Genomic DNA, 72,089 nt, shown 5'->3' on the forward strand with positions numbered 1-72,089 from the left:
TGTAGTTATAGTAGAGATGGATTTTCAACATTTTGGCCAGGCTGGTCTCAAACTCCTCACCTCAGGTGATCCACTCACCTCAGCCTCCCAAAGTGCTGTGATTACAGGCATGAGCCCAGAATGTAATTTTAATCCAGTTCTTTTCTTAAAATAGATTTTGATATGATATTAGTAACACCATTACCTTTTACATGCTTAACCCAAACATAGGGGTTTTATCCTCGATTTCGCCTTGTACCCTCATCTTCGCATAAATGTATCATTAATATGCACCTCTGAAATATTTCTTGAATCTAACATTTTTATCATCTTCTGTCACCATTCTAGCAAATTATTATCATCTGTAGCATAAGTGACTATTGATCCCTTTGCTTCCATTTTTACCACTTTCTTTTTTTTTTTTTTTTGAGACGGAGTTTCGCTCTTGTTACCCCGGCTGGAGTGCAATAGCATGATCTCTGCTCACCGCAACCTCCCCCTCCTGGGTTAGGGCAATTCTCCTGCCTCAGCCTCCCAAGTAGCCGGGATTACAGGCGCGCGCCACCATGCCCAGCTAATTTTCTTTTGTAATTTTAGTAGAGACCATGTTTAGTTTCACCATGGTGACCAGGATGGTCTCGATCTCTTGACCTCGTGATTCACCCGTCTCGGCCTCCCCATTTTTACCACTTTCTAGTCCAGTAAGTGATTTTTTTCCTAATATAAGTTAGTTTACTTTACTTCTCTGATCAAAGATCCTCACTGGTTTTCATTTTGTCTTGAATTTATTTTCAACCCTTCTATTATGCACCAGATGTCCATCATGAGACCATCCCCCAGCTCCATCTCTCTACAATCCAGCCTCATTCACTTCTCTTGTTTCTTCAAAGCATCAATGCCCTTTCCTTCTTCCAGATAATTGAATTTGCTGTTCCTTCTTCCTGGCAGGCTCTTTTCTCCAGTACTCTGCAAGCTGAGCTGATACTCTATGTCTCAGTTTAAATGCCACATTTCCGGAAGAGCACCCTGATATTCCCATATAAACTGGTTTCCCCTTATTCTTTATTATCTCATCACCTTGTTAGTTTCCTTCATAGATATTGCAGAATTATTAACAATCAAGTATATTTTTGGTGAAATATCATTGATATATTTCACCAAGCTGGCGGGGGCAATGACCTTTTCTGACTCACTTACTGTATCCTTAGAACCTAGCAGAGCATATCACAAGTAGATATTTCATATTTATTGAATAAATTAATTAACAGGTGAAAAGTAATAATAAAAATAAGAGACCTCAAGTTTCTGGAAAGGACACGGGAAGTAGGACTGAGACATGGAGAACTAAGAAGACAAATTCCTCCAATTCCACTGTTTTGCCAAGGTCTTGACCGGGAGTGTGTATTGCCTTCATTTGTTGAGCCAGTGTGTGGGGAAGTGAGCAAGCAATGGAGAGAACATATATGACACATCCTACAGAGAAAAGCTCCAGATGCCCCTGGGACACCAGATGGCTATTAGGCTTCCATTTGTTCCCTGTGAACTCTTAAGCTTTTACCCCATTCTCAGGTAAGTCAAGAAAGAGCTGAAGGAATATAAATTTTTTACAAATGTTTGATCATAGCATCACTCCAGTGGCCAGCCTCCCAGCACTCTTTTTATGTGCAGCAAAAGCCCTTGACATTTTGCAGGAACGTCAAAAACCTCCTTAAGGGCATTTACAGAGTTAGAATTGAATTGTACTTAGGACTAGACCGCTACATGACAAGATACCTTATTATTCTCCTTTCTCCTCTTTACCTATTAAAAAACAGCATTCTAAGCCCTTCTCCACAAACTACAAAACTTAACTAACCTTTATTCCATATCAATTACAATTACTTTTTTGAATGCTTACTATATGCAATATACTACTGTGATGATATGCCATGTATTAACTCATTTAATCTTCAAGACAACCTTGAGTCCAGCATACATCATCTCCAGCTTATATATGAGAAAACCAACATTCATCCTTTGGATAAACTTGCCTAAAATCACACACCTGGTAAATGACAAAAGTAGAATTTCAACACTATTTGGTTGTGATTGCTTAATAGATGGTCTCACTACCGCATGATGAAAAGCGACTGTTCAGCCAACTGCAGAGCAGGCCATCTGAAATCCCATCTAGAATATCTAGGTAGTTTTTTCTTAACCAAGTTAAACTTCTGTCATTCCTTACAAAAATTCATCTAGAATGAATTATATTTCAAAAGCAAAAGAGAGAAATCTGTTTTATTAAATCCTTTCTATAGGCAGTAAAAATGGAAATCAGTTCCTCTCTCTGTCAGCTCTACATGTTCCCGAGCTATATGGGAGAAGCCAGTGGGTAGCACCTGTGGGTACTGCTAGTGAGCTACAAACTTGGATATTTCCACAGCACTTAATGGAAGCCACGTTTAAGATGTTAACACTTAAGGTGCAACATTACATAAGCTCTGAAGGGCACCACAGAAATTAAAAAGTGCAATAGCTACCTGATTTGCTGAGCCCAGTATAAAATGAAAATGATAGATTCTTTCTTCAAAAACTCCTACAAATTTTACGACATCAATAGCAAAACAAAGAAGGGTCACCATTAGCATATGGCCTAGAATAACCATAAAATTGTTCCTACTTATAGACAAGTCATGAAGAAATTGTCAAGATGGTAAAACTTCTCCTTTGCTAAATTAACCGTTTGCTTCCCTCAAGTCTCCAGTGTCCACCTTGCTAAGCACCATGTCAGGAAGGATATTCTAGACAAAAGAGAGAGACATCAATTTCTTATCATCCAGTTGATGACAGCATTACAAATATTTCATGAATGTATTTGAAATAAATGTACTGATTTCTCAAAGGGTTTTGAATAAGAGTGGAGAATACATAAAAATTCGCAGGGAATTTAGGCCTTTTTCAAATTCTTCATGCTCCGCCCACCAATGGTGCTTATCAGCCCTCCCTGCTGGGGCTGATTCCCTGGAGACAGTCCAGACGTACCGACACAGTGAGCGGGAAAGAATGGCAGATTTTTTCAGGTGTGTTTGTGGTCACAAAAAAAGTTGAGACTTAATAAAAGTAGGTATTTACTTAATCATAATAAAGCCATGTATTTACTAGGGCTGTGTCAGTCTTCATATAGGGCTGGGATAGGGAGGCAGAAGGAAGGAGGCAGACACACAAAGCATTAGGCTAGCATTCCTCATATTATTTAAGATGTAATATAAGGTCTGGATTTGCTGTACCCTCCCCTCCCCTAAAGGCCTGTGGAGGAACAGGAACAGCAGAGCACTTAAACAGCCCAAGGGCATTCTACAAAATTTACCCCATGAATTTTTTGGTAGCTAACGCCTGAAAATGTAATTACTGATTATGGGATTTTCAAAAACCATACCTGATTTTAAAAAACTGTTCTTATAACAGGAGGCCTTTTTAATGTCCCCTACTAACCATGTATGATGCCACATATCTTAACAAATTCTGGGAGTAGTACATGTTCTACATATTTCCAATACACAGAGAACCCACATCTATTAGTATTGATATTTACATATGTTTACTTCCATTTTGAAAGAAGTTTGAGCCCACATGTGAGTAGAAGAAGAGCACCAATAGGATAATAATTTTAAGGGTATTTATAAAGACTTCTAAAACCCTAGGTAATGTATTTTAAAATAGAGGACAATTAAGACAATGGGTTCTTTTATAAAGAGTGTAACTACTTTTCTTAATATTTGCATGCACAGAAAGCCAATGCAGTAGCAACTGGCAGATTTTGAGGATGGTTGGATAGGCTAATATGAGAGCAGGAAGTTACAAACACTGATTAATATGGAGATGTTGCCTTAGATATTAGGCCCACATGGCTTATGAGCCTCTCTATCAGAGTTGGTCCCCAAATCTGGTTCCATCACTGTGACTAATCAGAGGCATGGGTAGGACTCACGTGTCTGTTCCACAATGGCAAACAGAAGAAAAATTGTACAACATCTTAAATACCAAGATAAGAATGTCAGTCTTTAAATTTTAAGGCCAAGAACAAATAAAGAAGCAATTATATTCTAAGAAATATTTTTAAATATATAGGACTTTATTTCTGAGAAATTGTTTCTTTGTAGATAATCTAACAACCGTTATAACACAAATGCTAAAACATTTTACATTTATGTTATATGTAACTGAGTTTATCAGTTTTGATGTCCCAGGTAGCCTACGTAGGGAGAGCCAAGAGACTACTTTTCTAAGGATCTCACTTTATTTCCAGAAAATAAAAGAGAATGTAGTGTGATCTGCCTAATAAGCATAAACAAAAGAAAGGAAACATTCAGTCCCTTAATAATACTAGCATTGCCTTCGTTTTCTTATGTAGCGTCAATAAAAAAGATCATACAAATATTTTTTAAATGGAACTCTCACAGCTTATTGGCATTTTTATGAAAGTAGAAAGCAGTGCTTGACCCCAAAGAAAAAAAGTTCTTCTTAGTGATTACCATATCACCCAGAAACCTCTGCCTTCCTGGAATTGTCTATAAAAATTCCAAAGCTCTTGGCAATAACTTTCAAACATCACCATTTCTCCCAATAAAGAGTGAACATTTTCTGGTGTTAAGCATACTCTCACTTTGGTCCTTTGAGAGTCCAAATATGAAAAGCCAAATTGCTATTGTTCAAATACTGCTTGATATGAGGAGTGTAACTGGAGTGAAAATCACACAGGCCTACTTGATGCAATAAACCAGGTGATTACCTTATTTGGGGAAAATGTTTATTGTATTTTCAAGACCTCATTTACAGTAAGAAAAAATTCAGGTTAAAAATCATTTATGATTGAGAGCTCAACATTTCCACCACCCAATTTTATGACCCTTGGATAAGTAAATGTGGCTAAATATCATGCACAGCTTTCTTGGAAATTCACTTAGAGAATATGAAGGTGTGGAGATACTGCAAGAGGCAAAGACACTGTGAACTGACATATACCCATGGACATTAAGGAAAACTCTATTTCTTAAATGGGGAAAAGCCTCTAACCACATATAACACCACATACCTTAACATAGTCTAAGGGCAGAAAAGGTTTTATATACTTCTCATAGAAGTACATAGGAAATGAAGAAAATGAGGAAAAAGTCTATGAGTCACCCAAATAAAATCAATAGGGAGAATGTAGCATAAAAAGAAGGTAATCAAAAGACCCTGTGAGAAGCAGCTAGATGTTCTTCCTCATAAAAAGAGAAAAACTACCTCAAGCTACATCAATGTCAGTCTGGTTGGTAAGGTTTTTGGTCTGAAATAAGAAATATTTGTCATTGTCATGTGCTATGTATTCAAGGAAATCACATAATAAACTACTAATTATCTTGCATTCTGTTGACATTTTCTGCAAATACAGTAGTCTCTCCTTATCTATAGTTTTACTTGCTGTGGTTCCAGTTACACACCGTCAACCATGGTTTGAAAATTATCTCTTGGATCAGGGAAAAAAACATGGAAAGGGAAAAGAACTCCCTACAGAATGTAAATTTTTATCACAATAGACAAATTTGCAGAGCCATTTCAAAATTTGTCATAGAAATATATTTTGGTGTAAAATGCTTTGATTTCTTTCAATGCCTATAATCTGTCACATTGGTATCTTATTGCTACAAAAAGTCTGCATTCTGAGTCTTGAGACTCATTTAATGTTAATGCTGTTTAGCTTTGAATTCCAAAGGGAGGAATGTATAATGAAGCATATCCATCTATCCATTCCCATGATGGCCTGAACTAGTGTTTCAGGTCTATTTCAGAAAGCTTTGGCCAAGAGGAGAGGTCCATTCAGTTAGCTGGAGGACTTAGAATTTTATTTTTGGTTTGTAAAAGTCCTTATCCAAAGTCTAAATCCAAAATTCAGCCCCCTTCAGTTGCAGATTCTGCTGACGTTTTTATATTTGTTTTATGTTTCTATATTTTCCACGTCTAGTACATTTTATTAAAAACCGGACATTCTAGATAATGTAAGAAAGCTATTCTGAAGTAAGAGTTTTCTACTTCTGTTATTAAGGTGTTTTTTCTAATTGCTGTTATTTGTTTAAAGACTTGCCTGAATTAATTTTTTACATTCTGTATTCTCTGCAATGTGTGGCCACAGAGTTCCTAGCTAGTATTTGTTTATAAGTTATTGTTTTTTATTTTTAAGCCTGGTTCCCTAATGGTCATATTTGGGTCAGTATAATTTAGTGGTCAGCTAAATTATACTCTAATCATTTGTCAGCGTTTCATAAGTGTCTTGTCTGTATATTTTCTGTTCTTTGCTAAGGAGACTCTTCTAAGGAGGTACACTTTTTAACTTCAGGTAGGCATTTTACAGAACAGCCTTAGCTTTTAGTTTCTGTTTGTTCAAGGCCTTAAGTCAGACAGTGGCTGGTGCTTTCTCATTTTCCATATATTTTGCTGTGGAAGCACATACACACAAACTTTCAGATTCTCGGGCATATGTCAGAGCTTTTTAAAGTTCCCTATGATCACTGAGTTTTCCACAATTCCCTTTTCAATTCCTAGATAGGCTCTTGTGTCCCCCAAGTGAAATCACAGCCTCATGGCAACTAAGAAGCTTGCCATCCATTTGCTATTGTTTTGGAAATGCCCTCGGGTTAGACTGCTCTGCTGAGTTGAACACTGTGTCAAATCAAACAGCCTCCACATTCTTGAGAATAGAAGTATCTCACGGAACTGCAAGTTCAGATGAAATATTGACTATGCCCTAGAGATTGTACTTTTAACAGATCTCCAAAAGTGTCTGATGTCTCTGTTTTCTAGGTTGCTGCCAGCTTTTGGCAACAGTGCCACTGAAATAGGGAGGTGGATGGGAATCACCCTAAATGAAATCAATGTAGATCCTGCTGTCTTACCTAGGATTAGCAGTTTGCCTAGTTTTGGTTTACTCTGTGGCTTTGTCTAATTACCGCACTTCTGAAAGAGTCTATTTTTGTTATCTTGCTTGTATGTTAATTGTTCTATACAAAGAATAAGTTCACCTACTTTTTGTTCTGTCCTTTCAGAATTGGTTAATCATTATTTTTTAAAATGTCTCTTTAAGCTTTTTTATATATTTGATGATTTTTTTTGTATTTTATCAATCAATTAACGACAGAAATGTGTTAAATTTCTCTCTATGCATTCTTCACTATGTTAGTCAAATCAGTCTCTTTCTAATTCTGTCAGTGTTTGCTTTGTATGTTTTGAGGCTGTTATACAGATTTATAATTGATGATCTTCTTGATTGATTGAAATCTGTGTTAGTATATAAAGATTCTTTATGTCCCTAGTAATATTTTTTGCCCTAAAGTCTGTGTCATCTATTAATATAGTTATGTCAGCTTTAATTTGATTTTAAATTTCATAGCATATGTTCCCTCATTCATTCAAATTTCTGCATATTAGGTTTTGCATATTATTCTTGTAACATGTATTTGTATTTTTAAGAAATTATCCTGGAACTATTTCCCTTTCAAGTAAAGCATTTTGTTCCTTCACATTTATTATAATTTACTGTCACGTTTAGATTTACCTCTATCAATTTTGTGCTAATTGCACTGATTTTTTTTTAATCTCCTTTCTTACCTTATCAAACACTAGATATTGCTGGCACCATGATCTTGAACTTCCATATTCCAGAAGTCCAGGAAACAAAGTTTTGTGGTTTATACAGTCAAGCCTATGTATTTTGCTACGGTGGCTTGAACAGACTAAGGCAATTCTCAATCATTATTTCTTCAACTATATCCTTTGTCCAGTTGTCTCTCTCAACTCTTTCCTTGTATACATTTTATCTCTTTCTCACTATGCTTCCTAGACATTTTATTCCCAACTCTGTCTTATGAGCGGTTAGTTCTCATCATTAATCTCATTCATTGTGTTTCTAATTTTAGTTTCAATTATATTACTTTCCAGTTTCTTAATCTTTACCTATATTTGCGATCATTCTTCTTTTAAGTACACTTAAAAAATCATGTCATTTTCTCCAGTGATATTTACAGTTCTGAAGATTCAGACTTTTTATTTTGCTCTGCATTCTCTGCTGATTCCTAGTTATTGTTTTTCTCTTGTTTTTTTTTTTTTTTTGACTGAAAAAAATCAGTGATTTTTGACTGAAAGCGTCATAGCTCTTGGAATTATTCTGTGAGAAAGCTTTACTGAAGATGAAGATGGGTTTTTTGAGAGATTATTTGTTTGCTCTTTCCAGGAACATGAGAACACTAACCTCCAACAAAGGCCCCTTAAAATGCTAGAGTTATTCAAACTAGGTTTTTATGTGCAGGTGAAATCTAGAATGTGATCAGGAATTATTTCTAAGGAAAGTTTTTTCATTTACACTCAGGGCTGTTTTGATTTAAATAACCCCCTAGCGGTAGTCAGGCATATCAGATTTATTTTTCATCTACCTTTCCATAGAGGGTTCCATATTTCAGGGTCAACTTTGGGCCAGGAGAAAGTTTGCTTCTGTTGGACTCTTCATTTGAATAAGCCTTAGGTCTTGCCTCTTTTCCTTGACAAACTCTGAGGCCACGAACATCAAAGCTCTGTGGTCTTCAGTTTCAGCACACACAAGAGGGAAAATTGCTTCAGTGACCTATGTATCTATCTGAATCCCCTTTTCCTTATACCAGCTTGGACCTTGAGGTATTCACTATTAAACAGTCAGCTCATTAATACATTAAAAAAAATCATTTTATTCAGATTGTTTTCATGCTTACAGCATGAATCTCAGATGGTTTTCTATTATTTCACCCTGTGTGAAACAGAAGTAAAAATAATAAGGCGATTCTGTTGTAGACCTCTTATCCAAAACTACTACTCTATTACATAATTATCTATATTTTGTGTATATAGTACATACGATACCTATTTATACTGAACCCACTCCCTTTTCCTCCACCTCCACACCCAACTTAAGTGCCTCTACAGTCATGAGTTCAAAGGGATTTCACTCTGTCATGAAATTTAACAGAACACACAGCTCAAAATTCATATCAAAGAAAAAATAATTGCTTATTAACCAACTACAATGCTAGTAGTTTTCCCAAATCTAATTTTTTTGGCTCAAAGTAAAAGTGGAATCAAACAAAAAAGGGATGTGTACATGAGGCATTTAAAAATGTGATTTGCTGACTTCATACCCAATCTGCTGTTGAAGTCACCAGGTCAATGTTGCTGAATCATGTTCCTCAGAAGGAGATCTGCTTTTCTGTGTTTGTTGATCTCAACTTTTCCATAATTGGCATATATGACACCTCACCATACATGACACTTATAGGTATTATATACATTTTTGCAAAATAAATCATTATTTTTCTCTGATTGTAAAAAATGATCAGTTACTATTTATTCAGATATTTTCTCTTTACTGTTTAATTATTAGTGATCCTGGCACTCTAATTATACTGATGTTGACACCTCAGCATCTAGCCCCTCATTACATTGCTTTATCCCTTCTTGCTAACTGCTGGGTAAGTTCTTTAAATTGATCTCCTAGCTTACTTATTTGTTTTCTGCATATGTTCCTATTGATGTCTGACCTATCTCCTGCAATGCATTATTTTAACCTCCTACCTCCATCTCTTAAGATTAGCCTTCCTTTCCTTGGCCTCCTGCTAAGTGACTAGAGTTGATGACAGTTTAGGTGCTCTGGTCTCACTAATGGAATATGACCAGCTCCAAATTGCACAGCCCGATTCTAACTGCATTCCTCGGTGCACTTACCTTAAAATCATTAATGTTGAAATGTCTTCCCTATAAATGGGGAGATTACAGTGGGGAGTAATTGCTGTTGTTGCTTACTGGCTTTAGTTTGCTTTCCTTAGCTCATAGTGGAACTTTTCAGGGATAGTTCTATTATAACAAAGCCAACTCTGTGATATTTTATTCCCTGTCTCTAGAATCAATTTTATTTTATATTAAGATTTTGGCTACCACTACTTAAAATATGATTCATTTTTCTTATAAAAATATTTGAAACACTGCATCTTAAAATCCATTTAATCACAAAAAATAACATTTAATCTACAAAATTTTTAAAAATGATATTGAATTTTACATTTTTCACTCTGTGTGTTTTCCTGGTATTTAAAACCATTTTTGATCATGTTAACACAATTCTATTTATAATGTGTCAAAATAGTTTCTAAAAATTTGGAAATTATATATATTTTTTATATGTGAGACATATATATATATATATATACACACATATATGTCACAGTCTACCGTTATCATTATCTTAGCAAATTGAGTGAAGTATAGGAATTCTCTCTTCTTCACGTCTCTTTACTCTTCTCCATATAATGTGATATCTTAAATATTTTCTCCATATATTTAGAGCCACATTAGACAGTGCTATAATTTTTGCTGCAAACATCTAACACAATTTAGAAAACTCAAAGAAAGAAAAGTGTACTTTCTGTGTCATTTTTTTCCTACTGTGTACTTTCTCCTTCCTTAATATCTCAAAGTGTTTTGTTTGTTTATTTTTAATTGCCTCCTATCTGGAGAATTTCCTTTAGCCATTCTTTCAGAGTAAGTTTGCTGCTAACAAATCTTTTTTCTTTTGTCTTTTTCTTTCTTTTTTTTTTTTTTGAGACGGAGTTTCACTCTTGTTACCCAGGCTGGACTGCAATGGCGCCATCTTGGCTCACCGCAACCTCCGCCTCCTGGGTTCAGGCAATTCTCCTGCCTCTCTCTCCTGAGTAGCTGGAATTACAGGCACACGCCACCATGCCCAGCTAATCTTTTGTATTGTTAATAGAGACGGGATTTCACCATGTTGACCAGGTTGGTCTCGATCTCTTGAGCTCGGGATCCACCCGCCTCGACCTCCCAAAGTGCTGGGATTACAGGCGTGAGCCACGGCGCCTGGCTGCTGCTAACAAATCTTAATCTTTCTCCATCTAATTTTTTTTTCATTTTTCCCTTCAATTCCGAAGGATATTTTATGCACATTTAGGAGTCTATGTTGACAGGACTCCTTTCTTTCAGGACTTAAAAAATACTGTGCAATTTTCTTCTGTCTTCCATGGCTTCTGATGAGAAGTCTGGTATCCTGTAAATGTTTTCTCTTTACCGACAAAGTGTCATTTTATTCTTACTGCTTTCAAAAATTTGCCTTTATCGCCAGATTTCAAAACTTTTTCTATGATATATCTTGGTGTAGGTTTCTTCGTTTTTATCTTATTTGGGATTCACTCACTTTCTTTAAATATGTAGATTTTGTCTCTCTCGCCAAATTAAAAAACTTTTCATTCAGATTCCTTTGAATACTTTTTCAGTCCCACACCTTTTTTCCTCTTCTTTCATTATTCCAGTTACAAAATTGTGCTAGAATTTTAGTTATATTCCCATGGGTCTCTGAGGCTGTATCCAACTTTTCCCTGGCTATATTTTCCTTTATACAGAATTGTTAATTTTATTATGCTATTTTCTAATTCACTGATTATTTTCTCAGCCTCTTCATTCTGCTACTGGTTCCATCTTCTGGGCTTTTCATTCAGGTTATAAATTTTTTTAGTTTTAAAATTTCCACTTGATTCTTGTTTATATTTTGTGTTTTTCATGAGATTATACATCTTTCTGCTGATACTCTCTATTTTTTTTTATGTGCTTCAAACATGTTTCTCATTGCTTATTGAAACATTTTTATCATGGCTGCTTAAATATTTTTATTATATAATTCCACATTTCTGTCCCCTTAGTTTTGTATATCTTGATTGCTCATCTCTTTCAGTTTGAAAACTTGCTGGTTCTTAGCATGATAAATGAGTTTCAATTGAATATTGATCATTTTTCTGTTATTTTATGAAATTTAGAACCACATTTATGCTTTCTGTTTTAGCTTAGTTTTTCTGATACCACACTAGCAATGGAAGGGAATTGTCGCCTCATTCCTGACAGAAGAATGGAGAAGACCAGGTTTTCCATAGGTGTCTCATTCGACCTTGTTGACATCCAAGAAGAGGAGGTTTCATCATTATTTTTTGAGTGGGGAGGCTGAGAATTCTGGCTTTCCATGAGGTCTCCACTGGCACTGTGATTGGATTCCTTTGGTCTCATTACTGCTTGGTGACAATAAAAGTTCCAACTCTTCTCTAGGCCTCCTTTGACACCATCCCATTTGGGAGGAGTCTGACCCATTTTACTACTCAGTGTGGATAAAATCTAGGCATTTCACATGGTACTGACCTTCAACCAGGTGTTTGCTAGTGCCCAGTAGGAACAAAGGTCCTGGCTTCCAACATCTCCAACACTACCACAGTACAGTTTTGAAACACTGTATTATAGTCTCCTAAGAGCAGAAGCCTAGGCTTTCCATTTGACGTTTGTTGTCACAGGTGCCGATGAGGCCATAGACTTTTCTATAGTGCTTGGCTGGAGTAGAGAAGGTACTGTTTAAGGATTTTCCATCTTGCCTGGCTACCACTTTTCTGGGCTTTTAGCTGGAAACTTCATGCAGCTACTATTGGCTTTTTGTTTGTGACTGTTGTTACTTCCAGGTTGCCATCTTCTTCGCCTCCAATTCTAATATATGTGGGGCAAAAAATAAGTATGAGGAAACTCACCACTGTGCCATTCCTTGAATTCCAAGGTCCCCAGGTAGATCTTTCTTCTTCTCTCTACTATTCAGAGTTTTCTTACATTTGTTTTATGTATAATGTCCACAATTTTTACTTGTACTTTACTAATATATATATATAGATATATATATACATATAATTTCTACTATTTAACAAGAACCAAATATATATATATATATACACACACACACATACACACATACATATATATGTATTTTCTATATTTTCATTAAAACAGAAGTTGTGGATTATTTTTATAATTCTATTTTATTTCCAATACTGGTTTATTATTTATATCTATTTTATAAATGTCTTTTTTGGGTTACCACAGGGTTTACAATATAAATCTTCAGATAATCATGATTCACTTTCAAATAATATTGTAAAATTTTCTGTGTAAAATAAGCACCTTTTAAATAGTAGAGCCCATTTTATTTATCCTTCCTTGACACCATTATTATAATACATTTTTACCTTTTATAAAAGTTATAAATATAACATCTATTGATATCTTTTTTACTTTAGGCAACCATCTTTTAGAGCAATTAAAATATGTAGTAAATAATGTATTTACTTTCAATTATATCACTTAGAACACTCCTTTATTTCTTTGTGTAGATGAAAAGTTTTTCTTTGACGTCATATTCATTTCACCTGGAGGGCTTATTTTTAATATTTCATAGAGAACAGAAATAATGGCAATAAATTTTCTCTATTGTTTCTCTGAAAGTTATTATATCTCCTTTATATTTGAAAGATATTTTTATTACATAGAGAATATTACTGGGCATTTTTTCCCATTTTTGAACTTAAAGGCATTACTGTATTGTCTTCTGACTTGCATAATAATTATTTCTAACAAAAAGCCTGGCCTGATTCTTTTTTGTGTGTTTTTAGACAGAGTCTTGCTGCTCTGTCACTCAGGTCAGAGTTCAGTGGCACAATCTCAGCTGCCAGGTTCAAGCAATTTTTGTGCCTCAGCCTCCCAAGTAGCTGGGATTACAGGTATGCACCACCATGCCTGGCTAATTTTTGTATTTTTAGTAGAGACAGGGTTTCACCACATTACCCAGGCTGCTCTCAAACTGCTGCCTCAAGCGATCTGCCCACCTCGGCTTCCCAAAGTGCTGGGATTGTAGGTGTGAGCCATTGCCCCTGCAGAACCCAGTATAATTCTTATCTTTGTTTCTCTATATGTAATATGATGTTTAATCAAACTACTTTCAGAATTTTATTTTGTCTTTAATTTCCAAGAGTTGTATAGTTGTACTGAGACATTGTGTGTGTGTGTGTGTGTGTGTGTGTCTTTGTATGTGTGTGTCTCTGTGGGTGTGTGTCTCTGTGTGTGTCTGTGTGTGTGTGTGTTTTGGGTAAGGAGTGGTTATCTTGTTCAGTTTGTCTGAGATTTTGATATGTTGAATGTATTGTTTGGTATCTTTCATTACGTTTAGAAAATTATTTGCCCTTATCTTTCCCAACATCTTTCACTTTGTCTCTCTTTTCCTCCTGGAAGTGCAGCTACCGACATTAGAAGACACACCAAAGAAACCGTTACGTATATCTTGGATTCTAAATTTTTAAATAATTTTTTGCTTTGTGATGATGACCATTGACCTTGAATGAGATTCACTAATTATTTTCTCAGCTGTCAAGTCTATTGATGAGCTTATTGAAGGTATTAGTTATCTCTGTTACTCTTTTAATTTCTATTATTTTAATTTAATTTTATTATATTTTCTATATCTTGCTGAAATCTATCATCTGTTCTCATATAATTTTCCACTAAATTTTTAACATATTAATTATTATTTATATTTCCTATATGATTATTCAAATATCAGTGTTATATTTTAGTCTGAATCTACTGATAATGTTTTCTTTTAACTGTATTTTTATTTTTCTGTTCATTTGCATGTTTCATAATTTTTAGTTAAAAATATACCTTTTGTTAGGCAACACGGACTGAGGTATATTTTACTCATTTTTCAAAATGGGCTTCCCCCTTTATTTTCTAGCTTTTGGGTAGAGGGTTGGGTAAATCTAGCTAAGAGTTGAGCTGAGTTGGAATTTTCTTGTTACTATGAATTTCCTTGGTACATTACCACTCTTCAAGTACTTACGGCATTACCCTCTATTTAGGGTTGGGGCTAGAGAATTTTTGTATCATCCAGTCAATTCTTAATTTAAGCCTTCTCTTTGTGACTACATCACAAAGAGAGTATCTCTTCACATTCTTGCTCTTTCCCAACAAATATGCTGGATTGTTCTTACTTGTTCTTTCATGTATGGTAGCTTTAAGAGCAGAAGGACAAAGGAGAAGACCTTCTCTGTTTTTCCATTCAGCCTTGTCTTAGACAGTTCATGAGTTTCTCAGTCTCAATGATTGGTCTTTCTCAGTGATCGTGCCCTGGCCCCTAGTGGTAGAAAATCTTTATCAGTCTGGTCCTAGGATATTTTTCTGTCCCTTTTCTAAGAATTTTTTCTGTTTTCATTCCTCAGTTTTGATAGGTATTTACTTGTATCTTCTGTGTGACAGGGCTTACTGCACTAACCCAAACTGCTTAAGACTTTTCTCCCATGGGGAAGCAGAGAAGTATCCAAGCAAGGGTTCATGCCTTCCCCACAGCAGTTACTATTCCCCTTTCTCAGGCCTTCACCACAAGAAGTGTTCTCACTGGTCAGTAGAGAAATGCAAATCAAAACCATCTCACGTCAGTTAGAATGGCGATCATTAAAAAATCTGGAGACAACAGATGCTGGAGAGGATGTGGAGAAATAGGAACACTTTTACACTGTTGGTGGGAGTGTAAATTAGTTCATCCATTGTGGAATACAGTGGGGCGATTCGTCAAGGACCTAGAAATAGAAATTCCATTTGACCCAGCAATCCCATTACTTGGTATATGTCCAAAGGATTATAAGTCATTCTATTATAAAGACACATGCACATGTATGTTCAGTGCAGCACTGTTTACAATAGCAAATACCTGGAACCAACCCAAATGCCCATCGATGATAGACTGGACAAGGAAAATGTGGCCCATATACACCATGGAATACTATGCAGCCATAAAAAACGATGAGTTCGTGTCCTTTGTAGGGATATGGATGAATCTGGACACCATCATTCTCAGCAAACTGACACAAGAACAGAATTTCAAACACCTCATGTTCTCACTCATAGGCAGGTGTTGAACAATGAGAACACATGGACACAGGGAGGGGAGCATCACCCACTGGTGTCTGTTGGGGGTAATAGGGGAGGGATAGCAGGCGTAGGGAGGTTGGGGAGGGATAACATGGGGAGAAATGTCAGATATAGGTTAAGGGGGGATGGAGGCAGCAAACCACATTGCCATGTATGTACCTATGCAACAATCCTGCAGGATCCTGTGAGTTGAATTGATTTCTCTTGTGTCTGCAGTATCCAGGGTTTCTATACTTTCATAATAGTTCATAACCAGTGTTCAAAAATTAATTACATTTTCTAAAAATTCTTAATAGTTTATACAATAGTTTTGATCTTCCTTAGAAAAGCTATGATTCTTATCCTTTTTCTCTTTGAAAGAGTGTCTTGCTTGTATGTTGGGTTAGTTGGTTTCCTATGAGTTCTGCTCTCTGATGTGTTCAAGAAGGTTGCAATCTTGTAGATAACCCAGATTTTTGTTATTGTAAGAGTGTAAATGGTAGTCTTTCCATTTTTCTATATTCTAATACAAAGCTGAAAGTTATAATGGCATTTTACAGCAAATTCTGCAGTGGTATTTATAGCTCTAAAATAGAAATATATATGCTAACCAAAATTTAAAATTACTAAGTAAGTAAATATAAGGATAACAAGTAATTTATATTTTAATTTCTGGAATGTTATTGTAATGTTTAATGAATCTAGAATAGCACAGTTTAGAATTCAGAATAATCACATTAATCTATCCATGTTAAATGAATATTCCACATATCAAAACACTAAGACAGTCTCTGTAATGGTCAATATTGAGTCTCAACTTGATTAGATGGAAGGATGCAAAATATTGTTCCTGGATGTGTCTGTGAAGGTGTTGCCAAAGGAGATTAACATTTGAGTCAATGGATTGCGTGAGGCAGAGCCACTGTCAATCTGGGTGGGCACCATTTAATCAGCTTCCAGCATGGTTAGGATAAAAGCAGACAGCAGGACATGGAAGGTCTAGACTGGCTAAGTCTTCTGGCCTCCATCTTTCTCCTGTGCTGTATGCTTTTTACCCTAGAACATTGAACTCTTAAACTCTTTAACTTTTTGACTCTTGGGTTTACACCAGTGGTTTGCCATGGGTTCTCAGGCCTTCAGTCACAGATTGAAGGCTACACTGTTGGCTTTCTCAAAAGTAGAAAAGCCCTATTGTAAGACTTCATCTTGTGATGCGAGTCAGTACTCCTTAATAAACTCCCATTCATATGTACATCAATCCTGTTAGTCCTATTCATCTACAGAACCCTGACTAATACAGATATTGGTACCAGGAGTGGGACACTGCTGTAAAGATATTAAAAAATGTGGAAGTAATTTTAGAACTGTGTAACAGTCACTGGTTGGAACACATTTAAGGCCTCAGATGAAGATAGGAAAATGTGGGAAAGTTTGGAACTTCTAAGAAACTTCTTGAATGGCTTTGACCAAAATACTGATAGTGGTATGGACAATAAAATCCAGGCTCTGGTGGTCTCAAATAGAGATGAGAAAATTGTTGGGAACTGGAGTAAAGGTCACCCTTGCTATACGAAGAGACCGATGGCATTTTGCTCCTGCCCTAGAGATCTGTGGGACTTAGAAATTGAGACATATTATTTAGGGTATCTAGTGAAAAACAATTTGAAGAGGTGAAGTGTTTAAAAGGAAGAGGAGCATAAAATTTGAAAATTTTGCAGGCTGATGATTCAGTAGAAAAACAAAACCCATTTTCTGGAGATAAATTCAAGCCTGCTGCAGAAATTGGCATAAGCAATGAGGAGCCAAATGCTAATTGCCAAGACAATGGGGACAATGTCTTCAGCACATGTGAGAGACCTTTGTGGCAGCCCTTCCCATCATAGACCCAGAGGCCTAGGAGGGAAAAATGGTTCCCTGGGCTGGGTCCAGGCCCTTGGTGCTGTGTGTAACCTCAGGACTTGGTGTCCTGCATCCCAGCTGCTCCAGTCTTGGCTAAAAGGGCCAATGTACAGCTCAGGGCATTGCTTCAGGGGGTTCAAGCCCTAAGCCTTGGCAGCTTACATGTGGTGTTGGGCTTGTGGGTACACAGAAGTCAAGAATTTAGGTTTGGAAACCTCCACCTACATTTCAGGGGATATATGGAAATGCCTGGATGTCCAGTCAGAGGTGTGCTGCAGAGGCAGAGCCCTCATGAAGAACCTCTGCTAGGGCCATATGGAAGAAAAATATGGGGTGGAGGTCCCCACACAGATTCCCCACTGGGGCACTGCCTAATGGAGCTGTGAAAAGAGGGGCATCTGCAGACCCCAGAATAGTAGATCCACTGAGAGCTTGCACCATGCACCTGGAAAAGCTGCAGACATTCAATGCCAGCCCATTACAACAGCCAGAACAGGGTGCTGTTTTCTGTAAAGCCACAGGGGTAGAGGTGCCCAAGACCATAAGAACCCACCTTTTGCATCAGAGTGACCAAGATGGGAGACATGGAGTCATAGGAGATCATTTTGGAGCTTTAAGACTGCCTTGCTGGATTTCAGACTTACATGGGGCCTATAGCTTCTTCATTTTGGCCAATTTCTCCCTTTAGAAGAGGTATATTTAACCAATGACTGTACCCTCATTGTATCTAGGAAGTAACTAACTTTCTTTTGATTTTACGGGCTCATAAGCATAAGGAACTTGCCTTGTCTCATATGAGACTTTGGACTGTTGACTTTTGAGTCAATGTTAAAATGAGTTAAGACTTTGGGGGACTATTGGGAAGGCATGATTTGTTTTCAAATGTAAGAACATTAGATTTGAGAGGGGCCGGGGTGGAATGATATGGTTCACTGTGTCCTTACTTAAGTCTCCTCTTGAATTGTAGTTCCTATTATACCCATGTATTGTGCGGGGGGGACTCAGCAGGAGATAATTGAATTATGGGGGCAATTTCCCTCATGCTGTTCTCATGGTAGTAAATAAGTCTCATGAGGTCTGATGATTTTATAAACGAGAGTTTCCCTGTACAAGCTCTCTTTTGCCTGCTGCCATGTTAAGATGTGACTTGCTCCTCTGTGCCTTCCACCATGATTGTAAGGGCTCCCCAACCATGTGGAATCTGTGAGCTGATTAATTCTCTTAATTAAGAAAATTAATTAAGTGCAAGCTAAATTCCTGCAATTAAGAGAAACATGTATAAATTATGTGCAGAGGTAAAAGATGGAATTTTCCAGAATCCTTTGTACTGAGGACAATTATGTAAAACTTTCCATTATAAAACATTCCCTTAAACTTCATGGATTATTATATGTATAGATATAGGTAGAAGAAACATCTTCAGTTTATTCTCATAGTCCCAGGTAATCTAGGACTTCTCGTAGCAGAAGTATTGTTTGTCTTCTAGCAAGAGAGGTATAATATGAGTATATCCTGAGATATTTTTATAGATAAGAACTTAAATTATACTTTAAGTTCTGGGGTATATGTGCAGAATGTGTAGGTTTGTTACATAGGAGTACACATGCCATGGTGGTTTGCTGCATTCATCCCCCTGTCATCTACATTAGATACTTCTCCTAATGCTATCCCTTTCCAATCCTCCCATGCCCTGCTATCCCTCAGCTAGCCCCTTCACCCCCTGACAGGCACTGGTGTGTGATGTTTCCCTCCCTGTGTCCATGTGTCCTCATTGTTCATCACCTGATAAGTGGGATTTCTTTTCTTTAAAAAGGGGTAAGAGTAGTTACATTTCTACTAAAACACTTACTAGTCACAGATTTTGCACAATAGTGAACATTATAAATGTTTTTCTCCCAAAATCAGTCTGCACTTATTCTTGAAAAATTTGTGCTTTCAGAATTAACTAGATATTATTATAAGAAAACAGAAAAGGAAAGAGTAAAGACTGCTGAAACCTTGCCTTTCATTTTGCTTTAACTTTGAGAGAAATAGCTATTTTTATCTTGCTGATTTATTTATGAGACATAAGACAGCAGCCTGTAGTGCAACATTCCTCTGAAGTGGATATGAGCATCAGGGAAAACCAAAAGGGATGCTTTGGTTAAAATAAGAACTGACTCAACTAGTATCCTGATTGTGAATCATGACTTTTGTGACTGATGTTGTTGCTTGAAAGGGTTTCCTTTCTTGATTAGCTTTCATTCTCACCTGTTCTGTACTGCTTGGTCCCTGCTGACCTGACCCCGAGAATAAAGGTGTTTTCGTGAAATTTTCAATTCTGTTCCTTGCCACTTAGAGGTCAAAGTTCGTCTGAACCCCATGGAGCTTCCTTGATTCACATGCAACTTCTGGGCCTTTGAAATTTATCCAGTTAAAAAGGAAAAAGGGTCAGTGGCCAGTATTAGATGAAAATCCTAAGACAATTGTGAGATCTTGTAAAATTCATTGTATACAGCACATATCACAAATATAACAAAAAAATCCCCATTGGACATCCATGATTCCTGGAGGTTGCTCTGTCCATAATCCAGAATGTGTTAAACAAAAATACATCTCTTATTTATACGTCTTGGTTAACTGGTTCTTTATATGGGCAAGTATTCTGAACCAGAATACATTATTTTCTTATTTAATAATGTATCTCAATGAGTTTCAAGAGACAATAGTTCTGCTTAATAGGTTAACAAGAATATGAAACTATTTGACTAGCATATGAGGAAAGAAAATAGAGAGGCTCTAATAATATGGAGAGAGACTGAGCCGGGAGAAAGTATGTGAGAAAAGAGAGATTTAGTATTAAAACAAAGGTTTTCTTTATTGTGTCCTGTTCCAGAGTTCTCCCACCCTTCATGACACCTAACCTTTAATTAATTGCTACCCAATATCATATGTTGCAACATATGACGTTAGAGACAGGTGGATGAAGGAAGAGAAACTGTCACTGGGTGGTGGGATGACAGGGGCTCAGCTCCCTCCCCATGCTCCCCAAACATGTAGCCGGGTGTGTCAGGTTCTTGGGCTCACTTGCTCCAGGAATGGGGAAAGGGCACTGCCAGCTTAGTGAGCTTACCATTTAAATAAATATCTGACCCAAAGAGTTTAACAGAAAATGATTTGTTAGGCAAAGAGTTTGCACAGAACGATTTATTAAGGAGAGAGAGAGAGAGAGAGAGAGAGAGAGAGAGGAGAGAGAGAGAGAGAGAGAGAGAGAGAGAGAGAGAGAGAGGAGAGAGGAGAGAGAGAGAGAGAGAGGAGAGAGAGAGAGCGGGGGAGAGAGAGAGAGGAGAGAGAGAGAGAGAGAGAGAGACAGAGAGAGAGAGAGAGAGAGAGAGAGAGAGAGAGAGAGAGAGAGAGAGAGAGAGAGAGAGAGAGAGAGCGCTCCCACGCTGGCTGCGGTGGGAGGAGAATCCAGAGGGGATATCCGCAGAGGTTAGGAGCAGTGGAGTTTTAACCCTGATATTATTCCCTCCACATTCATGTTCGTGTCCAATGAGAGGAGTTTTTTTAAACTTTCTCTGGAGTTGATGATCTTGGACTCTGATCCCAGATTGGTTGCTTGAGCCCACAACAGAGCCCCACCCCCCAAGGCTTTTGGAGGGCTTTACGAACAAAAGAACCTCACCTGGAATTTCTACCTCCCCCGTCAGGAAAGTTAGACAAAGAACTTTACATCTGAAACCCTTCTGGTCCCTGGATGGGGGCATGGATGGAGGGATAGAGCCAGGAAATTCCTGCCTTGGAAACACTGGCAATTTTCCTTAATACAGTCCCTCAAAACTGTATTAACAGAAGAATAGAGCATAATGTTGAGAGACAATAGATGCCGCAGCTATGTAAACAGACAGACAAGGGGTTCTTGTTTTTTTAGTTTCTCTTCTTTTATAGACAAAAAAGACTATTCAGTGGTAGTTTATGGTTATTCTCAGAATCACACAGATTGCTAATTTTCTTATAATAGCTAAAACTGATAAGAAGACACAGAGCCATTAATCGCTAGACCTTAGCAGTTATGGCACTTCCAAAGGTCTCCTAAAATACTTGAAATTCAAAAGAAAGGTGATTAAAAAAAAAAAGATAACGTCCCCTGGATTATATCAGTCAAATATAATTTTTTTTTCGGACAAATAAGGCTGCCCACCATGGGAGATTTGGACTGTTCAAACTTCTATGTGTTTTTAATTGTAGTAGGTATAAGTGCTTCTCACTAATATTTTCAGTTGTCTCCCTTCAAGGAGCAAAGGGATATTGCAGTGTCTCCCCTTGTTGATGTTTATCTTATTTGAATGCCTTATTTGATATATTAAATTTAATAAGTGCAATGTGTCATTACCAGTTATAAGTACTCTATTTTCCTGTCTCAATGCACAAAGAAAATGTTTATTATGGAGGTACAATGCTAATTCTTCATATAATGATCAGTAACCTGGAAAATTAGGTGAAACTGGAAATTTATGCTGGAAATCACAGCATAATTTGTGTAAGCAAGAAATTAACCTTTGTTGCCTTAGCCACTAATGTTTTGGGATTGTCTGTTACCACAGCAAAATTTTGACTAACATCATTGTTTGTATTATGCTGTCATTGTTTCTAGAGATATCTTAATATATTTGTTTGATGCACTTAACCTACCTTAGGATTCAGAGGACACTCTCTTATGCATTTGCTGGACTAGTTTGAGAATTTTATTATTTTCAGAAAATGTCACTTATGTCTGCTTATTCATACCCAAAACATCAAGGTATTAGCATCATCTAAGGCAATGGCATCTCAATGCAAGTATGTTGCAATTATTTTGAGTCATACCTCAAGTGATAATTATTAAGTACATAAGGTCATGAATGGAATAACATTTTCTAAATTCAAGTGGACTGAAGTTATCATACAAAAGAAATTTTACTTATTGCATTCTAATATTAAATTGGGATGGAAATTATAAAAATAAGTTTGTTCAAAGTAAACTTTGTTATGCCCATTGAACCATATTGCACATATATCCATTATCTTTTTTATCTCATAATAGGAAGCAAATACTGAAATGTTCTGTCATTGTTTACAGAATGCCATAGTAAGTCTTTGCACAATTTAGGACCTAATTTTATGTTATTTTCTCAGCTGTGTTTTTCTGGTCACTTCAAGGCCATTCATGAGGCAAAAGTAAATTCCTGTTGAACAAGTTTCAAGCCCACCACACCCTCTTCACACAAATACTTTCATTTTTGTTCACATATAAGTCATATGCATAAAATTTAATTTGAGCAGGTAATTCTACAATTGGGATAAAATATGTTTTCTAAAATATAAAAGACTGATAATCAAAACTCCCAAGAGACCAGCCCTCTTATTTAATGGGAAAACAAGTGTGAAGAAGTAAAAAATTTACTGAAACATAGAGAGTAAATTTTATAACTGTGACTTAAACTTAATTCTCATAAAATACTGTTCAATATATTTTTAGACAAAAAAATTTAGCTCAATATAGAGAGCAAACTCATTTTTTTCCTTTTCACTTTTACTTGCCATAGCTATATCAAGCTTTCTTCCCAAGCTCAGCATGGTGATAACTCTAGGTCTAATAATTCCTCCTGAAAGGAATTTATCCATGTTGCATGCCCCAACTTTTACTGTTTCCACCCAAGGGACCGCATCCTAAGCTTCAAGGCTCTGAAACCAGAAAAAAATTCACATATAAATGCCTCTATAGACCACAGGAAAAAAGCAGAGGTTTTATAAGAGTGAACAAGCACTTTCAAGGGCTTCATCCCCAAGGAACAGAGCAGAGAAGGAACTGAGAAAACACAGCCCCTGTTTCTTACAGGAAGGAGTTTATGACACACTGCTCTAGCAGCTACTTGGTAGTCTAGCTTCAAACTTGGGGAGCTTCTAACTTGGGAAGTTAAAAGGGCAGACAAGTGTTAACCACCTGGTAGCCTGAGAAACAGATTGGTACTTCCTGAGACTTCTCCCTCTACTCATCCCAGCAATAAGTCCAGCTCTATTAATCCATACTGGAAGAAGTGTTTATGTAACATAAAGAACCCCAAGGTTTACAGCTTGTACACAAAGAACTGCATACTAAACCTCCTAGCTTTGGAAATAGAGGAGGCTAAGTATGTGCACGTCGGTATAGACCACAAAAAAGGGAAGTTTTATGTGGGTGTGTAAGCATGTCCAGTGCTTTCATTCCCTAGAAGCAGTACAGAGAGAGGCATTAAAACCACACCTCCCTGTTTCTCCACAGAAGAGGTTTATGCCATGCATCAAGCATTGCAACTTTTACAGCTACCTACTGAAGAACTTGATCCTTAGCTTTGGGAGCAGAAGGGGCTAGGCATTTGTAAGCCTCCTTAGATCACAGAACAAGGAGTTGGTCTTACGCAAGTGTATAAACACTTCCATGGGATACACACTCTCAGAGCAGCACAGACAAAGTGGGGAATATAATGCTTTCATTTTCCCTCCAAAGGGGCTTATGATACACAGTGCCAGTGGCTGTAATGGACTGGCTTCTAACAAACTTTTATTGGAAGGCTAACAGGTGAACAAAGAGTAGCCCTTCAACAGCTGGAGCTGGATCTCAACCCTTCATGAACCTTTTCTCTGGCTTACCCCAGTGATAAATCTAGGCATACCCATTCTTCCTGGAAAAGTTTAGTCATGTACCAAGCACCACATCTTCTATAGCTCCCACTCAAGGGACTCCTTCTTTAACAACCTAGGTCTAGGAACTGATTGGGCTTTGTATTTCTGAGCAAACCAAGACTAAAGAAAACAAAGAGGTGAACATACAGCAGGCTAAATTTTAGCAGCTATCTCCACATGATCAGAGAGTACAGCATAAACATGAGTATAGCATTTGCCAGATTCTTTCCCTAATTTAAGGCAGAGAAAATGAGAGATAAACACTCTTGCTCAGCATCACTGTGAAAGTAGAAAACCTATAACATCCCAATCTTTCAAAATACATCCAAAGAGTCTGACCTCTACACTACTGGTCTTGGGGTACTGACAGAATATGGCAAATTCTAAGCTCCAGGGACTGCAATAAAGAGACAGCAGTCTAGACAAACATAAAAATTTGAAAGATACCTTAATATTTCTAGCCATATGGAACACTTAGATGCCTCTCTAATCTGAGGCCAGTCTCACAATACTATAGAGGTAATTTTCTAATGTGCAGAAACAAAGAGAGTTAAAGAAAATGAACAAACAGAGGAATATATTGCAAATAAAAATACATTAAAAAATTTCAGAAACTGACCTGAATGAAGTAAAGATGTATAATTTACCTGACATGGAGTTCAACATAATGGTCATAAACATGTTCACCAAGGTTAAGACAGTAATGCAAGAACAAACTGAGAACGTGAACAAAATAATAGAAAGTATAAAAAGTAGCAAACAGAAATCATAGATCTGAAGAATACTGTAAGAGAACTGAAAAGTTCAATAGAAAGGTACCACAACCAATTAGATGAAGTGGAAGAAAAGGTAGGTCACTGAAAATCATCCAATCAGAGAGACAAAAAGAAAAAAGAATAAAGAATAGTAAAGATAGCTTAAGAGGCTTATAGGACACCATCAAACAGAACAACCTATACATTATTGTTATACCAGGAAAAAAAGAGAAAAAAGTAACAGAAAACACACTTAAATTAATAATGACACAATACTTTCCAAGCCTGTGAAAGATAATAGAAAGGCAGAGCCAGAAAGCTCAAAGGATACCAAATAAAATGAATTCAAAAAGACACATAAATACATTATAGTAATATTGACAAAAGTTAAAGAGAGTGTGGAAAGCAGCAAGAGAGGCCAGGCATGGTGACTTGCTCCTATAATCCTAGCACTTTGGGAGGCAGAGATAGGCAGATCACAACGTCAGGAGATTGAGACCATCCCGGCCAACATGGTGACACCTGTCTCTACTAAAAAATACAAAAATTAGCTGTTTATGGTGGCAGTCCCAGTTTCTCAGGAGGCTGAGGCAGGAGGATCACTTGAACTCAGGAGGCAGAGATTGCAGTAAGCTGAGAAAGCACTACTTCACTCCAGCCTGGTGACAGGATAAGACTCTGTCAAAGGAGAAGGAAAGGAAAGAAGGAAAGGAAAGAAGGGGAGGGGAGGGAAGGGGAGGGGAGGGGAGGGGGAAAGAAAGAGAGGGAGGGAGGGAGGGAAAGAAAGAGAGGGAGGGAGGGAGGGAAGGGAAGAAAAGAAAGGAGAAAGAAAGAAGGAAAGCAAGAAAGCAGGCAAGCAGCAAAGGAAAAATGAATTATCAAGTACATGAAAACTTACCTAAGACTATCAGTGAATTTCTTAGCAGTAATCTTGCAGGACAGAGGTCAGAAAGAAACTGAAATAATATATTCAAATTCCTGAAACAAAAAAGTCTGCCAACCAATAATACAAAACCCAGCAATCTTGTCTTTCAAAGTGAAGGGGGTATGAAAGTCAATCTTAAAGAAAAGTTGAAAGATCTGTCACTAGACCTGCCTTATAAGAAGTGCCAAAGATAGTTATTCAAGCTGAACAAAGAGAGCACTAATTAGAAACAGGCAAACCTATGAAAGTATAATACTTACTGGTAAAAGTAAGTACATTACCAAATACCAAACACTAATATTGTAATAGCAGTGAATAAATCACTTGTATCTCTAGTATAAAGTTCAAAGGCAAAACAATTAAAAATAACGAAAGATATAATAGTTTCTTAAGGCATAAAATTTATAAAAAGAAGTAAAGTGTGACATCAAAATATAAAATGTAGGAAGAGGAAAGTAAACTATAGTATTTGCATATGTGACCAGAATTAACTTGTTATCAACTTAAATTAGATTGTTATAGGAATAAGATATTTTCTGTAAGCTTCAGGATAACTAAAAAAGCAAAAGTCTGTAATATATAAGATAGGACCCAAAGATACCACTACAGAAAGCCATTAAAGCACAAAGGAAGAAAACAAGAGGGAAAGAGAAAAACAAAGTATCTACAAAACAATGAGAAAACAATTAACAAAATGGCTCTAGTAAGTTTTTAACTTAATAATAACTTTAAGTGTAAATGGATTAAATTATCTAAATTTAATCCATTTAGATAGATTGCCAATCTATCTAAACATTTTTTTTCTATCTTTTTTAACAATTTTTAAAAAAGAAGATTCTACTATATGCTAGATTCAAGTGACTCATATTACCTTAAGGAAAACTCATAAACTAAAAGTGAAAAGAAAGAAAATGAATATTTCATGCAAATGAAAACAAAAAGAGAGCAGGGGTAGCTATATTTACTTTAGAAAAAATAAACTTTAAATACAAAATTTAAAAAGAGACAAGGTCATTGTTTAATGATAAAAAGGTTAATTAAACAAGAGGTCCTACCAATTTTAAATATATGTGCACACAACTTTGGAACACCTAAATATGGAAAACATATAAAGGAAACATTAGGAGATTGAAATAGACATAGACTACAATAGAAAATATCTCACATTCAATGTTGGACTGATCATCCAGGAAGAAAACCAATAAGGAAATGTTGAATGAACTCTACTTTAGACCAAATGGATCTAGCAAACATATGGAGTATTTCACCCAACAGTAACAAATATATACATTCTTCCCAACTGCACATGAAACATTCTATAGAATGGATTACATGTTAGGCCACAAGTCTTAGTCAATTTAAGAAAGATTAAAATCATTTCAAGTATCCTTTCTAACCAGAATGGTATGAAATTAGAAATCAATAATGGAAGAAATTATGAAAAATTAACAAACATGTGGAAATGTAGTCAAAGAATTAAAGGAGAAATTTTAAAATATCTTGAGACAATGAAGATGGAAAATACTTAAGTAATGCAACAAAAGCAATTTTCAGAAGAAAGGTTAAAGCAATAAATGCCTATTTAAAAAAAAAAGAGATCCCAAATAAACAACCTAAAGATATACTTCAAGGAAGTAGAAAATAAGAAAAAACTAAGCTTTAAGTTAGCAGAAGAAAGAATATAAGAAGGATCAGAAATAAATGGAACAGAGATTAGAAAACAATATAAAACACTAAAAATAAAAAAAGAAAACCTAAGAATTGTTTTCCTTTTTTTAAGGAAACAATTGACAAACCCTTCACTAACATAAGAAAAAAAGAAAGACCCAAATAAATAAAATCAGAATGAAAGAAGAGACATTTCAACAGATAAAACAGAAATACAAAGGGTCATATGAGACTACTAAGAACAATTATATACCAAAAAAATGACAATCTGAAGGAAATAGACAAAGTCTTAGAAATAAATATCCTTTTAAGACCAAATCACAAAATATGAAAATCTAAACAAACAGTGCAATATTGAGTAAGGAGATTAACTGATAATTAAAAGTATCTCACCAATGAAAATCCCACAGATGACCTATGATGGTATTCTCCCAAATATTTTTAAAGAGCTAATACCAATCCTTCTCAAATTCTTCCAAATATTTGGTAATGAGGGAAGGACTACAACAAAGTCTTTTTTCATAGTGAGGCCATCATCTCCTCAATATCAAAGCCAGAGAAAAACACTACAAAGAAACTAAACTATAGGTAAATATCATTCATTGATGAACATAGATGCAAAAATCTTCAACACAATACTAGCAATTCCTATTAGAAAGAACATTAAAATGACCATTCACCATGATCAAGTAGAATCTAGTCGTAAGATGCAAGGTTGGTTTATCATATGCAAATAAATAAATGTAATTCACCATATTAACAGAATAAAAGGCAAAAATTATATGATCACTTCAAAGGATGCAGAAATAGCACTTGACAAGATTCAGCATCCTTTCATGATAAAAACTCTCAGCAAATTAGGCATAGAAGGAATGTTCTTCAACATAATAAAGGCCATATATAATTAGCTAATAGCTAACATCATACTCAGTGTTAAAAATTTGAAGTATTTTCTTTAAGATAAGAAAAAATACTAACAATATCCATTCTAACCAATTCTGTTCAAGCTACTAGAATTCCTACCCAGAGCAATCAGGCAAAAGAAAGAAATTAAAGTCATTCAAATAAGAAAGAATAGAGTGAAATTCTTTGTATTTCCTGATGACATGATCTTTTACATAAAAAATTCTAAAGACTCTACCAAAAAAAGTTAGAACTAATAAACAAACAGTAAATTTTAAGTATACAGTATCAATTTACAAAAAACAAGTGTTTCCATACACTAACAACAAACTGAAAAATAAATTTAAAAAACAATTCCATTTATAATAGCATAAAAAATACTTTCATCAAAAAGTGAAAGATATATATAAATATATATATACTGAAAATGACAAAATATTGATGAAATAAACTGATGACAAATAATTAGAATGATACCCAATGTTTATGAATTTGAAGAATATTGTTAAAATATTCATACTTAATCCACAATTGAATGCAATTCCTATTAAAATTTTAATGTAATTCTTTATATAAATAGGAAAAAATGCTAAAATTTAGAAAAACCCAAATAGTCAAATCAAAAGCACCCAAGTAGTCAAATGTAACTTGACAAAAAAAGAACAAAGTTAGAGACATTTCAGCCAATCTGCATACCAAATTTAAAGAAGTTTTTCAAAGCTCTATTGATTTAAACATCATGGTACTTGCATAAAAACAGACACATCAACCAATGGAACAGAATAGAGTGCCCAGAAATAAACCCATACATCTATACTCAATTGATTTTTGATGAAAGTGACAATAACACACAATAGGAGAACAGTTTCTTCAATAAACTGTGTTGGGAAAACAGAATATACAGATGCAGAACCATAAAAATGGACCCTTTCCTCACCAACTATGTAAGAATCAACTGAAAATGGATGCAACACTTAAACAGAAGACCTTAAAATGTAAAAGCAGTGAAAGAAAACATAGGATAAAACTCCAAGCCATTGGTCTAGGTAGAGATTTCTTGAATGTGACTCAAAAGCACACATAATGAAAACAAAAACACATAAATAGAACTGCATGAAACCAAAAGCTTCTGCACAGCAAAGAAAACAATTAATGGAGTGAGGAGACATCCCTCATTGGGAAAAAATATTGCAAATTATACATCAGATAAAAGGTTCATATCCAATATATACAAGAAAATCAACCATAAGAAACAAATAGCCATACTATAAATGAGCAAACAACTTGAATAGACGTTTCTCAAAAGCAGACATACAAATGGCCAACAGATACATAAAAACAGGTTCAACATCTTTAATAATCAGAGAAATGCAAATGAAAAACCGTAATGAGATTTCACCTCATACCTGTTAGAATGGCTGTTAGCTGAAAGATAGAAGTAAGTGTTGGTGAAAATGTGGAGAAAAGGGAACGCTTCTACGCTGTTGGTGGTATTGTATATTTGTACAGACGTTTTGGAAAACAATAGAGAGGGTCCTCAAAAAACTAAAAATGAACTAAGTTATTATCCAGCAGTGCTAACTACTGAGTATATACCTAAAAGGAATTGAAATTCATATGTGGAAGAGACATCAGTGAGCTGATGTTCATTGAAGCATTATTCACAATAGTCGAGCTATGGAAACAACCTAGTATTGTTAATAGATAAATGGATCAAAGAAATATGATACATATAGACTATACAATATTATTCTGCTAAAAAAAAAGAAAGGAATTCTGTCATTTTCAACAACATGGATGAACCTAGAGGAAATTATGTTAAGTGAAATAAGCCAAGGACAGAGAGACAAATACTCTATTATTTCAATTCCATGTGGAATCTAAAAGTCAACCTTATAGAAATATACTGTAGAATGGTGGTTACCAGAGGCTGTGGGGTGCAGGGAGGAGTAGACAGCAGAAGTGGAGATGTTAGTTAATGGATATAAAGTTACAGTTGCATAGAAAGAATAAGTTCTAGTGTGCTATTTCACAGCAAGGTAGCAATAGTTAATAATAGCTAAAAGAGAGCATTTTAAACCTTCCCATAAAGAAATGATAAATATATGAGGATCTGCTAATCATCCTTATTTGATCATGCCACAATGCATACATGTATTACAATAGCACATTTTACCCTATGAAGATATAAAACTAATATTTATCAATTAAAAATAAAACAAAACTTAAAACCATCAAGTTGTATTTCTTAAACATATCCAATTTTCATTTGTCAATTATATAACAATGGAGCTAAAAAATGAGAACTTACGTAAGTCATGCAGCAGGATGCTGTGGACACAGTAGATAAATAACAAAATCCCTCTGTTGAAGTTCATCTTTGAAGCCATATGTAGAATCTAAAAAAGTCAAACTCATATAAGTATAAAGTAGAATGGAGGCTATCAGAGGCTGTGGTGAGGAGGGAGGGGAGGAAAGGGAAATAAACATATAACATTTACATATGAAACCATTTATTTAGAATCAGTAGTGTGGTGAGCAATGAACTGGGCATAAAGCTGCTCTTTCTGGGTTAAAATATGGTTTAAATATTAGCTTGTTATTAGAACTTGGGAAAATTACTTAGTTTCCCACTTCCTTAGTTTATTTACCTGCAAAACAAGGATACTAAAAGTCTCCACTTCACATATGCGTTACAGTTAAATCAATGTATGCATTTTTAAACTCCATAGAAGTAATTAATTAGTCAATGGAGCATGTTAATTAGTCAACAAATTTTTTGTTATTTCTGTTGTCTTGTTGTTTTTAAATATCACAATATCCAAAGCCATACAGAGAAATCTAGGGCCAAATGAATGTCAGATTTATTTAACAAATTAATAATGTCACATTTGTTTTAAAGAAAGGATATAAATTTCTTGAGGGTAGACTGCTTTAAAGCCCTTTTGCTACTTTGAAAGTAACTCATTGATAAGATAGCATCTTTTTTTTTTTTATTTAATTTACTGTTGATGGTTGATGGGATTCAGGACATGCTACTCCAAAACATGGAACCTTGGCATTCGAGAAAGCAAAAACAGGAAGCCCACTCTCATATTCCCCTTACCCTTCTCCCCTGAAGTAGGTCCAAAGACTCTCATTAGAGCCTTAGCCTCCTCATATCTAGAAGAAAGAAACATCTTAATCTCTGAAGACACAGCAACACAGAAAAGAATTTGAACAAGCCAAATTTGCTAAATTATCTTCAGTTTATTACCATTACACTTTTTAATTCAATCATACCTCACCATGGCTCTCCACTTATTCATCAAAGCTAGCATAAAAATACACAGGTTTACCAATTCCTTTGGGTCTTCACTTCCTTATGAAGGATCCTGTGTCACGTACAACTTACTTTAAATCAATTTGATGCATTTGTTTGTTAATCTGTCTTTTGTTAAAAGGACCTCAGCAATGAACCTAGAATGGGTAAGAAAAAATATATTTATTTTCCTCTACATAGTAAATATGTTATCACCCTAATTCTAATTTACATCTGATATATATGCAATAAAAGTCTCTTTAAAAATATTTTATTATTCAAGCTTTTTATGAATTCAAACTGCAATCGTGCAAATTTGCTTAATTGGTCTTACTTGACACTTTCTAAAATTCAGTGAACTAGTTGCTGAAAGAAAAAACTACCCAAGTATTGAAGTTATGTAGTGAACAAACACAGACACACCCATGAGATTTGGATTTCCAATTTGTTATCAGTTTAGGTTAAAAGGTTTTGGGTTCTATTATAGTCAAATTTTTTGAAGCACAATTATGTTGCCAATGTTCTTTCATCTGATGAAAAATGACTATACCAGCCAACTATGATCTGCAAACTAAGTTAGAAATAAACAATGAAGAAAAGATAACCCTCAGTTGCATGTTGAAAGAAAAATAAGATTTTAAAACTAAAGTCTGGAAATTAAACATTGATTAGGGACATGTGCACATAAAAGCAAGCATTGTTACTTGGAAGCAGTGATTACATCCAATTAGGGGGTTGTCTTTCAACAAAGCACTAATAACCCCCCTCACCACAGATACCCAATTTTGCCAAAGTCATGTAACATTTTTTATCATAACTGTTATCTGCTTTAGAATTTTTATCTACAAATAATGGGAAAAAATAGCCCTGATTTAGACTTTGATCTGTTTCCAAGAGTTGATTTTTTTGTTGGAATCAGTGAAATCAAATAGGAAAGAAGAATGGAAAGAAGTGAAAGGTGAAGCATCTGCTTAAAGCCAGAGGTAACTGCAAAAGAGTGTTTGGTTAAGGTGAATTTTCAAGTAGGAAAAAAGTGAGAGTTGGTGAAGGATCAGGACATATTGATTTAACATAAATTTTATGGGCATATTCCTCATTAAAAAAGAAAGAAATAGTTACTGATGCCAGATAAAGTCAAGGACTCTCACAGGATGCTTTCCTGTTTTCTTGGAATAGCTTGACACTCTCCCTAAATGAGGGAGGGGAAAAAAGACAATAACTATTTTCCTCACAGAATCAGAGAAACACAATTTGATAAGAAGTATAAACTGATATATAGCATCCAGTTAATATTAGGTTTGAGAACAAAGAGCAGATTGCTCTTGAAGTACACAAAATTTTAGGCAGCTGATTTGGATGCTAAATCACAGAGAAATTATCATTTTAGAAGAATTATTAGGGACTAATACATCTCGAATACCCACTGTGACCAAACATTGTACTTAGCAGCTCATTTGTAACGTATGGAAAAATTTGTGCTTTAATAAAAACAAACAAAACAACAAAAACAACATGTTTTTTAAAATACACATTTTATGGTTACCGATTCTGATTTTATAGGAGATATTTTATAACACTCTAAGTTGTAGATAACTGACAGCAATGAAAAAAAGTCCTCTTGACAGACCCAGAAAATATTTATAGCACAGGTTCAACTCACGTCCTCTAGGTGAAAACAGCTTGTTTGGCCTTGATTTGTATATTTATTTCATTGTTCTACATCTATAAATTTGTGTTTTCTTTGGATTTACCTATAAACTGATAGTAATGTCTTACACATTTCTTTCCTAATTTAAATATTGAGTTAAATGTTATTTTAACATATGTTCATTTTCATCTGCATGAGAATTGTTTTTACTTACTTTCTTTAAAAAAAATTCGTTAGAGATGAAAGAAAACACACATTTTTTTTTTCCAGGCTCATCATTTTCTGGATAAGAAAACTGAGTTCCAAAGTGATAAAATGAGTTTTGTGAAGTTGCGCAGGTAATTATTGGCAACATTAAGACCATAACCAAGTCCATTCTCCATGATGATTTCTTCCTACACTCGAAGCCACCTGAATTAACTTTTTAAAGAGTAGACAGTTTCTAGTCCAGATACTGGATGGATAATAAAATTTCAGGCAGATGTATACCAGTGTAGTGTGTTTGGAGCATGTTATTTTGAGAGGGAAAGGAGGCTTCCTGGACATACTTTCATCTCTGAAATAAATCTTTCAGGATGATACCTATTTCACCTATGTGTAAACTTAGCTCTGTGTAGAGTAGAGAAAATGTCAAGACCTGTGAATTAACTGACAGTCCAGGAGTCACTGGAAGCTAATAATTATGCTGGCTTCTCCTGATTCCAAAGTGCAAACATGCTTTAAACAGATTGCCAGTCCCCGCAGGGAAGGAGAAGGAAATGGCTGGATTAAAGTCAGAAAGCAGGGAGCCAAAAAAATCTAGTATTCATTACCATCCCCATCAGTGAATATTTATCGAGCTCCCACAGAGAACCTAGTATCAAGGCTCAGGAATTCTGAGAAGTAAATACAATTTAGAGCAGTAAAAGTTCTCTATATCCAAGGCTGGCACACAGCAAGAGGGAAGAATGCTGGATGCTTAAGCAAATAGAGGAGATAGCCAGGAAAATGCAGAGTCCTTCTTTCTCAATTTTTAGAAAAATCCAGTCTCAATGTAGGATTTTTTTTTTTCATTTTTGTGTAATTATTTTAAAACTAAAGTTTTAGTCTATTTTAAATATTGATATTCAGATTCACCACAACTACTCTGATATCTTCTGGAAACTTTCAAATGTCTTCAAACCCTCAGGTTCAGTGATATTTTGACATGAAATATAAAAAAGTAACAAAATTGTTTGACTGGTAGATATTTTGGGTCTTTTACCAACCCTCACCAAAAAAAAGACACCTCATAATAAGATGTTTATGCCTAAGCAAGATGCTGTAACTTTGTAAAAAAGTAGTATTTCGAACTTAGATGCAAATGATATCTTGGAATAGTAACGGTGTAACAGACACTAACAGGCTTTAGTATCACAGTGTGAAAAAATTATTGGATTTCTTCTGTGTGGGCAGCCTTGCCCATGACACCTATCAATTATTGATAAGAGTATCTAGTTATCTCATAAGAGAGGAAGCCCTGTGGTCCCTCTTCCAGAGGTGCCTAGCATAAGAAGGTTCATTTACAGTTCATGCTCAAAACTGGATGTCTGATGTTCCCTCTTGTCCAGACAGGGTGGATATGGTGCTCTCTGAGCAACCGTGGTCTAAAACAATGCCTTATGCTATGGTTTAGATGTGGTTTATCCCCACCAAAACTCACGATAAAATTTGATCCCAATGTTGCTGTGTTGAGAGGTAAGCCCTAGTGGAAGGTTTTTGGGTCATGGGGTCAAATCCCTAACAAATACATTAATACCCCCACCAAGGGAGTTAGTACGTTCTTGCTTTCTTAGGAATAGATTTGTTCCCAAGAGACTGACTTGTTACAGAGTCTGGCTTTCTCAATTTCTATTACTCCCTCACCATGTGATCTCTATACATTCCAACTCCCGTTTAACTCTCTGCCATGAGTTGAAGTAGTATGAGGCCCTCACCAGATGAAGATGCTCAATTTTGAACTTTCCAGCCACTGGAACTATCAGACACATCAACCTCTTTTCTTTATAAATTATCCAGCCTCAGGTATTCTGTTATAGCAATGCCAAATAAAGATGGGAAATCGATAATGAAGATTAGGATGTTGTTATACAGACAACTGAAAATGTGAAGGCAGCTTTGGAACTGTGTAATTAGTAGTGATTATATTCCAGTCTGCTGAGGAACAGCAGACTAGAGTAGCCTGTATTGCCTGTATTGCAATGTAAAGAGCATTACGGGCACTTCTGATGAGGGCTCAGAAGTCAAAAGGTTAGGGAAAGTTTGGAACTTCTCAGAGATCCGTTAAGTGGTTGTAACCAAAATGCTGATTGAAATATGGACAGTTAAGGCCATTCTGACAAAATCTCAGTTGGAAATTCAGATGTCCCTACTGGGAAGAGCTAGGTCACCCTTGTTACACTATAGCAAAAGACTTGGCTACATTATGTCCATGTTCTAGGGCTTTGTGAAGTTGAAAAATTAAAAATAATGAGCTAGTGTATCTGGTAGAAGAAATTTCTGAGCAGGGAAGTATTCAAGAAGCTGCATAGTTACTTTTAATAGCTGTGCTAAACTATGGCGGCGGGGGGAGGGAAGAAGAGAAAAGGAGAAAAGAAAGATCTAAAGACAGAATTTGCAACTAAAAGGGAAGCAGAGAGTAAGAATTTAGAAAATTCACAGCCTGGCTATGTGGTAGAGAATTAAAGAGTATTTTTATGAAAGAAATCCAAGGGTATGGCCAAGCAACCACTTGTAAAGAGGTTAGCTAGAGATAAAATGGAGCCAGGTACTAATAGTCAAAACAATTGGAGAAAAGCACAGTAGGCGTTTCAAAGATTACTGAGGTTGCCTGCCCATTTCAGGCCCAGGGATCTAGAAAGACAGAAAGAATCATAGACAGGACTGTGTTGTCAATTTCCAGTGCCACTGTGGGTCACTGCTTTCCACAACCCAGCTCTTCTGTTGGAGCAAGCATTGCTCAAGGGGCCCCAGGTAAAGGCATGTGCTGCCACCACAAAGAGTGCAAACCAGAAGCCTTGGTGGCATTCACATCCACAGGTAACTAATTTGCAGGCCTTCAGAATGCAAATGCTATGGAGGCATGGCTTCTTCCACAATTTCAAAGGAGATATTAAACAGTTTCTGTACCCAGGCAGAGACATGCCACTGGGATGGAAGCAATGAAGATCGTCTAGTAGGGCAAAGCCGAGTTAAAAATGTGAGGTTAGAGCTGACACAGGGAGCCCACCTCAGTGCCTAGTGGAGCTGTGAGAATGGGGCCACTGTCAAGACTCCAAAATTATAGAGCCATCAGGAATGTGTAATTCCCACCTGAGAAAGTTACAGTCATTTGACTCCAAACCATGAGAGAAGACATGTCAGCTGTGACCAGCAAAGCCAAGAGGATATCTTTGCACACTCTTGGCCCCTTTTCCACTTTTCACTATAAACTGAAGCATCATGGGGTCATCATCATATTCAACTTTCCAATCTTAAATTTTCTAGCTACCAGAATTGTGGGCCAGATTAATTTCTTTTCTTTATAAATTACCAAGACCAGGCATTCTGTTATAGCAACACAAAATGAACTGAGACACACCCATTCTCCAGCCATGTCTATTTTCTGTCATCACCTTCATCTGAATCCTGCTGACGTGGGGCAGTTGTTATCCTTTAACTTCCCTGGGTTAGCCACTAGACCTAGGCTTTGCCATTAAAATTTTTTATGTTCCAAGCCTGTGTTTTCAGTTGAAGGACACATTCCGTTTAAGGAGAATTGACTTACTCTTCATTTCATGTTTGATACTAGGAAGCTAGAATTCAAAGATTATGACCAAGTAATTATCCATGGAAGTGTTGCCCTTGGGTGAAATACGCATGGTTGGTATATCTCACTTATACACACAGAAATGGACAAGTAAATAACATGCTGTCACTCTGTGGCCCACACCTTATTTCTCACATCTATATTCCTACTGCTTCTGATTATGTTGTCTCCATCCCGTTTTCTATATTCCTTCTCTGAACCACAGTTTCTCAACTTTGTATTACTGGCAATTAAAGCTAGATGATTAGTCATGATGAGAGGTTATCCTGTGTACTATAGACTGTTTAGCAATATCCTACAGTTTCTCCCCACTAGAAGCCAGTTGCATCTTCCAAGTTGTGATAACCAAAAACATCTGTGGATGGTGACAAATTTCTCCTGATGGGTAAAATCTCCACCAGTATAGAATTAGTAATCTAGAACTTGCTATGTTTCTTCCAACTCTGCCATAAGTAGTGTAATTTTGGCCAGGTCACTTCACTTGTCTTGGTAACAGTTTTACTAGTAATATATATAGAATTTTCTACATGTCATCCTCTTAATTCTTTAAACCCTGCCTCCTGCCCAGGCATTATGCTTACTGATGAAGCCAGAGTGAATTTTCTTCAGTGCCCAATGATGCGTACACTTCATGAACTATGCCTACATTCTAGCTAAAGTTCAACTGGCTTTCCCATATATACAGTTCTATCTTCTTTCAAAATTTCAGTAATATGATTTTATAGACACTACTACATTTTGAATAATAAATGAGTGATAAAATTATGAAATGCTAAATTAATAACAGAATGCTAAATTAACAGAACAATGTATCAATAATTTTAATGGCCTGAGGTACCTCCATTTGACCAAACTATTGCCTGTTCTCTAAAAGCAATTTTTCTTCCAGCTGTTTCTGTGACTTATATCCAGAGACTAAGTGAAAAGATTTTTAAATTGTCACCTCATTTTTTTCTGCAATGTTTTTTTTAAATATAAAGGCAATCTTATTGCTGACTATAGCAGATGTCATCTTACTTTCAATCTCAATTATACATATGGCCTAACCTTCCCAAGGCCACTACAGCCTAAATATATAATAAATAATTTGGATAAAATAATAAGAAAAAAAGCATCTTCTTAAAACCGTACTAGTGCAAACACTGGAAAGATTGTTTGAAAGGAATCATTGCTCTCTGTTTCACCAGTTTATTAGCCATGTCTAGCTTTATACACCCTGATTTTACTCTTCCCAGAATTAAGTCTTTCCCTACAAAACACATTTCTGAAGAGTTTATAGAGGAGCAATGGATTCCATTGGGTCCTTTTAGCCCTGGAGGCAAACATCATTTTTAACCACTCAAAATTGTCTGCCCAATGCAACTCCTTGGGCTTTTATGTAAATGAATCACCAGCTGATATGTCATTTATACCAGAGGAGACATTATACATTTTCAGTGAACACAGTTTAATAAATAAGACTTTCCTTCATGAGCATCAAATACAAGTTTGAATTATATGGTTTGAATTTGGCTTTCCACCCTGCAACCATATGGTTTTATTATTTTAAGCATTTGCAGGTTTAAAATTTGAGTGATTGTATGCCATGCTAAGTGTCATAGAATTCAGAGATTTGGAGAACTAAGAGTAACTAACTGGTATTTCATAGTTATGTCAATATACACAGATAATAAGAGCAATGGGCTCTCTTTCTGGAAGAGGGAAGGTTAGCTCATTTTGACTGAGAACAGTGCTAAGAAAAACAAGGTTTATGCTGGGTGCTCATGTCAACAACATTCATAGACTCAAGCTGGACTTGCCCAGCCAGGTCTTTGGTCCCATATGTTATTGTGCAGTCAGTGAAGGAAAGATAGCCTTTGGGAAGATTAATGAGCCATTCCTGTTTCACTGTTGAAGACCTTGCTTAAAGTTAAATGTGTCAACTGGGTGTTTCTACTAAGAGAATATGGTTATTATTATAATTACTATTACATATATTAATGGCTTAAATGAGGAAAACAGGGTATTAATGAAATATATGATGTGGGTAATCTAACGCAATCATTCATAGTCAAGGACTACTCAATAAAGGTAAAGTGGGAGGCTAAGGCAGGTGGATCATGAGGTTAGGAGTTAGAGACCAGTCCAGCCAACATAGTGAAACCCTGCCTCTACTGAAAATACAAAAAATTAGCCAGGTGTGGTGGTATGCACCTGTAATGCCAGCTACTTTGGAGGCTGAGGCAGGAGAATTGCTTGAACCCTGGAGGCGGAGGTTGCAGTGAGCTGGGATGGCACCATTGCACTCCAGCCCAGGCAACAGTGCAAGATGCTGTCTCCAAAAAATAAAAAAAAACAAAGTGACCCATGAACCATCTACCCAATAATATATTTTTCCTTTTAATTTAGAGTACATTTTACATCTGTTTGTAAAAATATTTTTTAACTTACAAAATTTCATGTAAAAATAAGAACTTGGGGATTATTTTGATGTATTTTAATTCTGTCTCATTCCTTTATGGAAGAGCTCTCCAGAGCCCAGTTATGACATATCCATTTAGACAAGGCATATGACCTAAAGATTTCCTACCTACTTGCTGACTCTACTGTTTCTATATCTAGCTGCTTTTAATTATTATCTCTGCCTGGCTGCTGAAAGCATTTGCTGAAATTTTTGCCCTCAGTATTTTGCTTTTCCTAAATACTTAAGGAAATTAATACTATCTACACAAAAGGTAGAGCATCACAACTAGGATTATTAATGGTTACAAACAGAACATTAATACACAACTCTTACCAAACAAGTATCAATCACTAAAGAATAGAATAGGTGGAAAGATCTATGCCAGGTGGTGAACAGTGATTGTCAGACAGTTATAATGTAAATAAAACAGAAAATAGAAAAAGTGCTAAACACTTCTGGAACTCATTTGTCCCATCTCTGCCTTCCTTCATGTAGCCCCTATAAAGCTCCATCATACAAACTCCAGAGCTTGAAGAGAGTTAGCATATTGCTCTTGAACTAATAATCCAGAGTCTTTAGCAGGAATTATTTCTGTGACGTATCTGACTTCTGACAGTGAAAAGAGCACATGACACAGGTTAAAATGACATACGGGGAGCAGAGGATCAGAATAATTGCAAACTTAGCCAAATTAAACTCAGCCTCGGATACCACACCTGTCAAATGGTAACTGTTAATTCTTGAGTGTTCAATACCTACTATTCTAGATGCTTTACATATATTAACTCGTTTAATTTGTGCAACAACACAATTAACCTCAAACTGACAGCTAGAAAATGAGAACTAAGATTTAAATATGGATAATCTGACTCTAGAAACTGTTCTGAACCTTCACACATCAAAGCATCTCCTCCATAAAATCACGTTAATAGTATGTAACCCATAAAATTAAAATGAAACCAAGTAATTAATGTGTGTAAAGCTTTTAGCATAGCTCCTGACATGTAAGTGCTCAATTATAAGTAATTACAATCATAGACAGTAGAAGGGTGAAGTTGGTGTTTTCCTTCTTTGCTTCTTTTTTTTCCACACAGTCTCTTCTGCTCCATTCACAACATCTGAAAAATAATGCTCTTGTCAAAATCCAAGGTTCTTTTACTAGTGTGTGGAATCTGAATCTCTCTCCATCTGCTTCTAGCTCATATAACTGGGTTTTATTTCATCTTGGTCTGTTTTTTAATTCCTTATCCAACAACCTGTCTAGTACTCCAGCAACACCTGCATCCCCAAATTAATTTTGCCAGGCTCTTCCCAATTTCTGAAATCCTGCCTCTGGTACTTTGTGTTTCACTTGGTTAATGGAATTCTGTAACTCATCCAAGATCTATTCTGTGATAAAAATATACAAAGCCAGGAAGTCATTAATAAAGCTAATGAAAAAACCTGGGGGTTCCACTTCCAAGCTTCTATCAGATTCAGTGGGTAAAACAGTCTAAAATATGAAGTCTAATTGTTCTACCCAAATGCTTATTTGTAACAGCCAAGTGAAGAATGCTAGAGGATTTAAACGTTTGTTTCCCAAAGAATATTGGACAAGAACATACAGATGTATTTAGTGAGTCTTTGAGTTATTCTATCATCTTCCAGCTATGCCATTGCATTTTTTATACTTGGTTTTTTCTCACTCCTACAAAATTAAAGAAACCAGAAATTTGTAACTCTTTAAGAAATCTCGAGGAAAAACCAGCAAAACACTTTCCTCATTACTCACCTAGCTGTGAAATCAGCAGGTGGTTTCTCAGTTCTGTTGGCATTAAGTCAGCTTGTCACAAGATGCTCCACAGCAGGTGCTGTGAAATCTCAAACCATACCAGTTCCAAACGATGATCTATGCAATGTAGAGGAACTCCATAAAGTAGGAATATAAGCTTCATACTGTGAAACAGCAAAATCCTAGGAAGGTTTTAAGAGGTACTCTTTATCCATTAGCTTTCCAGCCAGAGAAGGGAGAACTCTTTTGGAATTGAGTGCAAAAAGAGATAAGCAAAGATGTAGTCAGACACTGAATAAGGGTTAGCAAAATAGCAGACTGTGCAAGGAAAAAGAACAATCAAAGCCCATGGCCAAAACCTTTATCCAACTATTGCCATGTGAGAACAGCATTCAAATGAACATTTGAAGAAACGAGAAGCCTAAAGATATTATATAATAGAGTGAGGAAGTTCAGTCAAGGTTCAGTTTTGTCCCCAAAATTTTGCACTACTCAAATTCTCAGATGCTGTAGGGAATCTAAGGGAAAAAAATACAGGCAGTAAGAGTGGAGCTAAAGTTTAGCACTATTTTGATAGATAGTTGGGATTAAGTTAGAGGAATGATAAGAAAAAGTTGGAGACCAAGATTTTACCAAGTTCTCAGTGGAGAACTTCCAGTCTTGAAGAAGTATTCACAATACCTTAAGAATATCTTTCCATTTTTAATAGGCCAGGTGTACCTTCAAATCTGGAGAAAGGCTTTTTTGTTGTTACCACTCAGATTGCTCATCAAAAGACAATCTATTGTGAGAATTGTTACCTGATGGTCTGAAGCTGCCACTCTTTCAGAACTGAAGAAAGCATTGTTGATAAAGCCACCATACCGCAGACGGCTCCCAGACAATGACTGAACACAGTGGGAACCTTGAGTTGGGAATTTCTTCCCCAAACTGGTCTGTTCTAATGAAAAACTCTGGTCTGGGGGTTCCCATCAGCCTGGCCAATACTTTCCCCATTTAAAATTATTTTTCATTTCCTTTCTTTTTTTCCAAGGGAAGGCTTTCCTTGACTGCTCCTGCTTTTTTCTGACCATTATCCTCAGAAGTGTTTCCCACAATCACTCTCTTGCACATTTAGTTGTGTGGTGTCATCCATTTCTTGTAGAACCCAAACTGACCCATTAAGTCACTTATAAAAATACTAGAAAAAGATCTCAGGAAATGTGTTTAACTAATGGACACGTCTCTACTCTGCTCCACATTCCAAATCTTCTAGGGGTCAGAGCACCACTAGATTGAGGCAGACAAAGCAGTCCACAGCAACCATCTAAGTCCGTAGAGGTGTTTGAAAAGTTCCTTTGTCTTTTCTGAGAAGAAAGGAGGCACTCTGTAGCTTTCCTCCATATGAATAGGTTTAGCTAGTGCTCTCCTGAAATGTGGAATAAATCAATTTGGAACAAGTCAGTGAGGATGGACAGTATTTTCAATTTTCCTTCCTACTTGCTACACATGGGCATGAGAATATTATTGTTGCTTTATTTATGTACAAGTAAAATAGCGATTGTTGCAGACATCTTCAAGTATACCTTCTTTATTAATGTCTTTACTGGAAAGTTAATTTCTTGTATTCTTCTCAGTGGTTAAAATTCTTTATGTTCTAAGGTTCACTTAAATATGGTTCTGGGAAATCTGGGGAGGAAAGATAATCTGTCTACTTCATGCAATTAAAAGTATGTGAAACCCCAAATCAGAAACTGCAAGTAATAAATCCTAGTAATAATCATCATAATATTTCTTGATGCTTCTGTAAACAATAAGACAGTATCAAAAAGAGCTTATAGAACAAACATTAATGATGTTAAATGAACAAACATTAACAGCATTAATTGTGATGATTAATAGATTTATAATAAATAGGGCAAGACTAGATGCTTATCTAACCATTTATAAGAGACAAAATCCTTTTTTTAAAAAAAGAACATTTATTCAGAATTGAGATATAATCTCAAAACCTTTTGTGAGTTTGTATGATGGAGATATAATCTCAAAGGGAAAGGTCAGGTGATACACTGGAAATACATCTCAGTACAGAACCACATCATGTAACCTATGTTATATTTCAGTAGATTTCCATTACCCTTTTATCCATTACTACTGCTACTCTTAGTGCTTTGTTAGGAATACATTGTTTCCCTTAAATCTTATTCTCAATTTTGTTACCGTATTCTTCAACCCAGTAAACTTCATTGAGTACCATCCAGGTGTGAAGCCTTAAGGGTATAAAAAGGGCGACAAAATGAACAATGTACAAATTCTGATCTCTGAGATCTAAAATGATTTTAAATATGTTATAGATTATACTTTCTCAGTGGAAAAGCAAGCAATTCTACAATTAAAGACAAAGGAAATACACGATTGCCTCTAAAACCGAAGAGAGAGTATAATGTATTATACAGACTAGGATGTTTTAGAGAGTAAAAGGCTAAGCCACTGTTATTCTGGAGTAAAATGTATAAAGCGGGACTGATTAGACAATCTAAGATACTTGATCACCAACTTGTGTTAAATTCTCTGGAATAATATTTTGTCCTATTAAGTATCACATATGTTCTGCTCAGAAGTCTCAGCTTCTAGGGCTAGCAAACTTTTTGCAGAGTTAGTAGAAGAGCAGGCATAGGTGTGGCTCCTTAAATGGCATCCTCCTGGAATTATACAGAGAAGATAAATTCATCTACTTATAATATTATTATTATATATATAAATAACTCGTGCTTTGAGAGAAAAACATAGGAAAGCACATGAATGATTATTTTTGATATATATCCAGTGGTGAGATACCTAAAAAATAAGCTCCCAGCAATTTCAATATGGTCAAAATTTGCTTATTTATTTAATTTTGCTCTGAAAAAACAGGAGCAATAAAAAAATCTTCTGACAAACTTGAACTTGACCCCAGCCTCCCAGTGTTATCAACTTCCTCTCTGATAAAGAAATAACCAGTAGGAATAAAAAAAATCTTTTATGACAATTTCAGTTATCAAAACACTGCCTCTCACCCAAATTTTACCAAACTTTGCTATATTATTTCATAATTGGGATCTTTTCCACTCTTTTTCTTATGTTTTTAAATAATTCAAATATAAGCTCACTTAGGTGAGTAATAAGACAAAAGGATCACACAAAATCTTTCCTCTGTAAATAGCATATTTTATTCAGCATGCAGACATTTAATTCTTTCCATGACTAAAAATAAGCAGCAAAATCTATAATAGACTATCTGTTCTTGTAGTAAAATAAAGGCTATAAAGAAGACTTCACCTATCCATAAATTGTAGCTTTGGTGTGGCTTGCATCATTCAGATTATTCTTTGGAACTAAGTCAGCGTGAAATCAATTTTTACATTCAAATGAGCAAGAAGGGCTTTGTTTGGCATGATGAAAAGCAACTTCACTCCTATGATTCTACAACCGTTATAAGAGAATATGTAAGATAAATAGGATCCCCAGATCTTTAACAACAAGCATGATCAGCAGGTAAAAATACATCAACTATGGCAGGCCTGAAGTTGGGCAGCTCCTCTCACCCTTCAAGCAATCGTTTGCTGGGGGAGAAGCCGGAGTAAGATGGCCAAATAGAAGCCTCCACCAATCATTCTCTCTGCAGGAACACCAGGTCTGAAGTTTATCTACCCAAAAAACACCTTCATAAGAACAACAACAAAAAATATCACAGTGCCTGGTTTTAACTTCATATCTCTGAAAGAGGCACTAAAGAGGATAGGAAAGACAGTCTGGAATTGCTGACACCATTCATTCCCCATCACCCAGCAGTGGCCTCATGGCAGGAAGAGAGAATCTGTCTACTTGGGGAATGGAGAGTGCAACAATTGTGAGACTTTACCCTGGAACTAAGTGCTGCCATCAACAGACAGAACTCAGTCAATGCCTGTGGCAGGGGCATTTAGACCAGTCTTAGCCATAGAGAAATTGTCCATTTCAGCAGCTGGATCTTGAACTTCAGCAAGCCTCATCACCAGAAACTAACCTGCTCTGGATTACCAAATAAATTTGAAAGGCAGTCTAGGACACAAGGGCTTCAATTCTTAGGCAAGTTCTAGTTCTGGGGCAGGCTTGGAGCCAGTGGACCTGGGGAGTATTCAACCTAATGCAACACCAGCAGAGTCAGCTAGGAAGTGCTCATGTCATTTCTTCGCCATCCTGAGGTAGTGCAGCTTGCAAGCTACAAAAGAGGCCACTGCCTTCCACTTGAGGAGAAGAGAGGGAAGAGTAAACATGACTTAGTTTTGCAATTTGGATACCAGCTCAGCCACAGTGAAATTGTGCACTGGTCAGATATATAAGGACCCCAATCTAGGCCCTAGCTCTCATATCCCATTTCCAGGCAAACCCTGGGGCAGAAAGGAGCTCACTGCCCTGAAGGGAAGGACCCAGTCCTGGCAAGATTCATTACTCTCTGATTACAGAGTCCACAGCACTAAGTAACCAGCAGCACTAACTAATAAACTCCACAGGCCTTGGGTGAGTCTCTGAGATAGGCTGTTTTCTGATGTGACCCGGCACATTCACAGCTGTGTTGGCTGTGAAAAGAGACTCTTGCTTGAGAAATGGAGAGGTAAGAATAAAGGGGACTTTGTTCGGTACCAGCTCAGCCACAATGGGGAAAGAGCAGCACACGGTTATTTGAGGTCCTTAATTCTAGATATTGGCTGTTGGGTAATATTTCTGCATTTACCCATGGCCAGAGGAGAGCACAAAACTCAAAGAAGTGAGTTCCAGCTCAGGCAGCAATAGCTGCAAGCCCTTTTTGCCTTAAGTGAACATCAGTGGTACTCTGGCAGTATTTCAATGGACAATACTGCCAGTGTTGCCCATGGTGGTGGTGGAAGAAAACATGAGGAGAGACTCCTCTGCCTCAGGAAAGTGGAGTAAAGAGTGAGAAGTATGGAATCTTATGGTTTAGTTCTGGCTTAGCTGCGGCGGATAAAACACCAGGTAGATTTCTATGGTTTCTGACTCCAGGATCTGGCTCGCAGACAGCATCTTTGGACCTTCCTGGGGCATAGAGGAGCTTCTTACCCTGAAGGAATGAACACAAGCCCGGCTGGCTTCACCACCATCTAATTTTATAGCCCTAGGGCCTTGAGAAAGCATAGACAATAGCCAGATAGCAGTTACAATGGAACTTGGTCAATACCTAGTGTGATGGCTTTAGGTCTGATCCAACACAGTCCCAGTGGTGGTGGCTATAGGGGTCCTTAGGTCATGACTTCATGAGTTCCAGACAGACCAGCACAGAGAGTGGGAGACTCTGTATTCATGGGAGAAAGTAAAGAAATAGAAAAAGAATCCCTGCCTTATAATCCAGGGAAATATTTTATCCAAGACCACAGAGACAGTACCGCTACAAGTCTACAAGAACTCCATATAAGACTAGAGTGATTAAAACTTACATCACAACATCTCATTCTCTTCCCAAGAAAAATGGGTATGAAAAAGACAAGACTGTGAAGACTACAATAAATATCTAACTCTTCAATGCTCACACACTGATGACATTCACAAGCATCAAGACCATCCAGAGAAACATGACCTTGCTAAATTAAGTACCAGGAACAAATCCAAGAGAGACAGACAGAGATATGTAACCTTTGAGACAATCTTTAAGAGGTTGGAGGCCATCCTTGCCAACATGGTGAAAGCCCATCTCTACTAAAAATACAAAAATGAGCCAGGCAATGTGGCATATGCCTGTAGTCCCAGCTACTCAGGAGGCTGAGGTGGGAGAATGGCTTGAACCCAGGAAGCAGAGGTTGCAGTGAGCCAAGATAGCACCACTGCACTCCAGCCTGGGCGACAGAGTAAAATTCCATCTCAAAAAAATAAATAAGTAAAATAAAAATATAGAAAATAATACCAAGCATCTTCTCTGACTACAAATCAAAACAGGTGAAATTTTGAAAACTATAAGCATCTGCAAATTAAATAATACTCTCTGGAATGGCCAGTGTGAAAGAAAAAAGAAAATTGAAACACAGCATACCAAAACAAATGGGAAACAGTGAAAGTGGTATCCCCATAGGGATATTTCCAAGTGCCTACATCAAAAAAGAAAAATTTCAAATAAAGAAGCTTACAGTGTATTTTAAAGAAGTCAGAAATCCACTGTTTGGAGAAGAGAAATAAAAAAGGTCAAAGCTGAAACAAATGAAATTTAAATGCAGAAAACAATACAAAAGATCAACAAAAAAAAAGTTGTTCTGAAAGGATAAACAAAACTGTCAAACATTTCTCCAGACCAAGAAAGAGAGAAGACCCAAATAAAATCAGAAATGAAAAAGGAGACGCTAGAACTGATACTGCAGAAATTCAGAGGATCATTAGAGGCTACTATGAGGAGTATATGGCAAGAAATTAGAAAACCTAGAGTAATGGACAAATTTCTAGACACATAGAATCTACCAAGATTGAATGGTGAATAATTTCAAAATCTGAACAGACCAGTAACAAGTAATGAGATAGAAGCCATAATTTTAAAAGCCTCCCAGGAAACAAAAGCCCAGACTTTACTGCTGAATTTCACCTAAGATTTAAAGAAGAATGAACTTACATCAATCCCACTCAAGCTATTCTGAAAAATACAGGATAAGGAAATATTTCAAACTTATTCTACAAAGACAGTATTAGTCTGATACCAAAATCAGATAAAAAAATCAAAGAGAGAAAAAAAAAAACCTGCAGGACAATATATCTGGTTGACATTGATGCAAAAATCCTTAACAAGATATTAGCAAATAGAATTCAGCAACACACTAAATAATTCATTCATCACGACCAATGGGGATTTATCTCAGAGATGCAAAGATGATTCAACATATGCAAATGAATAAATGTGACACATCATATCAACAGAATGAAGAACAAAAACCATATGATCATTTCAATCAATGCTGAAGAAGCATCTGATGAAATTCAACATACTTTCAAAATAACACCATCAAACACTAGGTAGAGAATGATCACAATTTAACATAATAAAAGCCATTTATGACAAACCTACAACTGGCATTACACTGAATGAGAAACACTGAATGCCTTTCCTCTAACATCTGGAACATGAACAAGATGACCATTTTTATCACTGTTACTCAACGCAGTAATAGAAGTCTTAGCTAATGCAATCAGATAAGGAAACAAATAAAGGACATCCAAACTGGAAAGAATGAAACCAAATTATCTTTGTTTGCAGATGATATAATCTTATATTTGAAAAACCCTAAATATTCCACCAAGAAACTATTAGCAAAACAAATTCAGTTTGTTTGAAGGATACAAAATTCATGTACAGAAAACAGCAACATTTCTATATGACAGCAATGAACAATCTGAAAAAGAATCAAGAAGGTAATTCCATTTACAGTAGCTACAAATAAAATTAAATACCTAGGAATAAACTTAGCCAAGAAGGGAGAGAACTTTATAATAAAAACAATAAAACAATGATGAAAGAAATTGAAGAAAGGAGGCAGTTATACTCCCACCTGGAACATTACCCTAGTGGCCTAACAAGCAACCCTCATTTCCCATAGTGGCCACGGCAGGCCCTGCCCAAGGGGAGTCTGAGTTCAGATCCACCTAACCCTGTTCCCACCTGATGGTATTTCTCTACCTACCCCAGCAGCTTAACACAAAAGGCATGAACTTTTGGGAGCTCTATGACTCTGCCCATCACCTGAAAAACAAGACTACTTCCTCTGGACAACTTAGGGCAAGCTCACATACCACTGCTACTACTCAACTGGTGCCTTCTTGCAAGTGCCTCCTCCTGGCTGGAGGCCAACCAACTCAGGCCATTACAGCAGCTCTTGGCAGAATAACACTGCACCTAGGAAGGAAAAAAAATGGCTACTAACACTGCTGTCTGCAATACCCTGGCTAACTAGAGGTCCTGAATCCATCCATGTGACAAGTTCACTACTAGCATAACCAATATTTGAGAAAGCCAGCACAATAAGTTTAACTACAATCAAGGAATCACACAGAGTCTACGTCACTGCTTGCCACCTCCACCAGAGTAGGTGCTAGTATTTGCTCCTGGTAGATCTGAAGACAGGTCACATCACTGGATCCTTCACAGACATTTCCCAGCACCAGACCAGAACCTGGTAGTTTCACTGGATGGATAGATTCATTAGAGCAATAACGCTCACTGTAGTCTGGCTCTCAGGAAGCCACATCCCTAGAGGATGGGGCAGAGTACCACATCAAGAAATGACCACATAGAACAAAACAATCTGAACAGCAGAATTTCAGTCTCAGATCTTTCTTCTGGTGGGAAGTTTCTTATAGTGGAGACAGAATTGTAGTGATGGGTACAGTACAAAGAAGTACCCCAAGTGAGCTTCTACCCTGACAGGTAGCCAGATTCTATGATTATGGAGGGCCTTGGAGAAAAGGTCCTTATTTTCTCTTGGCACACCACTGCATACACAGCTGGGATGTCCTCCATGGTAATGCACCTATATACAGCCTTACTAAAAGAAGGCAGGGAGATTGCAGCCACATAGGAGGAGCACTCCCCATATTCAGGTTGTAGAATAGACAACATCAAATTCCTCCCTGCTTGTAACATCAATCTTCCTACAGATGAAAAGCAGTGCCTGTCTGAACTGAATAGCTGGGACACTGGGGCAGGTATGAGACTATGAGGTAGATAGTTTTTCTTGAGATAGAGTCTATCTTAAGGAAGAGACTATGAGGTAGAGACTATGAGGTGGATAGCCAACCCATTGTGTATTACATCTACCCACCTGCCTTAGTTACAACAAGTTCCTGTCCAGGAATATATCCCCTATTGGCCTGATGCTCAAATCATCAATTCAGTAAATAAAATACTGGAGGAAAACTAAATAAATGAAGTATACACTATGAGAAAATGAGATAGGCTTCCCTAACATTCCAGCACCATATGAGACAGTGAACTGGCTCACACACCAAATACACAATTACTTCAACCAGCATCAGTGAAAGCCAATGCACAAACACTCTATAATTAAGGAACTCATAGAGATTATTTACTCCTAAAAGCATCAATAATCAAATTAGGCTAAAATAAACTATAAACCTTAAAATTCTATCTTTAGTGGGAAAGAAAATAAATATAAAAATACACAGTCCAATCAAAAATGAATTCAAGGACAATTTGAAGAAATAGTCTACCCAATTAGGAAAGAACCAGAAAAATAATTCTGGTAATATGCCAAAACAGGGTTCTATATACCCTCAGTAGATCACACTAGCTCCCCAATAATGTATCCAAACCAAGAAGAAATCTCTGGAATGCCAGATAAAGAATTTAGAAAGTTGAGTATTAAACTACTCGAGGAGGTACCAGAGAAAGGTGAAAATAAAGAAATTTTTAAAAATTAAGAATATAAATGAAAAGTTTTTCAGAGAAATAGATATCATAAAAACAATCACAACTTCTGAAAATGAAAATAAAAGACACACTTAGGAAAATACAAATGTAGTGGAAAGTTTCACCTACTGGAACAATAGACTTGTTATAGACTATAACAAGTAGAAGAAAGAATTTTGTAACTCTTTATGAAATAAAGTTAATGCAAGGCTTTTGAATTAACTCAGTTAGACAAAGACAAAGAAAAAGGAATTTAAAAAGAATGAAAAAAGTATTCAAGAAACATGGGACTATGTAAAATAGCCAAACGTAAGAATAATTTGTGATCTTGAGGAAGAAGAGAAGTCTAAAGTTTGGAAAATTTATTTGAGGGAATAACTGGGGAAAATTTTCCTGGTCTTGCAAAAGATCTAGACATCCAAATGTCAAAAGAATCTTAAGAGCTGCAATACAAAAGCATCAGGTAATGTACAAAGGAAAACATATCAGATTAACAGCAATTTTCTCAGCAGAAACCTTTCAAGCAAGAGAGATTAAGGTCTCACCTTTAGCCTCTTTAAACAAAATAATTGTCAGACAAGAATTTTGTATCTAGCAAAACTAAGCTTCATGAATGAATGAGAGATAAATTATTTTTCAAGCAAACAAATGCTGAGAGAATATGCCACTACCAAACCAGCACAAGAAATGCTAAAAGGAGTTCTAGATCTGTGAACAAAAGTGTGATATACACAAAAATAGACTCTCCTTAAAGCATAAATCTCACAAGATCTATAAACAATAACACAATGAAAAAGACAAAGTATATAGGCAACAACAATCATAATGAATAGAACAGTACTTCATATTCCAATATTAATGTCTATTGTAAATGGCCTACATACTTAAAAAATACAGAATGGCAGAATGGATTAGAAAAACACCAATTAAATATCCACTGTCTTCAAGAGACTCATCTAACACATGAAGACTCATGCAAGCATAAAGGGGTGGAAAAAGAGATAACACGCAAATCAAATGCAAACCAAAATCGACCAGGAGTAGCTATTTTTGCTGTTTTTACAGCTTTATTGAGGTATAACTGACATATGATATATTGCACACACTTAAATTGTACAATCTAAGTTTTGTCATATGTATACACACCAGTGAAACCCTTACCATAATCAAGATAATGAACATACCCATACCCCATAAAGCCTCTACACCTCTTTCAAAGTCCATCCTCCTCACTTCTCCCACCTAATCCACAAGCATCCACTGAACCAGATTTATGTCTATATAAGTTGATTTGTATTGTCTAGAAATTGACATAAATTGAATAATACAGTTTGTGTTTGCTTATCTCTGGCTTCTTTCACTTTGCATAATTATTTTGGAATTCATCCATACTATTGCATTTATCAATACATCCATACTATTGCATTTATCAATATGTCATTCCTGTTGATTTTTTAAATAATATTTCCTTATTATCTTTTCGCTATCTATAGAAGCTTAGTGGTGTCAACTCTTATTCTTGATATCAGTAATTTGTGTCATCTTTATTTCTTTTTTCCTCAGTCAGTGTAGCTAGAGAATTAGCAACTTCATTAGCTTGTTAACAAACTAGCTTTTGGCATCACTGACTTTTCTTTATTGTTTTTCTGTTTTACTTCACTGTTTTCTGCATTGTTTTCTGTGCTTTCTTTGCTCTTTTTTTTTTCTAGTTTTTTAGGGTGGTAACCAATAATATTGATTTATGACTTTTATTATTTTCTTTTCATTTTATTATTTTTTTATTATACTTTAAGTTCTGAGGTACATGTGCAGAACGTGCAGGTTTGTTACATAGATATACACATGCCATACTGGTTTGCTGCATCCATCCCCCTGTCATCCACATTAGGTATTTATCCTAATGGTATCCTTCCCCAATCCCCCCACCACTGCTATCCCTCACCTAGCCCACTGCCTGTCAGACCCCTGTGTGTGATGTTCCCCTCCCTGTGTCCATGTGTTCTTGTTGTTCAGCACCCACACATGGGTGAGAACATGCAGTGTTTGATTTTCTGTTCTTGTGTCAGTTTGCTGAGAATGATGGTTTCCAGCTTCATCCATGTCCCTAAAAAGGACATTAACTCATCCTTTTTTATAGCTGCATAGGATTCCATGATATATATGTGCCATATTTTCCTTATCCAGTCAGTGTTTCATGGGCATTTGGGTTGGTTCCAAGTCACTACTATTGTAAACAGTGCCACAGTAAATACACATGTGCATGTGTCTTTATAATAGAATGATTTATAATCCTTTGGGTATATGCCCAATAACAGGATTGCCAGCTCAGGTGGTATTTCTAGTTTTAGATCCTTGGGAATTCAACACACTGTCTTCCATAATGGTTGAAATAATTTATACTCCCAACAACAGTGTAAAAGCATTCCTATTTCTCCACATCCTCTCCAGCATCTATTATCTCCTGATATTTTAATGATCACCATTCTAACTGGTTTGAGATGGTATCTTAATGTGGTTTCTCTAATGATAACCGTTGATGAGCTTTTTTTCATGCTTGTTGGCTGCATAAATGTCTTCTTTTGAGAAGTGTCTGTTCATATCCTTTGCCCACTTTTTGATGGGGTTATTTTTTTTCTTGTAAATATGTTTAAGTTCTTTTTATATTCTGGATATTAGCCATTTGTCAGATGAGTAGATTGCAAAATTTTTTTCCCATTCTGTTGGTTGCTGGTTCACTCTAATGATAGTTTCTCTTGCTGTGCAGAGCTCTTCAGTTTAATTAGATCTCATTTGTTTATTGTGGCTTTTGTTGCCATTGCTTTTGGTGTTTTAGTCATGAAGTCCTTGTCCATGCCTATGTCCTGAATGGTTTTTGCTTAGGTTTTCTTCTGGAGTTTTTACAGTGTTAGGTTTGTTATGTTTAAATCTTTAATCCATCTGGAGTTAATTTTTGTATGAGGTGTAAGGAAGGGATCCAGTCTCAGCATTCTGCATATGGCTAGTTTCCCCAACACCATTTATTGAATAGGGAATCCTTTCCCTATTGCTTGTTTTTGTTAGGTTTTTCAAAGATCAGATGGTTGTAGATGTGTGGTGTTACTTCTGAGACCTCTGTTCTGTTTCTGTTTTGGTTACCGTAGTCTTGCAGTATAGTTTGAAGTCAGGTAACATGATGTCTCCAGCTTTTTTATTTTTCCTAGGATTGTCTTGCCTGTATGGGTTCTTTCTGGTTCCATATAAAGTTTAAGGAGTTTTTTTCCTCAGTGAAGGAAGACATTATATAATGATAAAAAGCATGAGTCCAGTAGGAAAATATCACAATCCTAATATATATTATATATATATATATATGCACCTAACATTGGAGCTCCCAAATTTATAAAACAATTACCAGTAAACAGAAGAAATAAGACATATAGCAATACAATAATAATGGGAGACTTCAGTATTCCACTGACAGCACTAGAAAGATTATAAAGACAGAAATCTACAACAAAAGCAATGAAGGAACTTAAACTTTATTTACAGTACATTATTCCTTAAAACTGCAGAATGGACATTCTTCTTATCGGCATATGGAACATTCTCTAAAATAGACCATATGATGGATCACAAAAAAGTCTCAATACATTCAATTAAAATATTATCAAGTGTTTTCTCAGGCCACAAAGGAATAAAACTGGAAATTAAATCCAAAAGAAACTCTCAAAACTATACATTACATGGAAATTGGGTTAATAATGACATCAAGACAGAAACTAAGAAATTCTTTGAACTGACACACCCTATCAAAACCTCTAGGATACACCAAAAGTGGTGCAAACAGGAAAGTTTACAGCATTAAATACCTATGTCAAAATGTCTGAAAGAGCACAAATAGAAAACCTAGGTTCCCACCTCAAGGAACTAGAAAAAGAACAAACTAAATCCAAACCTAGTAGAAGAAAAGAAATAACAGAGATCGAACTAGAACTAAGTGAAACTAAAACATAAACTACAAGTGATAAGTGAAACAAAAAACTGGTTCTTTGAAAAGATAAACAAAATTGAAAGATCATCAGTGAGATTAACCAGGAAACAAAGAGAGTTAAAATAAGTTCAATTAGGAATGAAACTGGAGATACTACAGCTGATTTCACAGAAATACAAAAGATGATTCAAAGCTACTAAGAACACCTTTATGTCCACAAACTAGAAAATCTAGAGGAAATGGATGAATTCTTGGAAATATATAACCCTCCTAGATTAAATCAGGAAGAAATAGAAACCCTGAAACACCAGTAGCAAGCAGTGAGATTGAACCAGTAATAATAATAAAAGATACCAACAAAAAAAGGCAGAGAAAGAGGAAAGTCTCTAAATCATTCTATGACACCAGTATCACTCTAATACCAAGATGAGGAAAGGACTGAACAATAAAAGAAAACTACAGACCAATGTTCCTGATGAACATAGATGAAAGAATATTAAACAGATACTAGATAGCCAAATGCAATAGCATATCAAAAAGCTAATACGTCATGATCAAGGGGGTTTCATACCAGGAATATAGTGAAGGTTTAACATACAATAACATTGATACTGATGTATCAATAAATGTGATACATCACATAAACAGAATTAAAAACAAAAATTATATGATCATTTCAATAGATGCATAAAAAGATTTGATAAAATCTAGCATCACTTTATGATAAAAACCCACAAGAAAATAAGCATAGAAGGAACATACCTCAAAGTAATAAGAGGCATATGTGACAAACCCACAGCCAACATAATACTGAATGGGGAAAGTTTAAAGCATTCCCCCTGAGAACTGGAACAAGACAAGGATGCCCACTTTCACCACTTCTATTCAACATAGTGCTAGAAGTCCTGGCCAGAGCAATCAGACAATGGAATGAAATAAAAAGCAAATGAATTGGAAAAGAGGAAGTCAAACTATCACTGTTTGCCAAATGATATGATTGTTTACCTAGAAAACCCTAAAGATTCATCCAAAAAGCTCCTAGTTCTAATAATAAATTCAGTGAAGTCTTAGGATACAAATTCAATGTACACAAATAAGTAGCACTGCTATACATCAACAATGACCAAGCTGAGAATAAAATCAAAAACTCAATTCTTTTTACAACAGCTGCAAATAAATAAAATACTTACAAATGTACCTAAGCAAGATGGTGAGAGATCCCCACAAGAAAAACTACCAAACATTGCTGAAAGAAATCATAGATGACTCAAGTAAATGGAAACACATTCAATGCTCTTGGACGAGTAGAATCAATATTGTGAAATTGACCATACTGCCCAAAGCAATCAACAGAGTCAATGCAATTCCCATAAAAATATCATCATTATTCTTCACAAATCTAGAAAAAATATCCTAAAATTCATCTAAAACCAAAAAAGACCCCACATAGCCAAAGCAATGACAAGTAAAAAGAACAAATCTGGAGGCACCACATTAGCTGATGTCAAAGTATTACTGTAAGTCCATACCCACCAAACGGCCATATTGTTGACACAAAAATAGTCACATGCCCAATGAACTGGACAGGAAATCCAGAAATAAAGCCAAATGCTTACATCCAACTTATTTTTCATACAGCATATGAAAACAAAAATTGGGAAAAGGATAACCTATTTGATAAATGAATAGTACTTGGATAATAGACAAGCCACATGTAGAAGAATGAAACGAGATCCTCATTTCTCACCTTATACAAAATTCATCTCAAGGTGGATCAAAAACTTAAATATAAGACCTGAAACTGTAACAATTATAGAAGATTGCATTTAAAAAAACCTCTTCTAGGCATTGGCCTAGGAAAAGATTTCATGACTAGGACCCCAAAAGCAAATACAGCAAAAACAAAAATAAATAGATGGGACACAATTCAATGAAAAAGCTTCTGCACGGCAAAAGAAATTAATCAGCAAAGTAAACAACACATAGAGTGAGAGAAAATATTCACAAACTATGCATTCAACAATGGACTAATATCCAGAATCTATAAGGAACTTCAATCAGATTGGCAAGACAAAATAATAATCTCATTAAAGTGGGCAAATGACACAAATGGACATTTCTTTAAAGAGAATATACAAAAAGCCAACAAATACATTTTTTAAAGTTCAATATCATTAATTATCAGGAAAATACAAATTAAAATGGCAAAAATTGCCATAATTAAAAAGTCAATAAACAGTAGATTTATTGTTTGGATGTGATGAGAAAGAAACACTTCGGCTTTTCTTTGTGTGTATGTGTGTGTGTGTGAGATAAGGTTTTGCTTTTATTGCCCAGGCTGGAGTGCAGTGGTGAGATCTTGGGTCACTGCAACCTCTGCCTCCCAAATTCAAGCAATTCTCCTGCCTCAGACACCCAAGTCGCTGGGATTACAGGCATACACCACCATGCCTGGTTAATTTTGAATCTTTAGTAGAGACAGGGTTTCTCCATATTGGTCAGGCTGGCAAGGAAACACTTTACATTGATGGTGGGAAACTAGTACAGCCACTATGGAAAACAGTATGAAGTTTCCTTAAAGAACTAAAAGCAGAACTACTATTTTATCCAGAAAGTTTACTACTATATGTCTATGCAAACATAAATTAGTCATTTTATGAAAAACACACACACACGTGCATGTTTATAACAGCACAATTTGTAATTGCAAAAATATGGAACCAATGTAGATGCCCGTTAATCAATGAACAGATTAAAAAGGTGGTGTAATATATATGTGTGTGTGTGTGTGTATGTATTTATGTGTGTATGTGTGTTTGTGTGTGTGTGTATATATACACACATCATGAAATACTACTTAGCATAAAAAGAAATTAAATAATGTATTTTGGAGCAACGGGTGGAACTGGAGGGCAATATTCTAAGTGAAGTAACTCATGAATGTGAAACAAAGCATCATATGTTCTCACTTGCAAGTGAGAGCTAAGCTATGAGGATGCAAAGGCATAACAATGATATAATGCACTTTGAGGAACTGGGGGTGAAGGTTGGAGGGGTGAGGGAAGAAAGACTACCTTTTAAGTACAGTATCCACTGCTTGTGTGACAGATGCACCAAAATCCCAGAAATCACTGTTAAAGACTTATCCGTGTAATCAAAACCACCTGTTCCCTCAGAACTATTGAAAAGCAATTAAATTTTAAAAAATAGGAATAAAAATTGATGTGCATCCATAGGAATTCATGGGCATCATGTTTTAGAATTGGTCCACGAATTTTACATTTTAAAATCATTCTTTAAATTAAAACTTTCAAAATTTTGGTTGTTTTTTGCAATCCAGGGGAGAAGTTGAGGAATTCTCACATTGTGACTCTGCCTTCAAGGTCTTAACTGCTTGGAGTGTTAAGAATCTATTTAATAACCAATTTGTTGGTCTAAATTTTTCAACAGCTCCCTACCATACACAAAAAAGCAAAACAATTTTTGTTGTCGGCTACAGCTTATATACAAATTGTCCTGCCAATGTTTCTTGTCTGCCACACACTCTGCATTACCCTTCTTCAGTCATGTCAGATTTGTCACTACTTCCTTTCCATACTCTGCATTCCCCAACTTCCAAATCTTTGCTCTGATTGATTCCTCTTCACAGAATGCAATTCATACCACCTCTCCCCCAATTCTAACTCCCATTACTCTTTCACGATCAAATGTAATTAACCCTCCTCCTATACTTCTCCTAGAATTTCCACATCAATCTAATACTCAATTTATTCAGTCTTTGCATATTAAAAAATAAAAAGTGAAAGGTCATCTCACCCCAGTAGTCATGTTCATGAATATGATATATTAAAATTCTTTGGCCAGTGTTTATTCTTTTCCCATTCCCCAGAAGCAGAAGTTCAAGAACACATTATTGGAGTATATTAGCTTCTTAGTATCATAAACAAATAATACACTTTCTCCTACTGTGAGTTATTTTCTGCTAGTATTTTTCCAGTAGTTTTGGCTAGGAAATGATCTTTTTAAATGTAAAGAAGAAAAGCAGAAAAGAATTGCCTGCATGAATAAATCATTTTATTGTATAGTGAGACCTTACCAATACAAATGCATATGTGTTCCTACATTTTGCTTCATTGTGTTCATTTCACCTGCAAGAAACTCATCTTACTTAAAGATTCTAGAATATCATTTTTATGTTTCTCTAATACCACAAAAAAATTCCAGAAAGATATTCAGGCATACTCATATCCCCTATCCCTATAAAAATTCATGTTTGAGATAGCTTAAAAGCAGTTTTTTGTATTGAATATTTCATGTCAGGAAGAAACTTTGAGTAATCAATATTTTTATTTCAGTAAAAATAAGTTTATCATATTATCTCCTAAGCACATATTTTAGTAAGTAATTAAAGAAAGAAAACTTGAAGATACTGAATAGAGAAGGAATAGTAAGTAGAGAGAGAGGAGAAAAGAGAAGTGGGTAGTTTAAAAAGAAGTATAATAAAGGAATAAAATGAAATGTCTAGTTATGAAATAGGAAGAAAACATGTAAGCAGAGAATGAAGAATCCAAATATTAGCTGTCGCATTTTTTTCTTAATATTAACCTAGCTATTTTTTATTTTCTAAATTGAAAATAATTATAAAATTCATCAAGCAAGTTTCACCTCTGGAACAGAAGACCAAAAAAGTCCCTTAGGTAAAGAAAAATTGGAAAAGCTTAACAAGAAAATAAATGTTTTATGTCAATAATGAGTCTTGAAGGTAGTAGGAATATGCAAGACCAAGATGTAGAAGAACAGAAATCAAGATAGATGATGTGGGATTTTGTGGTCCTTTTTATTCTTAGTAATTGGCAATTATGGAAACAAAAGTGTTGACTCAGAAGCTAAATTGTTAAATTAATTTTCAATCATCTTGGTACTATAAAAACTAAATTGCAGTTAACAAGAGACCCTGAGTAAATACCTTAAGTTTTCTGTAAGATCCAGTAATGCTACTGTCACAGCTTTTTTGTTCCCATAGTTTGGGAAGCAGGAAAGGGCATTACAAGCCACTTTATTCTTGCTGTCAGCAGCAAGCTAGACAGAAAGGAGTGGCACCCAGTGGCTTTTTTCACTTCAATAGTTTGGCAAGTGGGAGAGTGTTACAGCTCTTTTCACTTCTGCCATTTAGTGGGTTCTGGGTTCTTGTCCCATGACTAAGAGGAATGAGGTATGTAGACACTGGAGACTTAGCAAGGCAGACTAGAATTTTATTGAGCAACAAAAAAGCTCTCAATAGGAAGAAGGGGCCTGAAGTGGTTAGCTGTCTATGAGGCTGAGTCCAGGGTGGTTAATGGGCTTAGAATGGGGAAGAGTGTGATGACTGGTCCATGGATGGGCATGGAGAAAGCACTATTCAATTGGTTAAAAGGCATCATCCAGAAGGAACAAATCAAGAAAGTGTGTAAGATGAGAATCAAAGCTCTCACCCCAGTTGTGAACTCTATCTGGACCTGGCAGTTCAGTCACCAGGGTGAAGGTTGAGTCCTACTAGGGACCTACTTCTGTTTTCCTAGGAATTTGTCTGTCTCCTGTTACTATCACTACTTTGTAGGACAAAGGGCAAAACAAAATAAACAACCCTCATGAGAATGAGCACGTCTTTGTATAATCTCAGTTCTTGAGAGATAGAGATCATCTGTCCTAGAAAAACTGCCTGCCAAAAACAAAATTTAATTATTAAGGAAAGATAAAATTATCTAGCATTTACTTAAAACTTTTTAAAGAAAATGTTCAACAATTAAACAATATACCTAACCAATGGGTTGAAATATCTCTACAAGAAAAACTACAAGACAGCACTTAACCAAAACTAGCCAGGACTTCAAAGAAAAGTACATAATCACAATGCAAAATAATGAGAATACAATCCAACCAAGTGTTTGGAACATTCTTATAAAGATAAACTTATACCTACCACAGAACTCAATTTTTTTCTCCTTTTTTTTCTTTTAGTTTATTGAAGTCCATTCTTGCCTTTATTAATTCCATTTCTCCACATACTTAGCACTATAAACTTAGTTCATAGCATTTCACAAATTTTTATATATTGTAATTTCATTTGTATTCAGCTCAATGCAATTTTTAATATTCTTAGATATTTTCACTTTAATCCATGGATTATTAAAAAGTGAGTTGTTTAGTTTCCAAGTGTTGGAGATTTCTGGTGCACCTTTATTTTTTTAATCCATTTTAACAGTCTCTACTTTTTCTCTGGAGTGCTTAGAAAATTTATATTGAATGTGATTATTGACATGGTTAGGTTTAAGTCTGTCAATTTCCCATTTGTTTCTTCTTCATTCCATATGTCTGTTTACCTGTTTTCTAATTTCCCTTTTTTCTTTCATATTGCATACTTTCTATGATTTTATTATATTTTCTTTGTAGGTTTGGTAGCTATAATTCTTCATTTTATTATTTGAGCACTTACTTTAAGGTTTAGATTATACATCTTTAACTTATACATATAGTATAAGTTTACCTTTACAATAGTATACTGTAATTATTTTCCTCCTGGTCTTTGTGCTTTAATTTTGAACATTTTGCTTGTATGTATTTATAAACTCTGCAGTAGATTAACAGTATTTTTATTTAACAGTCAATTATCTTTTAAGAGATTTTAAATGTGAGAACAATATTTCAGATATTTACCCACATGTTTCTATTTCTTGTGTACATCATTTCTTTATGTATATTCATAATTATCTATGGTATAATTTTTCTACTGCCTCAGGAATTTTCATTAACATTACTTGAGCACAGATATTTTGATGATAAATTCAACATTTTCATTTGATTTAGAATTGTAGATTGATTTTTTTAATTCAATACTTCAAAGATATTACTCCAGTTTATTTTCATCTGTATTATTTATGATGAGAACTATGGCTAAATCCTTATTATTATTTGTTTGCACATTGTAATTCTGAGTAAAATAAGCCTGAACATAAAACATAAATCAGTAATGTCTGATGTATATGAGGATTAAAAGTGGAGAAATCTAGTTTATGGTGGTAAGTCTAGAAATGGCTAACTTTGGTGAGAATGAAGGAATTTTGAATAGGATATTTGATTAGAAGAAGACACCGATTCTCCAAGGCATCTGAGATCTTTCTAACTTTCTATTTCTTATGTTAAATAAACAACATATCAGTGTACTGAAATTGGCATAATTCAGTGAGCTATGTATATAAGATTTGTGTTTTTAAAATTTTTCCTGCATGTATATCATACAGCAGTTAATATATTTCTGTTTTAAAGAATTGAGCTATAGTGTAGGCACAGGAAAAGAAGCTATGGAATTCACACCTGTGCAGGCATTCTGTTATGATTGAGAACCCAGACCGAGAAACACAAATGGTGTAACGGATTATTCGACTTTCATTTGTTTTGTTAGATAAACATGAATCAAATGCCTGTGAATAAAGAGCTTTGGAAGATGCAAAATAGAATAAATGAGTTCGTTGCTCTCTAAGAACTTAGTTTAAGCAAATAGCAGCTATATAAAAATAGCATCAGGTAACAGAGAAGCAAAATATGAGCTTTCAGAAAAAAAGAAATACCATTAGAATTTATTATATTCGAGAAACAGACGTCAAATAGAGGAGGTGCGTAGATAAGATGTGTTAGTAAAAGAGCATCAGAAGAGGAATTAAGCTGACTTTAAGTCATAAATTATGGAAATATCACATTGAAGATTTTGGATTGGAGATTATGCTAATGAGAGCTAGAATTCACTAATGATGATCAGCAAAACCAAAAATACTTGCAGAGTTTGGAAATAGCAAAAGAAATATATTTATAATTAAAACAGACACAAGGTAAAAATATGCCTGAGATTAATCAAGAACTATTAATTGAATGACAGCTGCATATTTAGCATTTAGGAAGGTGTGCTGTTAGATATAAACATGTCCTCATCAATTCTGTTCATGAATGATTGATGCTTATGATGTTCAAGATAGTGGAAACTACTTTAAAGAGCTTAAATCAAGATCACAAAGGAGAAGCATAAATAATGCAGAGATGAGCATTTTAAGCCTGTATTGGCTAGGCCCAACTAAAAGTAGGAATCAATGGTGCTTGGGGAATTTATGGAAATATTTATGTGAGTAGCTGGAATGGTCTCATAAATGAGAAGATATCACTTTATGTAAGATTTAAAGAGATATTTGCATGAAGAAGGCATTCAGGTAACTTTCTCCTAAATGTTGACAGTAATATTGATGCTACCCATTTCATTTTGTCTGACTTTAAATGAAATGACTGGTGTAAAGTTTATGTGGGTATAGAACCTTAAATAAATATCATTGCTATATTCTACAAATACTTTTATTCTCTTAGCACCAAATAGAATATTTTGTTTTGTATTATCTCCAAAAATAGAAAAACCACTCCAAAAGAATGTACCGGCTTAACTATAAAGAAATTAGTCTATTATTTTGGTATAGTTGTCCAATGTAGTAATATAATTAAAACATTACAATTTTAATTTAATTATTATACTATTATTCTATACTTATGCAACCATTAAAATCACATATTCATAGGCTATATAGCCACATAGTCAAAAGCTGGAACTGTGGAGGCAAGCAGTGGAGTAAACAGCTTTTTTACTTATAATATCAATGTTTTTATAGACTAGAAACTTAAACAAACATGTTCATAATTATTCAATCCAATGGATAATCTTGTATATTGTTTTATTATTCAATATTGTTTTTATTATTCAAATTATCTAATTTTATTAATCTATATTACTTTCAACATAAAAATACAGTAAGTATTATTTTTAAAGACTACAATTTGCCTACATCATGGAGCTTGAAAAGGCATTGGAAACCCAATTCTTTGGTGTTTCTTTAGCTACTTTGGTAAACTTACACATTACTTCTACTTCTCTTCCCAGCAAATGAACTAGGACTAACACATACTTGAAAATGCATTCCTTTGAACAAAGAACAGATCTGAGAACTATGCAAAGCATCCAAAAATCTATCATAAAGGGCATTGTATCACACATGAATAGCAGCTGTGTATCCTCACTTTTTTGAGCAACTCTTTAAACTAATTAATTAGAATTCTTGTTAACATATGCTCAAATTGAGACTCTTATTTTTACGGCAAATATTCTCACATTAGCTGGTTGCATACAGATTTCACTTGCCTCTCCAGTTTAGACAGCAAGAAAGTTGTATTCTACAGAACTTCCAGGTGTGTATGAAGCAAAGCTAAAATTAGCCACTCAAATAAATATATGATTATTAGGAATATTTAGAAAGTGGCAATCTACAAAAGAGAGACGAAGGCACAGTGACTGAAGATAGAATTTTGTTGTTGTTGTTGTTCAAAAATGTCTGCATTATATTTGAGCACCATATATTTGAATTAAAAATATCTACATTGGTTTTGAAAGATAAAAAAGAAAGATAAATTATTTCAAGTTCTTTCTTCTTTTTATCCATTCACCAGTGTTTCATCAGCCACTTCCATGTAACAAGAATGGTATAAGTACTGGTCATTCTAATCATGTCTTTCTGAATAAGCATTTATATTTCTTTCTGTTTCTTTAGTCTATCTCATTATATGATAAAGTCTGAATACACCAATATTTCCTTAGTTTGTAACATTTCATGGAGAATTTCTAGCATGTTATTTATAAATATTTTCTTAATATTATAGACTTTTACTTAGTCACAAAGCCTTTCCCTGAAAGGTCTTCCTCATATCCATAATTTTTAGTGATGCTTATGAGTATCAAAACTTCACAGGAAAAAAAGAAAATCCCTAATTAAATGAGTTTTGGAAATACTGGGACAAAAATCAGTGAAGCTGTTTATCTTGTGTGTTTGTTTTCAGTTGCACACCTTCTCAGAACTTTAATTAACATCCATCTTGAATATCTAGCCAAAAGTCTTGATATTGCTTCATTAAATATTTGAAGAAATTAATTTAATTATACATTAAAAATAACTAAAAGAGTATAATTGAATTTCGTTTTGTTTTTGAGATAGGGTCTCACTCTGTATCCCAGGCTGGAGTGCAGTGGTGCAATCATGGCTCATTGCAATTTCCGCTTGCCAGGTTCAAGACATCCTCTAACCTCTGTCTCCCGAGTAGCGGGGATTGCAGGTGCAAGCCACTATGCCCAGCTAATTTTTATAGAGACAGAGTTATATCATGTTGCCCAGGCTGGTCTCGATCTCCTAAGTTCAAACATTTTGCCCACGTTGGCCTCACAAAATGCTGGAATTACAGGTGTGAGCCACATGCCTGACCAAGAGTGTAACTGAATTTTAACACAAAGGATAAATGCTTAAGAGGATGGATGCCCATTTTTCATGATGTGATTATTACACATCGCATGCCTGTATCAAAACATTTCATGTACTCCATAAATACATACACTCACTATGTACCCATAACAATTCAAAACTTAAAATTAAACTATATATATATTTGAAAAAATTAACCAGTGAAACCAACTAGGCCTGAAGTTTACTTTTATAGGAAGATTTTGTTTTATTTTGTTTTGCTTGTTTAATTATTTATCTGCCATTTGAAGGAAAGGTAAAACTATTTTATATAAACCGTACAATAGGATATGTTCTGGCAATTGTATACCACCTTAAAACTGCAACCACAATTGAATTATAAAATATCACCATATTCTCAACAGATTCTTCATAACCTTTCACAAGCCCCACTTCCTTTTACCCTTGGTCTCTGGCAACCACTAACCTGATTTTTGCTACTATATGTTAGCTTACATTTCATATAACTGAAATCATATGGCATATGATTTTCTGGGATAATTTTTCCTCTTATAATGAGTTTGAAACTCACCCATTCTGTTGCACATACTGTCAATTTATTTATTCTTATTTCTGCATAGTATTTCATGGTAAGTTTGTACCACTATTTATTCACCTGTTAATTACATTTGGGTTATTTTGATTTTACAGCTAACGTGAATAAGGCCACTGTAAATATTTACATATAATTCCCTGTGAAACTAAATGTCTTAATTTCTTGCTTAGGAGTTGAATTGTTCTGTACATACATGAATGTTTAAATTTACAAGAATCTACCAAATGTTGACAAAAGTACTTGTGCAATTTTTATATTCCTCTCAATGTATATGAATGTTCCATTTCTCCAAATTACACTTTACAATTGTTAATTTTTGTCATTTTAATAGAATTTTAGTTCTTCTAATGAAAGTATAGTAGTAACTTCTCATAGTTGTAACACATTTTTTTGATAGTCACTGAACATATTTTTGTGCTTATTGTTCTTGTGTGTATCTTCTTTTGTAGAGTGTATGTTTTAATCTTCCCACCATATATGTGTCTTTTTAAAATTGAGCTTGTTTTTAAAATATTCAGAATTTAAATGTCTTGTCATAAATATTATATTTTTAATAAATTTCTCTTATTTAGTGTCTGGGCTTTACCTATTTTTATTTTTATTCAATTTTTTTCTCTCTTTTTCAGATATTCTTATTTTTCTATTTTTAAATATGCTTCCTTTTCTTCATTAACCTTCCTGTTCCCAAGATCATCCAATAATTTTTATTTAAATATCCTTTAGTTAAAATACTTTTATTATTTTTATATTCTAAAATTCATACAGTTTTACTCATTATAATAATATTTTAAATTGCTTCAATGAGCATGTTTATAATAACTTGACTTAAAATTTATTTGTTTATTTGTTTGTTTTGAATTCAAACTGGGTCATTTTGAGTTATTTGATTGTCTATTTCCTTGAGAATGAGTCACACTTTATTGTCTTTTAAAAATGTGGTACATATTTAAAATTTTATCTTTGACATCATGTGGTTGTGTTGTACACACTCTGTATTGTTACATTGTTCTGAAAATTGCTGATGGTTGTTATAACAGGCAGTTAATTTGCTTAGCAGAAATAAAAACTTCCACGCCTCTGATGTATGATAGATAAAATTTTAGTTCAGTTTTTAAATTATATTTCCAAGAGCTTTATTTTGCCCTATGTAATCATGGCTTATAGATGGACCTAAAATTTGGAAATGTTTTATATGCAGAAATAGTATTGTCTTCTCTTGTACTCTCCTTGCCGGTGTTTTCCAAACACACTTCTATACTTGGGCTCTTTCCTGTGCTTTTTGTTTGCTTGTTTTTTTTTTCTTTGTTTGTTTGTTTGTTGTTGTTGTTTGTTTGTTTTCAACCAGAAAGATGGCTCATATTTCTATGAAATTCTACCTTCCTGACACTCACGTTGCCGAGATTATGGCTGATTTGGGTAAAGTTGCAGAAAAGGGAACTTACTCCACAATTCTCGCTTCCTTCCAGGTTTAGACTCTTCCACTAAAATTGCCTGCTTTTCTTTCGTTTCTAGATTCCCAAGGCGCTTCCAGAGTTTATAAAAATTATTTCTGCAAGTATTGATTTATTAGGAATACACACCTACATATCATTATAGAGAGAATTTTTGGATTAGTTGCAGTCTTTAATTGATAAAGGACTACACTGATTTTTTTTAATCACTTTTGATAGTTTTTCAAGGAATTCTTTCATTTTGTCTTGCTTATTATCAAAATATTGTTTAAAATATTCTATTATTTATTTAATGTTTACAGTAATAATTTTCAACTGTAAAATGGTTGAAATGGTTATTTTGCTCCCAGGAAATATTGGCAATATTTAGAAACAGTTTTGATGGTCAGAACTGTAGGTTACTACTGACATCTAGTGGATAGAGACTAGAGATGCCAAACATCTTCAGATGTACAAAATTGCATGCCAGAAAAAATAACTGCATAGTTCTAAACAATGATAAAACTGAGGTTAAAAAACCCAGTTTGTGGAATGAATGTGATGTTTGTTCCTTGATTTCTTATACTATTATTTTGTTGATTTTAATTTTTTCTAACAATGCAGCTAAAAACATTAATCAATTGTATGGCTCTTTTGAAAGAAGCCACTTGTATTGAATTTTATTGTTTGTTTTCTATTACACTGAATTCCATTCTCATTTTTACTGTTTTGTTTCTTCTACTTTCTTCAGGTCACATTTGCTCTTGTTTCTCTAGCTTTTTCTAATATTTAAATTTAAAGCTATAAATTTGCCTCTAAGAATACTATAGCTGCATCTCACAGATTATTTTACTCATTTCAAAGATTTCATAATTTTCTTTCTAATTTTTTTTACAAATGGATTATTAAAAAGTGTGTTTTTAAAATTTTTTCTGGATGTTCTCATGTTGGTTAAGTTGGAGTATAATTGTTTTGGTTAGAGAATATACTATGAGACATTCTATTTCTATTTTAATAGATGTACTATCAATGATTTCAATCTTGAAAAATTTATTAAAAACAGGCAAGGTGCCATGGCTCACACCTGTAATCCCAGCACTTTGGGAGGCCAAGGTGGGCAGATCACCTGAGGTCAGGAATTTGAGACCAGCATTGCCAATATGGTGAAACCCCATCTCTATTAAAAATACAAAAATTAGCCACATGGTTCACATCTGTAATCCCAGCTACTTGGGACACTGAGGCAGGATAATTGCATGATCCCAGGAGGCGAAGAAGGCTTCAGTGAGCCAAGATTGCACCATTGCACTCCTGCCTGGGCAAAAAGAACAAAACTCCATTTCAAAAAAAATTTTTTTTTTAATTTGTGTTCTGTTATTGAGTGGGTGTATTGTTTTATAAACATTATTAGGTCAAGTAACAATAGTCTTGTTTCAGTTTTGTATATCCTTATTGATTTTATGTCTTCTTTATATTACATATCAATTACTCAGAGAATAGTGTTAAAATGCCAACAATTGGAGACTTTTCTATCTTTTAAGTTGTTAATTTTGTCACATGTATTTTGAAGATTTGTGAGTGTGCATTAAGACAGTCAGAACTGTTATGTCCTCTTGCTGAGCTGATCTTTTATTATACTGGATTGCCCTTTTATTACTGGTAATATTCCATTTCTTCTGACACCACTTTGTCAAAATTCATACAACCACTAAAGTTTTCTTATTTTTAATATTTATATAGTGTCTATATTTTCTATTCTTTTACTTTTAATCTTTCTTTGTCTTCATATTTTAGACAGAATTAAGTTGGATGTTAATTTTTAACTAGCGTGAGAAATCCTTCCTTAAGTTTGGAGCATTTTGGCCAGTTATCTTTAATGTAATTATCAATATTGTTTGTTGTTAAGGATTGATTTTAAATGATAGTTTTAAATAATCATGTTATTTTTGTTTTCTGAAATTTGTCATTTGTTCCTTTCTCTCTTTTTTTTCCTGACTTTTTTGGGAAAAATTTTGTATTTCTTAAGGTTTCATTTACTTATTATTGCCTTTTACCTATGTATTTTAATTTAGTAATCACGATGTAGTTTATATTATGCATTTTTAACCTATAATAGTCTAGCATTAATTAATAGCATGCCACGTTGTATATAATATTATGATGTATAAGAGAATACCTTCAATGCCCTCAGTCAGTAATCACTTATTTACTTGTTTGTAGAGGAAGAGGAAGTGTCATAGAATTCCACCTTCATAGGAATAAGCAGATGATCTTTTATTCTTTTTAAATTTCCTTTTGTTCACAAATACCAATTAATTTTACAAAGCTATCTATCATTTATGTTAATATTTTATTTCTTCTTCTATTGTTTCAGGGATGACTGTGTTATAGTTTTCAACCCCAAGGACTCTATAAGCTCTTACTTCAAGAAATTACCATTGTTTTATTTTCTGACTTCTAGAAGTATTACACAATAACTAAAGATCCATTAAACATCATAATTAAAATAATAGTGAGATAATTTTCTAAGTATTAGAGATCTTAGTATTCTGTAACCATTGTAATTACATTTTATTATGGAAATCATACATTCTAAGACCACTGGGAATTTGTGGATATGAACTTGTAGCCCTTGCATTTATTCTCTTGTGGTTGATGATTCCTAAATTGACTAAAGAAAAAAAAAAAGACCACCTATTTTAATGTGTTAACTTGCCAGAGGATTCAACCATATTAAAAGATGAGCACAGGATTCTGCAAACTACGAAAAACATTCTTGTTATTCAATGTTGTGCACTTAATAGTGCAAAAATTGTTTTGTTTTAATATCATTTAAAACACTGAATGATAATAACATCAAGAGACCCTAATAGGGAGGTACTATTGGGAACAAGATGGAAGAATAAAAGGTGCCATCAATTATCCGCCCCACTCTCCCGACCCCGCAAAGACCACAATCTAAAAACAAACTTCAAAAGAACCAAAAATCAGATGAGCACTCACAGTGCCTCATTTTAACTTCATATTGCTGAAAGAGGCACTGGAGTGGAAGGAAAAACTGTCTTGAATCAATGATACCACCCTTACCCCATCTCCCAGCAACAGCTGCATGGTGCAGTTAGTGTGACCTAGGAAGAAGAGCCAGCAGTTGTGAAGCATTGAACTCAGTGCTGCTCTTGTAATGGGAGAAAGCCAAACTAGATCAAACTCAGCTTATGCCTACCCACAGAGGGAGCATTTAACCATTCCTAGCCAGAGGGGAATTTCCAAACCCAGTGGTTGGAAACCAGGAACTTGAGTTCCTGGAAACCTCACCACTATGGGCTAAAGTGCGCTGAGGCCACAAGTAAACTAGAAAAGCAGCCTAGGCCACAAAACTTAGAACACCTATGCGAGACCTAGTGCTAAAGTGGTTCTAGACACAGTGGATGAGGGGGAGGACACACCACATACTAACTGGGGTGGATAAGGGAATGAGATAGTGTTGGCACCAGCCTTCCCTTTACTCCAGCTGCACACCTCTCAGCTCCAAAATAGACCACTTCCTTCCACTTCAGGAAAGGAGAGGGGCATATGGGGAGGACTTTGTTTTGCGTCTTGGATACCAGCTCAACCATAGCAGAATGAGGCATGAGTCAGAATCTTGAGGACCCCTTTTAAGGCCCCAGCTCCTGGACAATTGTTAGACACAACCTGGGCCAAAAGGGAACCTGCAGTCTTGAAGGGATGGAACCACTCCTGGCAGAATTTATCACATAAAAAGATGAAAAGCCCTTAGGCATTAAATAACCAGAAGCAGGTACTATGTCAAGGACCTTGAGTGAGACTAAGAGATTTGCTGGTTTCAGCTGAGATTCACATTTCTGGCTATGATGTCTATGGGGCAAGACTCCTTCTGCTTGAGAAAAATGGAGGGAAAAGTTAAGGGGACTTTGTTTTGTACTTTAAGTCTCAGCATGGCCATGTGGGAGTAAAGCACTGAGTAGTTTCTTGAGGTCCCCAGTTCCAGGGCTTGGCTCTTGGACAAAATTAATGGACCTGGCTTGCTCCAGAAGACAGCCCACTCTCCTGAATGTTGAGTCTCATGCCAACCCGCAGTCACCACAGGTTACCAAAGAGCCCTTGAAACTTCAGAGAAGATCAGTGATAGTCTAACAGTATGTCCCATGGACCTGAAGTGATGGTGGCCATGAGATGAGGCTTCTCAGCCTTTGAAAAGGCTAGAGAAGAGTGGGAAGCACTGTGTTTTGTGGGTTGAGTACCTGATATGCCGCAGTACAAGAGAATCCAGCGGAGACTTCTAAAATTTTTGACACTAGTCCCTGGCTCCCTGAGGGAATCTCTGGACATGCCCATGGCCTGGAGGAACACATTGCCTTAAAGAAAAAGATACAAGCCTTCCCTCCTCTCCCCTCCTCTCCCTTCCCTTCCCCTCCCCTCCCCTCCCCTCCTCTTCTCTCCTCTTCCCTTCCCTCCCTCCTTTCCTTCTTTTATCTTTCTGGTTTTGGTATCAGGGTAATACTTATAGAATGGGTTCGAAAGCATTACCTCTTCCTCCATTTTGAGACATAATTTGATTAGAATTCGTATTTGTAAGTTTTATGTTTCTATTTTGTTTTGTTTTTGTCTTTTTTAGGTTTTTTGGTTTGTTTGTTTCCTTTTTAATGGTAGAATCCAGCAGTGAAGGCACTGTTTTCCTGGCTTTATTTACTGGAACTTTCTTACTATGGCCTTGATTTCGTTATCATTAT

The sequence above is a fragment of the Callithrix jacchus genome, chromosome 14 (assembly GCF_049354715.1).
Source record: "Callithrix jacchus isolate 240 chromosome 14, calJac240_pri, whole genome shotgun sequence".
In the NCBI taxonomy this organism is placed as follows: domain Eukaryota; kingdom Metazoa; phylum Chordata; class Mammalia; order Primates; family Cebidae; genus Callithrix; species Callithrix jacchus.